Genomic DNA, 72,089 nt, shown 5'->3' with positions numbered 1-72,089 from the left:
GTTCACTGGTATTTGTGATCATTACTTTAATGAGAAGGTATTTTTAGTTCTTCTCGTCCCAGAAGCATTCTTCCAACTCACTTTCACAGCTGCTGGGTTCAAACTTAGAGGCAAGAATAACTGTGGCTGTTTATTTATTTATTTATTTTTAGTTTGAGAAATTCAAATTCAATTATCTTTTAGTGAATGCCTTTAATGCATAAGGCATTGAACTAAGTGCCTTGCAGATGTAGACATGAATAAATCGGATCATTATTTCTAAATAGCTTACATGCTACTGTGTTATAGGGAGCAGTGGGTTTCATCAAGGGTGGTGGAAGAGACATGCTAGAAACTAGAGGAATAAGGTGTTAGCATCAGACATTATCAAGAGCCAGACAGAGTTAGGTTCCATGCAGTATTGCTCTCCCACTTACTAGTCACAGGACAATAAAAAAGTTCCTCAAGTATGCTGTGCCTCGGTGTCTTCTTCTGTAAAATGGGGTAATTAGGGCCTGCCCTTTAGGGCGGTCACAAGGATTAAATGAGATAACTCATGAAAAGCAGTTGCATGGCACACCTAGTAAAAAATGCAATGAGTGGTCATTATTACTGTTTTTATTTGCATTCATCTAGAATGAAAGCTAACTGAAAAAAGTCCAAGCTGAGGACTGTGGAGCAGTCAATAGGGACATTGCTGATGGCCACTGGGAAAGCCAAAAGAGGAGGTGACCTTAAACTATGGTTAGGATGTCAATAGGTAGGGATGAGGAGGAAAGGCATTCCAAACAGATTTAACACAGGAGTCCAGCACTGAGTCAGGACACCTTCGGCTGCATTCAGAGAGTGGGCACCAGTGTGGACACCTGGATCTCAGGACAGGAAAAGAGGAGCAGAAAAAAAAGGAGGCTGGGACCAGAATCTAAAGCCATCGAAAGTCTGTGTGTTCCTAGGAACCCATTCCATAGTTTAGAAATTACATTCTTTGTTGTTTCGATGTTACCCATGTCTAATCAGATTCCAGTTACCTAGTGTTCTCCTAATACTGAAGGAGAATGAAGACTGCTGAAGAAAGAATAGACTGGAGTTAATAATAAAGTATCAATATTGTTTCTTTAATTGTGACAGATGTACCATATTAATGGAAGATGTTAATAACAGGGATGACTGTGTGTGTGGTCTATGGGAACCATCTGTACTATCTTTGAAATTTTTCTGTAAATAAAAACTCCAAATTTAAAAGTTTACTTTAAAAAATGTAACATTTGAAAGGGAAAACATTGTTCCTGGACACTTACGTTATCTTCATTAAATTTGCTGGTCCGGTGTACACTTACCCAAGGAACCATTCCGGAGTACTCTTTAAATTGCTCTTTTTTAAATGAGGAGCATTTTAACATGGAGAAAAACACATAAAAAATATTTTTAAACATGCTTCATTGTAGCAAACTATTTGAGTACTCCCTTCATACTTTTTTTCAGAAGATTCTTTTAACTGATCTTAATTACATCCAGTTGTGTTGGCCCTATCAAGTTGCTTTTAATAGCCCTTCTAGTAAACAGAGCTGCAGAGAAAAATCTTGGTTGGTACAGGTCACTAGGATGGTGGTGTAAGTCATAGATGCGGGCTGTTTGTGTACACGGGCAAAGAGAATAATCATGGTGGGCAGTGTTTGGGGTTTGGGGAAGAGGGAAAGGGTAGCAGGAGAAACATCTCGATTCTATTAGATCAACAGTTCTTAAGTGGGGGCAACTGCCCATTTCCTGGAGATACTTGGCAATGTCTGGACATTTTCTGTTGTTACAACTCCCAGGTGAGGGGTCATGGTGGTTGAGTGATCACTCCTGGAATCTAGTGGATAAAGGCTAGAGATACTGCTGAACATCTTACAGTGTACAGGGCAACCACTTCCGCCCCAACCCCCCAAAGCAAAGAATTCGTATCTGAGCCGAAACGTGAATAGTACCAATGTTAAAAAAACTGTATTAGATAGAAGGAGGAAAATAAGACATTCGCTTCTATTTCCTATCCCCCAAGGAAACTAACCATTATCTGAATATATAAGCACTTGCATAGTCTTTTGAATTCTACTAAAGAACAACTACTAACCCACTGTTAGGGAAAATGCTTGTAGAAGTTTCTTCTTGGGCTGGGCCTCCCTGTCTCCTTGGCCCCATCTTTTACTGACACTATTGCTTAGGCAACCAGCTGCTAGCTGCCAGCAGTGTAATCTGACAGCTCCTTGGTACAGCTGCAATGAGAACCTCTCACTTTCTACCCTGGGCCCTCTCTGACACCCACACAGTGGAATGATTACAAGAACCTTCTGGGCAGTCATACATGCACATCCTGGAAGCTCTAAAGAATTACTGCCTTGTGGGTCAACGCTTGAACACTGAGGCTAGAAGCTAGTGAATAAATGTCCTTCTCCTTCTTTCAGAGGAGCAATGCTAGATCACATTAAACCTCCTTTTTCAGAGGAACCCCTGGGGAGAGGCAGTTAAGTAATTAGCTCAGTGGAGAGCAAGGTGGCAACGCTTCTATAAAGTGGCCTTCCTCCTGTTGTCCCTGCTTTACTCTCACATCTGAGGCCACTTCCCCAAATAAACTTCCCCACGCAGCCTGGGCCTCAGGCTGTTCTTTCTGAGGAACCTGGGTAAACAACCTGCTCCTTAAAGTTCTTCCATCCCAGATTTTCCTCTTGAGCAGTAGATACAAATTATTATGGGCTTCTCGAGTCTCTCAGCCTTAATTTCAAGGAAGAATTATAATCATAAAGATTAATCATAACAAAAGTAGTTATTTATGGTAAACTGCCTTACAGAAAAGGAAACCGATATTCAGAGAGATTAACACTTGTAGAAATCACTCGTGGAAAGTCAGGATTTGATCCCCGGGCTGCCTGAGCTCAAAGTTCTTACCACACACAATGGCAAGGAGTTTGCCTAGAAGTAGTACAATGTCTGGGAACAAGATATTTTATTCTGAAAAATAACCCTGTTACCCTTTCGTAACCCACTGAACCTGTCATGAATATAATACAGTGTTTAATAGAACCAACTATTTAAGATCATGTTGGAATTTAGTGTGGCACATGCACGTAGACTTGATTATGAGTGGATTATCTACAAATAATCCACTCATTTGGGGGCACCAAAGTAGGTTTAAAAGAGAAGAGGTTAATAGGCTAATATAGGGAAAACCACGCATGCATGTCTAATGTGTATGTGTATGTGTGTGTGTGTGTGTGTGTGTGTGTGTGTGTCTTTCTGTGTCTGTTTGAAAGAGGGACAGAGACAGACACAGATAAACAGAGAGAATGAGAAGGGAGATAGGGAGGTCGAAAGAGACGGGAGAGAGATTTTGAACCTCCAGCCCTAAAGCCAAAAGCCAAATTGTAATCAGACTCTGTAGCTCATTGTTTTATATTTTTGAAACTGTTACACTCCGTTTGTGTAAACACTCCAGCGCTTCTTCAGCTGCTGATTCCAAGTCAGCTGCGCAGCAAGGGTGACTAGACAGAAAAGCAAACGTTTGCCTTTACAAAAGTGTATGTCAGTGCCCTCCCTTTACCTCCTTTTATAGTGAAAGTGGATGATGGTGGTTATCTGAAAATAATGGTACTGTTAGATTTGTGTTGGGATTTTTTTTTTTTTTTTACTGAAATAACCAAGGTTGGATGCTGCCAGGGCACTAGTCTTCGAATCAGAAAACCCTAGTTTAAGTTCTCCCAATGGATTACTGTAGCCCTGAATAATAGCAATACTGGAGAAATTTGCAGTAGTAGTATAAACAAATGTTTATGGATCATATATATTATGTGCCAGGCATTCTGCCTAATGTATTACATGCATACCTCATTTAAATACCTTCAATAACATTGCACGGTAAATACTATTATTATCACTATTTTTCAGATGACTGATTAGAGGAAACTAAGGATAGAGACGTCAACTCAGCAAAGTGTCACGGCCAGCATGTGGGATACCCAGGGCCCAGATTCGTGTCCCTGCCTCTAACTATTTCTAATTCTACTGCCCTGTAGAAAATTGAGCTTCAGCTTTCTGACGCATATAATGGAGCCGGTCTCACTTTCTCCAGGTATGTGTTGTTGTAGAAGGGCATTCCTTTTTTGGGGTGGGAGGGAATACCAGTCATTTGACTGGAAAGTATTCCTTGAGATCCACAAACTAGACTGGCATTTTGGGACGTATCTAGAACAGATCAAAATGCTGAAATGAGGTAATTGTGAAGCATTGCTGTTCATGCTCAAACTGATAGCTTTCTCCTACATGGGGGAAAAAGAGATTGCTCAACACAGCCGAGAAGTCCCTGTGTTCTGGCCCCTGCTTTTCTACTTCGTCTCCTATCACCCTCCTCCTCCCTATCTCCATTCCAGGTTTACTAGCCTTTCTGATTTTTATGAAATATCTCAATTGCTGTCACGGCTTGAGAGCTTTACATTCAGAACTATTGGACTCTTCCCCCCAAAAAGGGTGGAAGAGACAGATTATAGTAAAGTTAGATTGGCTGAAAATACTGACAGGCACTCCTTAGGCCCCAGGGGTTGCCAAGGGCCAGCTGAGCACTGGGGTAAGGACGGAGCTTGGATGTATGGACTTCGGTGTCCACACACGAGCAATGGGGAGGGGGAGGGGCCCTCACATTGCAGGAGGCAGCCAGGGTGTGAAGAGAGGAGAAAACAGGCCTGGGGATGGGCTGGGAAGGGCTGGGAAGGGCTGGGAAGGGCTGAGAGGGGCTGGGAAGGGCTGGGAAGGGCTGGGAAGGGCTGGGGCTGCGAAGGGCTGGGTTGGCTCTCCTCAAGCTGCTTCATGCCAGCAAATAACACCCAGGAGTCCAAGAATTCTATATGCAAGTACGCCTTCCAGGTTGTCTGGACGGTTATTATTTGTCAAGTTAGGAGAATAGAAAATATTGTATTCATGGTTTGTTAACTTGATTTATAACTTTTAAGTCAATAAAGAGGGGACATATGAACTGCTGTTTGTACTATTGTCCTGGAATGCAAAAAATGTTAGCGGAGGGCCTGGACCCATTTACTTGCTGCTGCTGTCTTCTCAGGGCTGTGCGCACGTCCTTGACCTCCAGAGAGCCACATAAGTGCTGTCTTCGGAGAAAGGCCATCTCCCACCACCCCTGTAAACAGCTCTTCCAATACAAGCCAATTACTCTCTACCCCTTTTCTGTATTTAATCTGCAGCCCTTCATAGTATGTTTCCTTGTTTATCGTGCCTCCACACCAGAATGGTTTGCTCCCTGGAAGCAGAGGTCTTGTGTTACCCAACTGTTGCATTCCTTGGGCCTAAGAACATAAAATAAGTGTTCCATAAGTACTTGTTTAATGAGAGAATAATGGAATGTTGACATAAAATGGCTAAATTGATAAATAAGTGAACTACATTGATTTGTATGCACTTTTATTGTAAATAATAGTAATCGACCGTTGTGTGGCTGATGTTTTTCTAATGTCAATGCACAATCCTCTCCTATTTCTTTTGGATCTAATAGGGAGCCCGCCAATTATAAAGCTAACACCACTAAACAATTATGGTGAGAAAGGAACAGGAAAAAGAAGCAGATAGAGGAATAATTAATGTGTCTTATGTTAAACAAAATGGTAATCCCACTATTTTACCCACCCCCGTTCCTGGCTCTGTCTGGATCTAAGGCAAAGAAACTATAGCAAAGAAGTCACTTGTGATTTCTTTCTGGCCTCGTAAGAGGATGTCACACTTGTTACCAGGGTTACCCATATGCCCATTCTTTTCTAAGACCAAAGAATGTATCAGGGATGCAGATTTCAATATAATATGGCCAAGGTCCAGAGATGCACATGTTAATAATTTGAAGTTCACTTTCTAAGAAAATATACACAACAATTAAGATATTAACATAGCTTATGTATTTCAATCCTGCCACAATGATAGAATGTTATTTTTAAATGTTAAAAATTATACTTGCGATATGTAGTATCAATACCCTACAAGTTATAGTTAGATGAATAACTATATTTTGAAGGAAGATGGATTTGGGACTTGGCTATGTTTAATAATCCATTTGTTTCTGTCATTGTTGATATTGTAAAAATCTTCCTTTCAAATCTCTGTGAAAGGATACACATGGAACAACCTATTAATTTATTCTGCAGTCAAAATGAAAACCAGTACATGATTCTTATATCTTCAGTTCTTATAAAATAGACCTTTGAGCATATACTAATTATCTTCTATAGAAATGAAATTAACTGAGATTCATAAAGACTGCATCACACTCAGTAAACTATACCCATTGCCTCAATACACCAGTTTACATGTGCGCCCTCTCCCTTGCTACCCAGTCCACTCCCCCTTTTTCTCCTTTTGAACTGCTGACCTGAGTTAGTAGCCAAACATAATAATACAGTGTTTGATCCTCTGTAAACCCATAAAATTACAAACCAGCAACCACCAGGATGCTGGCAGAAGTTCTGTGGAAGCCACCAGCATGGCACTTTTTTCTTTCTGAACTGAAGCCATGTATTGCGATGGCTGATACTTTAGGGAGGAAGAAAACATCTTCCACTGCCTTCTCATCCCATGGACTCTTCTAAGCACTTGGGATGGGAGAGAGAATTCATCTATTTGAGACATTAAAGGCTTCTCTCTTTTAACTTTCACTCTTTTTTTTTTTTTGAGGTTTTTGCCTATGTTTTTTTCCAAGAGTTTAATGGTTTCATGACTTACATTCAGGTCTTTGATCCATTTTGAGTTTACCTTTGTATATGGGGTTAGACAATGGTCCAGTTTCATTCTCCTACATGTAGCTGTACAGTTTTGCCAGCACCATCTGTTGAAGAGACTGTCATTTTGCCATTGTATGTCCATGGCTCCTTTATCAAATATTAATTGACCATATATGTTTGGGTTAATTTCTGGAGTCTCTAATCTGTTCCACTGGTCTGTGGCTCCCTTCTTGGGCCAGTACCAAATTGTCTTGATTACTATGGCTTTGTAGTAGAGCCTGAAGTTGGGGAGTGAGATCCCCCCTACTTTATTCTTCTTTTTCAGGATTGCTTTGGCTATTCGGGGTCTTTGGTGTTTCCATATGAATTTTTGAATTATTTGTTCCAGTTCATTGAAGAATGTTGCTGGTAATTTGAGAGGGATTGCATCAAATCTGTATATTGCTTTGGGCAGGATGGCCATTTTGACGATATTAATTCTTCCTAGCCAAGAGTGTGGGATGAGTTTCCATTTGTTAGTGTCCCCTTTAATTTCTCTTAAGAGTGACTTGTAGTTTTCAGGGTATAGGTCTTTCACTTCTTTGGTTAGGTTTATTCCTAGGTATTTTATTCTTTTTGATGCAATTGTGAATGGAATTGTTTTCCTGATTTCTCTTTCTATCGGTTCATTGTTGGTGTATAGGAAAGCTACAGATTTCTGTGTGTTAATTTTGTATCTTGCAACTTTGCTGAATTCCAATATCAGTTCTAGTGGTTTTGGAGTGGAGTCTTTAGAGTTTTTTATGTACAGTATCATATCATCTGCAAATAGTGACAGTTTAACTTCTTCTTTACCAATCTGGATTCCTTGTATTTCTTTGTTTTGTCTGATTGCCGTGGCTAGGACCTCCAGTACTATGTTAAATAACAGTGGGGAGAGTGGGCATCCCTGTCTGGTTCCCGATCTCAGTGGAAATGCTTTCAGCTTCTCGCTGTTCAGTATAATGCTGGCTGTGGGTTTATCATAGATGGCCTTTATTATGTTGAGGTACTTGCCCTCTATTCCCATTTTGCTGAGAGTTTTTATCATGAATGGATGTTGAATTTTGTCAAATGCTTTTTCAGCATCTATGGAGATGATCATGTGGTTTTTGTCTTTCTTTTTGTTGATGTGGTGGATGATGTTGATGGATTTTCGAATGTTGTACCATCCTTGCATCCCTGGGATGAACCCCACTTGGTCATGGTGTATGATCCTTTTGATATACTGTTGAATTCTGTTTGCTAATATTTTATTGAGTATTTTTGCATCTACATTCATCAGGGATATTGGTCTGTAATTTTCTTTTTTGGTGGGGTCTTTGCCTGGTTTTGGTATTAGGGTGATGTTGGCTTCATAGAATGAGTTTGGGAGTATTCCCTCCTCTTCTATTTTTTGGAACACTTTAAGGAGAATGGGTATTATGTCTTCTCTGTGTGTCTGATAAAATTCCGAGGTAAATCCGTTCAGCCCCGGGGTTTTGTTCTTGGGTAGTTTTTTTATTGCCATTTCAATTTCTTTGCTCCTAACTGGTTTGTTTAACTTTTGTGTTTCTTCCTTGGTCAGTCTTGGGAGGTTGTATTTTTCTAGGAAGTTGTCCATTTCTTCTAGGTTTTCCAGCTTGTTGGCATATAGGTTTTCATAGTAGTCTTTAATAATTCTTTGTATTTCTGTGGAGTCTGTTGTGATTTTTCCATTCTCATTTCTGATTCTGTTGATTTGTGTTGATTCTCTTTTTCTCTTAATAAGTTGGGCTAGAGGCTTATCTATTTTGTTTATTCTCTCAAAGAACCAGCTCTTGGTTTCGTTGAGTTTTGCTATTGTTTTATTCTTCTCAGTTTTGTTTATTTCTTCTCTGATCTTTATTATGTCCCTCCTTCTGCTGACTTTAGGCCTCATTTGTTCTTCTTTTTCCAGTTTCGATAATTGTGATGTTAGACTATTCATTTGGGATTGTTCTTCCTTCTTCAAGTGTGCCTGGACCGCTATATACTTTCCTCTTAAGACTGCTTTCGCTGCGTCCCATAGAAGTTTGGGCTTTGTGTTGTTGTCATTTGTTTCTATATATTCCTTGATCTCTATTTTGATTTGTTCATTGATCCATTGATTATTTAGAAGCATGTTGTTAAGCCTCCATGTGTTTGTGAGCCTTTTTGTTTTCTTTGTAGAATTTATTTCTAGTTTTATACCTTTGTGGTCTGAAAAATTGGTTGGTAGCATTTCAATATTTTGGAATTTACTGAGGTTCTTTTTGTGAGCTAGTATGTGGTCTATTCTGGAGAATGTTCCATGTGCACTTGAGAAGAATGTATATCCTGTTGCTTTTGGGTGTAGAGTTCTATGGATGTCGATTAGGTCCATCTGTTCTAGTGTGTTGTTCAGTGCCTCCGTGTCCTTACTTATTTTCTGCCCAGTGGATCTGTCCTTTGGGGTGAGTGGTGTGTTGAAGTCTCCTAAAATGAATGCAACTTTTACTCTTTTGCCTCCTTTCATTCATTTTTAACTTCATTCTGCCTATTTTTATTAAGCACTGGTGGAGTTTTATAGGATTGTGCTTAATACTACAAAGGATAAATATATGAATCAGACACACTCTCTACATGCCTTCAGGAATAATAAAAGCTAATAACATCTAAAATCTAATAAGAACTTTAAGTTCTAATGGGGATTAGGGGACTTCTTCTCACTGCCATGGAAATATTTAATTAATCATATAGCTAAACCTAAAGGAAGAAAGGAAAATTCTCAGGTTCCAGAAATAAAGAGGCAACTCAAGTTATAGAGATAAGCTTGTAAGTGGGTGCCTTGGGAACCCCAGAAATTACTAGAATAGAGCTAGATGGTAGAAACTAGGAATATTTTAATTCAAATACAGGAACACAGGAGAAGTTGCACTGGTCTACGTTTTTGTAAAGGGTGGAATAGGTAAGTTCATTGATAGGCCATGAGAATATGTATCTCTGTGTTCCTCTTAACAGGAGTAGATAATACAGTCTTTTGGTGGAAATTAAACATCTTAGCCTAATACTACATATTGGTGTGGAGAAGAGTTTGTTATCCTCATGGTGCTTGTGTCCTCAAGATGAGAAATCATCAGATTACTAGCCCTTGAAATCATATGAACAAATTACAGAGTGAACTAAAAGCATGCAGCGTCTCTGAGAAAAATATCCACTTCTACTATAGATGTCCTCATAATCACAAAACGTATACTGCACAAAGAAACAATGTGCATGACTTAGGGTCAGCAAACAGGAGTATGAGCATCCAAGGCGTGAAATAATAGAACAATGCAAAGATACTAAAACGTGGGTATGTGTCAGACAATTAAGGGAAAAAAAATGAAGAATGCAAACATAAAAAATAGGCAGATTTACTGAGGGAGGGGGAATTAAAATAAGTAACCAAAGAGAAAATATCATTAGACAGAATTAAGCTACCCTTGAAATGAGAATTAATAATCTAGAAGATAGATCATGAAATTACCCAGACAGCAGCCCAGAGACAAAGGGAAATTCAGAATATAAGACATCAAGAGAGAGAAGGATAGAATAAGCAAGTATAAAAGTGTCTAATAGGAATTACAAAGGGAGAAAGTAGCCTAGATAATGAGTGAGATATTTAAAGGGAAGAGCTGAAAACATTTCCAGAATTGCTCGGAGAGATGAATCCTCACATTTTAAAAGCACAGTCTGACATGTGGTTTTAGAAAGAGACGCCGGAAGTTCTGGGCCCAGAGTGGAATGGACTGGTCTTTCCACAGATAATAATCCCAAATTGAGCAAAAATACAAAAACAGCTTTGAAGGCATTGCAGAGTAATGGGCAAGAGCAGAAATTTGGAGGCAATGGATGTTTGAAAGAAGGGAACCAACCACACTGCTGAGACTCCCCATTTATAACGGCATCTTCCCCGGAGGGCATTCTCCATTGTTTGAAGCACAAAGTAGCTAGGACTCATCGCACTGTGTGCACAAATTAATTCAAGGTGAAGTACAGACATGAATCTAAAAGCTAAATCTAATGCATCTCTAGAAGGAGACAGAGGAGAATATCTTCTTTACCTTCCAGTACACAAGACGCAAAAATGCCAACCATGAAAGAAAACATTACTTGATAAACTGGACTTCATCCCAAAATGAAAACATCTCTTCAGACATCACCAGTAAGGAAATGAAAAGGCAAGCCCAGGAGAAAACACTTCCAATCCACTTATCTGAAAAATAATTACTATGTATATCTAGAATATATAACAACTGTTTATGTCGACATAGATTTTTCTATTACGTCTTTATGATAGTTTTGGTGGTTTGTATCTATCAAGGAGTTTATCCATTTCATCTAAGTTCTCAAAGTATTGGCATAAAGCTGTTCAGGAAAGTCCATTATTATCCTTTATGATTCCCCTTTGCATCCAAAAACTGCACAATACATTATTTTCAAGTGCACATGAAATGTTTACCAAGGTCAACTATATGCTGCACCACATGGACCAAATATCATGTGCAGGATCATAAAATGTATTTTCAAATGAACTTTCAAAGGTTTGAAATCATACGTTGCTTGTTCCATGACCACAATTAAACCAAATTGAGGGCATAACAATAAAATATGTAGATATCAAGATAAATAAAAATATTCAATAATTAATCAACATCCTAAATAGCTCACAGATCAAATGTAAAACAAAGACACGAAGGGAAATTATAAAACATCTTGAACTGAAGGTTAAGAAAACATAATGCATCAAAGATTGAGACATGTAGATAAAGATATCTCCACCTACATGTCACATGGACAAAAAAGATTCACCATATCATAGTTGAGATAAAAATCTTCCTCTTTCATATTTGCTTCTTTTCTATTTCAAGCTAATCTAGAGGCCCAAAGATCTCTAGACTTATTTTTTCCCCTTTTCAGCACATTCAAAGAATCACTGAATGATGATTTCATCTCCAATGCTTTGTTGAATTTTTACCTCTCCATTTCTGCTGATACAGTCTTAGCTTTTTATCATACATTGAAAATGTGCCCTCAGTGGTCTTTGGGTCATGTTTTCCACACATATGGCCTTACAATACATCCTCCATACCACCAGTAGACCTATCTTTTATCAGTCTGATTCCAACCTACTGAATAGCCCTATCTCATGACACTTCATTACTAATACTTCTGCCTGTCAGAACTACTCTATTATCCACTAAATACCCTATGCATTTCATGCACTGACATGCTGTTCCCTCTTCTTAGAAACCTTTCCTTCCCTTTACTATCAAATATCAAGTCCTCTTTTAGTTTCCTGCTAAAATGTCTCCTCCATGAAATGTTCCTAGCTTCCTTAAAAATATGGGAGACACTTTCTTCTCTAGTCTCACAGTATGTTTGTGAATATCTCTAAGGTAGTACTCATCACACTGCGTCTTAATCACTAATGCTGTGCCTCACATCCCTGATAGAATTTGAACTTAACATAGGCAAAACCTAAACCTTACAACGACAATCCCAAATACAGTGCCTGGGATGTAATCAGCACTCAGAATATGTTGAATAAATGAATACAAAAGAGTAAATTAGGAAACAAAAATCATTTTATTATCCTTCTACCTCATAGTCAAAATGTTTGTCATTGACTTGGAAGATGAAATTCACTAAGATTCTTTCATCGATGGTCTTTAGAACTTAAGGTATCGAAAAAGGAAGGAATTGACATTTATTTTACCTTTGATAGGCCATTGTGCTAGATGGTTTACATACATTATCTCATTTAATCCTCAAAGCAGCCCTTTAAGATATTATTAGTTTCAATACATTGACTAAATTAGAATAGGTTTGGCCCTGAGTAACAGAATATATAATAGTGGCTTAAACAATCATCATGGACTCAAGATCCTTCAGGTTGTTACATTACCATTCTCTACACCTTGGTCCAAGATGAAGAAAGGAAAAAAGAAGGGGTAAAAGAGATGGCCCTTCTTCCAGGAAATTACACCACTGCTTTCACTTATATATCATTTGTCAAAATTTCTTTACTGGGACACATTTAACACAAGGAAATCTTGGAAAGGTAGTATTTTTCTAGATATTCATAAGCCTTGGTAAAAATTGGCATATGCATGGAGGGTTTCCATTTCTAGAGAAGAAGAAAAAAAACCCAGATTTTTGGTAGTTACAGTATCTACCCTCATAAAGCCAACATTCAAACATAAAATCTGTCCGACTTCAGAACACATGCTTCAAAGCTTGTGGTCCTTGGTGGTCCTTACCAATTTTGTCTATTCAAAGTCATCCCATGCTGCCAAGTCCTTTCCTTTTTGGTTGCATAGTGAATATTTATTTTAATCTGTATATTTCAGATCCATGTACATTTAACACATGAAAATATTTGTGAGGTCAGAGATGAGGAAAACCTAAACTGTTTGATGACTAAAAAACCTTGAGTTAATTTTACAAACATTTTTCATCTTCTTTAAAGCATGAAATCACTCCTCACTACATTTTTTTTTGAGTCACAAAATTAAAGAATCCAACACAGTTTTAAGGCCTTCAAGTAGTCTCTCTTAGGATGAGAGAAACTGGTAATTGGCTAAGAAATCCACACTAAAGTCATTCAGATTTTATTATGAAACTTTCATCTTTTTGTGAATCTTTTATAGCAAAGTAAAATAGTAAGACACTCATGTTTCTATTTAGAAAAATGAAGGTCAAAAAGCTAACTCTGGTCAATATTACCCCAAAACCGGGAAGTCCCATTTGTGGATTAAACACATAAAACCTAACAACCATGTTGTATCCTTGACTTAGAGGTTCTTGAAATTCTTGCTGGAAAGGTGTTAGACCAGTTTGTCAGTGTCAACACAAAGGAATAGTGGTTCCAATGGGAACGGGCCCATTAACCTGGCTTTGAATGTGAACAAAGTGCAGCTGGAGGCCCACAGTGTTGTTTTGGTGGTGATGTTGCTTGGAAAGGATGAGAGAGCAGATAACCAGCCTTAGGCTGCCTGTATTCCTCTGTCCGTTGGCTGGTTTACTTCCATAGAGAAAATGAAAGCTCCTATGGCCAGGATTCTCACCTGACCCTGGTGGGCTTGCCCACCGCACATGTGTGGGCAATACGTTGTTACTGACTCTATATAAAGAGCTCTGCCCAGTGCTCTGGGCTGCACTGCATGCAGACTTGCCCTGAGATAGATGGGACTGGAGCACTTGACCGGCCACCATGAGAATAAAGCTGGGTATAAACGCTTTTACCTCCAGTGTTCCGTTGTCATTTTTCAGTCTCACTGAATCCACAGTGAACTTGCCTGGGGCTGAAACCCTCAGGAAAAACAGCTTGCAAAAGGAATGGAGACCGGCCAAGACTGCACTTTAGCCCCCCAGAATCCACATCTGACTCCTGTCCTCCAGAAATATAAGATGGTAAATTTGTGATATGTTAAGCCACTGAGTCTGCAGTAATTTGCTACAGCAGCAATGGGAAATTAATAAAGCCCCTTGGTGTTTTTATCAATTCCTGGATACGCTCTCCATCTAGGATGAGACAATCGCTTTTCATTACTGCAGGTCCTTTTTGAAAGTTCTAGAGATCTCCAAATGTCTGTACACTCAGGATATTTTTGCCTAGTTAAATAATTATTAACATATCTTGAGACATATTCACTGCCACTAAAAGACAGAAATGGTGTCCTTGGATCTGACAAACAGCACTTTTCATTTCTGTGGCTTATTTTCAAATGAACAAATTAGTGTTTCTTACCTAAAAGTTTATAGCTAAGTGAAAATACCAATTAGTTTCCAGAATCTCAACTTGCAAAGGACACAAGTTTTTTTGGGTTAAGGATAAAAAAAAGCCTAATAATGGAGATACCAAATTGATAATGGCTCCTTGGCACTACCTTTTTATGCTTTAAAAATCAACTTTAATTGCTAGTTCAAATTCCACACTCATTTTGGAAGTTTGCAGTAACTGGCAAATAAATGAGTTACAAGTAAAGATTTCTGACTACGAAATGCTACAAATGCCAAATTAAAGTTGCTGAGTGGAGGATGAATTCTCTACATTTAAGATGATGAATCAACTAGAAGAGTGTTAGAAACATGGTAGACACTGATTTCTTTCTGGAAATCTGGTGATTCATTGATCATGATGAGTTGAAGTAATAAACCAACTGAAGGTACATAAGCATGTGCTGTAGAAAGTAGGGAAGTGAACTGGAGATCAATACAAATACACAGAAAAATCCCCCTGGGAAGGTATTTAATCTCCAACTGCTATATTGAATGAAAAGCAAGATCTTCCTAGCATCCACTTCTCTTGGGGGAAGGTGTTAGTAGAAGCCATTTTACTGGATTTCAATTCTAGTTTGGAGAAGAGATACTGCGGAATAAGGGTGTAGCATTTCTGTACATATATAGTTTCTATTTTAAAATTTATAGTAACATCCACTCTCTGTGGTACATGGTTCTATGTGACTTGATGTACAACAGTTTCAACAGTCCATAATTCCCTCACATGCCTCTTTGCAGTCAATTCCTCCACTACTCACAAACTTGGGCAACCACCACTCTGTTCTTCTACCTTATAATTTTGCCTTTTCCAGAATGTCACATAAATTGAATCACACAGTATATATGCAGCCTTTTAGGTCTGACTTCTTTCACACAGGAGAATGTATTCGAGATTCATCCCTGTTTAGTGAATGAATTTAATTACATAGATTTACCAGTTTGCTTATCCAATTATTAAATGAAAACATCTGGAATGCATCCAGGTTTTGGCAATTATGAATAAAACCGCTACAACCATTTGCATATAGGTTTTCATGTAAACCTAAATTTTCATTTTTCTTGGGTAAATATCAAGGAGTAAAATTGCTGAGTCATAGTCTAAGTGTATGTTCAATTTTATAAGAAACTTCCAAACTATTTCCCAAAATGACTTTATCATTTTGCATTCCCGTTAGCAACATTTGAGCATTCCTATTGCTCCACAGCTTCATCATCCCTTGACATGATCAATTTTGGTTTATGTATTTGTTGTTGTTTTAATCATTATAATAGGGAGGGTTAAAGGTATTTCTTTAGATAATTCCAAAGAAAAATGATTTAGCTGATTCTTAGATACCTTGCAAGATCATCCAGGCTTGGATTCTAAGAGAACCCATACCTCAAGGACATGTCTCAAATGACTGCATAATAAGGGGCATTATGTTACCCTACACTATATTCCAGGATACAGGCCTTTAGAAATACTTCAGCATTTTAGTGACAAGTCCAAATAGCACTCAACTGGTGATCAAAGTCAAGGATTTGATCTATGAAGGATCAAGTCCAGCTCTTTGCCCTTTGGTACAGTCTTGATCCCAGTTTACTATTTGAAAATGAGTCTATTTTGTTATCAGGAGCATTAGGTAGGTCTGTCAATGGTTCATGGGAAAACCAGTCCATTCTTTGGAAAAATAAACTGGAAGTTCCCTTCCTGTTCACAGTAGCATCCTCTTAATATATGAAGAGCAGCAACACTGAAACTGAGAATGGTTGATGACTTCAAGAAAATGGAACATCTCTGAAGTGCCAAACATGATCACAAGGCATTTAGGACATTTAAATTTCCATCCACCACAATTCACTTAATACTACCCAGTCAGTGCCGCATGAATTACCCTTCAGTTCTCTTTCTCATAAGGCCCATCTCAGTTAAGTTGTTTTCTCCCAGCTTTGAACTTTTGCAGCAAAAGAGAAAGATAAAAATCTGTGGGTTACTTTTGTAACATGTTATGATCTTTCTCAATGAATTTTCCATGACATCTGTTTAAGGAAAATCTCAGAATATACCAAGATAAGATAATGATGGGGTTTTATATTTATCAAAGGCTGCTTTACATCCATGTGTAAATAAGCTGACTCCCCATTGCAAGGAAGGACACGTTTGCATGCCCACATGCATAGTCAGTGAAAGGGAAGGTAAGAAAGAGAAACTGATTCTGACATAAAAAAAAAAAAACCTCCCTAATTCCTCCCTAAAAGCTGGACCCATCTGAACTTGGCATTTCGGACATTTCTATATGGTTTCTCTTGGCTTTTGATATTTACTTGCTTTAGTTGTTCTGCTGTCAGGGTGGACTTGAAAACAAATTATAGCAAAGTTCTTGATGATAAGGTACTTTCAGAGGAGACCTCTCATGGTAAGGAAGGACCAGACTTTCCTTCTGAATGTTTCATCATTGGTCCCAAGTAGTAGCTGGGTCAGGTGGGGCTCATCTCCACCAGTGAGCATGGGCTTTAAGGGAGAAGGGCATTCTGGGAATCAAATAGTTTTGATCAGATGTGTGCCTTGCTCACTAGATGTTCTCAAATGCTACTTGATTTATTGCTAAGTGTGATTATGAAGAGGGATAAAATCCATTTCCATCTTCATGCTCGCCAAAGCAGGAAATTATTTGATCTTAATTGTTAACTATAAGTTCTCTAGGAATGCACGTTTGTGTAAGTGGCCAGTGGTACTATTCTGAGACACTTTGTGTGCATTTTTCTCACCCCTTTTTAAAAAGAGAATATATCTAAGATGAGCTTCAGGCTATATTTTTGCCCAATTCTTCTTGGGAATTAAATGCATATTTTTTCTCTTCAACTTCTTCTCCACAATATCAATAAAGGCATTCCCCAGGCGCTGCCCTGTGCTTGTTCTCAGATCCTCGGGGTTCTCATTCGCTCCCTCACCTGCACTGCTCTGCTGGTGGTGCCCACTACATCCGATCCAGGCACCTTTACTTCTGCCTTGAATTTCTAACTGCCTCTCAGACCCGGTGATCTGTGTCTTGCTAGTACCTCAAATATGTCTACAACTGGCCAGACTAGGTGACAGGGATAAGGAGGTACAAACTTCCAAATATAAAACAGGTAAGACATGGGGATGAAAAGTAGAGCATAGGGAATACAGTCAAAACTGTCATAACTATGGTGACAGAGGGAACTGCGCTTGTTACGGTGCGCATTTCATAATGGTCAAATCACTATGTCGTACACCTGAAAGTAATGTATATTGTGTGTCAACTGCACTTCAATAGCAATGTACAAAAAGGGATTGTTCACCTTCTGCAATTAAGCCAATGCTTCCTCCTCACTGTTTCTCTTCTGTTCCTAAAGCTCCATCATTCCACTCACAGACCCAGGCTCCTATCTTTTGAACTCCCCTCCTAACGTCTGACCCAGGGAGTGTCTTAACGCTATGTTTTCTCCCCCCACAATGTGTTTTACTTTGCTCCCTTCTTTTCTGAGTACTCCATATTATCAAGTGGTATTTCACACATTCAGGCATGAAGGGCCCCAATAAAGTAGACTCTTACCAACCTATCCACATCCCCCATATCCTAATGGCTAGCAGACAAACTTGCCTAAAATTCTACTTTAATATGCTATTTCCCCATCTGATAAACTAATGGCTCCATTTGAATGTCCAGTGAAGCCAAATGTCCAAAGAACTTTACTCGAGGCTCATGGAGATTGACCTGTACATTCTTAAAACCTGTATTTGGGTCTTGTTGTTTCTTGATATACACCCTACACACCTGCTAAGTATTTGCTTTCAAACCCCCAGAATAATTTATCTTTGGAGGCTACACCTTTTGTCCAAATTCTCTTCACCTAGAATTGTTCAACTTAGTCACTATTGAAATCTAATCTTTCCCTTTAGAATATGTTCTCGACTTGAGTGTATATCACAACTCACCAGAGTGGTTGTTGACATTTTGGATTTTCTTGTCCACTCTCAGAATTTTGATTTAATAGATCTAAGGCAGGACCCATGAATCTATATTTTTAATAAGTTCACCTAAGGGATTATCCTATAGATGGTCTTGGAATTTAAAAACTTTGGGAAACATCATAAAGTCCAGAAACATAGAATACACAAAGACTTCTCTGATACCAGTTGTTGAAAATATTTCATTAGAATACATCAAGCATGTTGATTGTATCTGAAAAAGAGCAGGCTTATTGTCAGACAGCAGTCTGATTTGCATCCTGATTCCATGACTGTCTAGTTCTGTGGCCTTGGAAAATCACTTAATATCTCTGACACCCTTTTCTAATATACAGAATGGGGTAAATAATGGTACCCACCTAATGACATTGTTTTGACCTATGAAAAGCACTTAGCCCAGGTTCTAACACACAATAAACAATTACATATTAGTTGTTACTGTATTTCTTATTATGTTTCCTTGACACACAATAACTTTTTATGGCTTTAGATTCTGGTCCCAGTCTCCCTATTCACTCATTGCCAAGCATCATGTTTATTTGAGAATAATACAAGAGAACATGGCCTTTCTCCTTCATAGATCTTAAGTTCCCTAAAAATAACGATTATGTTTATAGGGTAAGCATTACAAAAAAAAAAAAAAGCTCAATAACTAAGCTACTTTATTCTGCTTCTATTACCACACTAACTCTCTGAATAGAGCAAATGTCCAATAAATATTTTGAATGGGTTAATTCAGAAGTTTTGCAAAAATGAGCTATTAGACTTAAGTATATTTTGAGCAAGTTAAAATCTGAATGCACATTAGAGAATCTTAAAACTATATGAATCACAGTTATGCAGACAAAAGTACTGCTTTTGTATGTTGACTTTTCAGAAGTTGGAAATAAAGCTCAAAGAGATGAGGTGATCTGTTTTCCACCGTCACTGGGTGACAAGGCTGGGACTGGAACACAGGTCTCTAGATTCTGGTCTCTCTGTTACATCTACTGTAATTCTGCCCCAACTGCTCCCAGAGCTTTCCAAATGAGAGTTCAAAAACAGGAATGAAAAATTAGTAAAAATCCTCTGGAGATGTTCATAGACAAACTATGATGTGCTCACTTACTATTTTGAGTAGCAAATTGGAAGAGGTAAGTAGATCCATCAATTCCGTACAAAACACCTGCATGGAAAATTACACAAAGCCAAGCACACCGCGTTTAACTGAAAGCTAAGGATGTCTATGAAGAGTGTACCAGGTCCTTACTTCTTTAAAACTCAGGACTGTTTTATCTATAGAGAAGCCGATGTTTAGTCTTGACCTGCTGTGTCCTACTTTTATGGTAGCACAGGAAGTAGACTAAGAGAAAAGAACTCTATGGAGCCCATGAGCTGCCAAACAAACAAAATGATTCTAGGTCTAGAAATGGGTTTAAGATGCCAAAGTCCTTGGTCCATCCAGGATGTCTTGTGTCTGTAATGTCAAAACTAATATGAGAAAAGAATGCAGACAAAGCCCAGAAGTCTGGCAGCCGCTTGTTTTCTACTGGAAGTTACGATAACTCATTATCTGTGTGATTAAAATAAATGTTTGAGAATTCTCAGCAGTATCTCATTGATCAGACACCAGAAGAGGATGAAAATAGCCCGATAATCCAGCCATAACAAGACTTCAAATTTATCGATGTAATTGCGCATAGTAGCCCAGTTTTCACCTACGATGCAATATTGCATGGCCAGCCCAACTTCCTTTCGACTCTCTTTAAAAAGCAAACACCTCCCATTTCCTTGAGGGCTTATTCCACAATCTTACATACATTTACTAAGGTTTGCCTTATAAAGTGCCTAGATTTTAGCTTTATTCAATATTGACACTTATTTTACCCTTTTTTTTAAACGTTAAAAGAATTCTCATTTACTATTACAGACTTTGCTCCTGCATTCTTCTTCTTCCACCAAAGACGGATGTGGATTATGACATCATTAAACACAGAAATCAGCACCAAATTCTGTTACAAATACACACATCTTGCTTTTTTTTTTCTCCCTGTACCTGTCTCCCCAAGGGGGAAAAAGGGAAAACAGGGAATCAATGCCCTTTATCTCTTCTGAGACAGATGGTATTTGTCATCTCAGGCCTCTAAGAAGATTGTCCAGGAAATATGGACAGTCACCTTGACTGTCCTTACGAGGAGAACTCTAGAAGGCAGAGGAAGCCCTTCATGAGAGATACAGTGAATTAGACAATGAAAAAAGGACTATAGTCACTGGCACAGGGTCATTTGTTTTTCTATTTTTACTATTTTTTGTATAACATTGTCCATTCAATGACAATTTTTTGACTACTCCTTAAGCAAAATACCCTTATGTTCATAAAACTTTTGATGATCTATCTGTCAGAATCCAGCAAGAAAAAATGTCACACTCAATGTACAGGAATTTGAAGAAGATTTAATAAAGAAACTACCAGCCAAATGGTGAGGAAAGTTCAGAGAAAAGACAAAGACACACACACACACACACACACACACACACACACACTTAGTAGTACTCCAGGGCTAGTAATATTCAAATTGTTCTTATCTATGCCTAAATGGATGAGAGATGAGAGAAGTTACTGAATCCTGGTAGGAGAATTATGCAGAGGGACTTTCATGAGAAGATGATAATTTCGGGAAGCAGGCAGCCTAAGCTGACCCCTTGGAGACAGGACTGCGGGGTGGATATGGTGACTTCACTGTCCTTCACTCTTTCCTTCTGTGGTGTCCTCCCATTGGCTGAGCACAACTGGAACCCGGACTACGTGACAGAATCTATGCAGACCAGCCTCCCAGGGCACAAGGCAGGATGGAGAATGATGGAGAACCATCGCAGAAGGGCAATCACTAGACAACTGGCCCCGTGGGAACACCTCTGTGATTACCCCATCTCATTGAAACTAAAATAAACTCCATCTTGTTTTAGAGAAGACTAGTAAAGGTCTGACACCCAGTTTTGGCTCCTAAATAGAATGCTCTGTATATTTTGGACTTTGCAGGGAAGGTAGTATCCTATTTTTGTATTAGGTGCTAGTTTCCAGAGTGGGATCTGCTTAAAGAAGGACAATGCCTATAGTCTGTATTCCATGACCTAAAGAAATGATGTTCTGATGGGTATATTGAATGTCTAGAGACATTAAAATGAATGGTTTGGTGGAAAGACTCTGAAGCAGGCTTCTAAGCCTGGCTTTCGGGAGTCCATGCTTGGTGAAATCTGCTCCCCATGTTGTGGGAAGGATGTGTGACTGGTTTCTAACCACAGAAAAGGCAGAGGATGGCTGTCACTCCTGTGACATGTCACTTATATGACAAAGGTGACAATGTCATGCTAGTGATTACATTACGTAAAACTGCCCTGTTAGCAGACTTATTGTAGGGACTTTCTTTCCCTGTGGCTTTGAGGAATAAGGTGTGAGAGTCACAGGGCAAAGACCTGCCAATCTCATGGAGCTGAGAGCAGCCCCTAACAAACAGCCAGCAAGAAGCAAAGATCTCAGTCCCACAACCCCACAAGATGAATTCTGCCAACAACCTGAGTGGGTCTGGGAGCAGATCTGTCCCCAGCCAAGCTTCCAGATGAGAACTCAGCCCTAGCTGACATCTCAATTGCAGCTTTCCAGGGATCCCAACTCAGGCATGCCTAGACTCCTGAACCACAGAACCACACAGGAGATAATACGCATGCGTTGTTTTAAGCCTAGTTTGTGGTAATTTGTTAGGCAGCAATAGAAAACCAATACAAATAGGTATTTTGATTTTCCCCCCTGTTATTTATTAACATCTCATAATAATATCCCAAATTCCCTACAACTCAGCTCTTGTGCCTCCGTCATTATTTCAGTCAACATTTATGCAGAATTTGCCATTTGCAAATTATACCCATAAGCATTAAATCAACTGTTCATTGAGATAACTATTCATTGATAATAATAACTGTTATTATCTCAGGTGAAAGAAGAAGAAACTGAGTCTATGAGAGATAAATTGACTGACCCAAGGTTAACCAACTACTAAATGATAAATTTGGGTTTCGGTCCCAAGACCTACAATTTCCAAGGTTTTCTACTCTACCACTTTGCCTTCCTTAATTTGGGATAATTAAAACACTGCCAATGAGCCACAGTTCCTATCCTTGCAAGGGCCAGTGACATTGACTCTGTCCCCCATGATGGCAAAAGGCCTTCTCTTTATCTCAAAAATGCATGTGTAACTGGCCCCAAGATTAAAAATGTAAGCTAGTAGGAAAAAGCCCATGGAAATCCACAGGCCTTCTCCTGCTAATCATGGCTCAGTAGCAGCACCCTTATCAAAAATCAAGTTTTGAATTGCAGCTAGGAATGTTACTATCATCAACAGTCAAGGCATACTGCCAACATTTAAAAATATTTCTTACCATACCTACCCAGGCTAAATTTTTTCTTATTCCTTAAATAGCTGCAACTGAAAGGGCTTTGGCAGAAGACTTCACGATTAAGGCCCAAACTTTAAACATTATTAGCAACCAAAGCAGATGGCAGTATTAGCGAATAGATTTTATTTTTTTAATGTTCTCTGTTGAAAGAAATATTTGGAAGTGACACGAAGAACTTACAATTTGCCTCTTCGTGAATGGCCAGTGGTGGAATGCTATCTGTGAGGTCTGTTGCTGGTTTGATCCAATGGCCAGCAATCAAGGCACAGGGCAATCACTTTTGAAATGGAGGAGAGCATTTGCTACAGTGGAGATCAAAGGCACTAATGCAAGTCATCAAAGTGGGCACCTGTAATAATATAAATGAATGATTAAAGCGGTCCCACCCTTGTGTTTCACATTAGTCCATTTCAATAGGTGTCATTAACATTTCCCCCCATGTATGTCTCTTTACTTTAACCTATTAGTTTCGTTGAAGCTTTGGTAGCTTAACAATAATTTTATAACAAATAGAGGATTGTTTAATATTTGCCCAACATTTAATAAGCTTCTAGAAAATATCCTGTTTCAGTTCAGCTCAGAACTTGGCCCAAGATAAGAGGATTTTGTTTGATTTTGGGTTGCTTATTTTTCTGAACTTACATTTTAAATGACAGCAGGTTTGGAAATAAAAGCGATTCAACCTTGGAAGGCTCTTACTGAGTGTCTCTGTGTCTTTTATCAGGGACCTTGATTAGAAGGAAAAGAGAAAGGAGACCTTTCTGTGCCATCTCTCCCTGTTATTATATTCCTCAGGAGTTCTTCTCTTTCTTTCCAACCATTAGGATCTGTCCCAATATGGCGGGACCTGCAGGGTATTAGTCCTGCCTCACATGCATGAGTCCTTCCAGAAATCACTTGGCTGGAAATTCAATCCCTTTTTTTAAATAAGGAAACACAGTTCCACTGAATTCCAAAGCATTTATACTTGAGAGTTTTGCATGACTTTAAGATTTATTGTCAAGAGAAAAATGAGAATGATTCCGTTTTCACCTTTACCTAAACAAACAGTCTCCTTGGGTGCCAAAATATTTGAAATCCTTAGTCCTTTGTTGTGCTACAGGGAAGCTTCTGGTCGCAGTGTCAGTTCAGGAGGATAAAGCAGCGAATGGCAGTCTGGACTTGGATTCCAGTTCTGACTCCATTGACCAACTTGAGAGGTTTCAATATGTTCAGTAACATTATGAAGCCCACTTCCCAATCTGTAACAGTCACAGCGACCATGATTTCTTGAAGCTACTGAAAGGGTGCTAGTACTTCAAGACTGAAAAAATGTATGTTTGCCTCCAATTGCCTATTCCATCAATTCTGTTTGGTTTGCCCTCATTCTTGTTTGGTTAGCTCCATGCCAATCTGGTGGGGGTCCTGTCTACCTAGCCCCAAAGGGGACATGAGAGCTGAAAAGGTATCAGTTTATTCTGTTTATCGATTTGCTTTGGAACTTAGGTTTATCTATTTAACTTCAAAATAATATGGAGGATTACTGTCACAGTAGGGGAATGATTCGACACACAACTTTATTCATTTTTGAAGAGTGTTTCTGCAAAGCACCTGGCCTGTAGAGCATTCAGGACATGTTTATTTGTGCAATGAATAAATAACTGAAGTGGTGCTGTTTGATTAATAATTATGGTGACTGGTGCGTTAAATCATCAAATCCTTCATTAAAAGTATTCTATTATAAATCATACACATTGAAATTGAAATCTCTAGACATTTTTTCAAATTTTATTCTCAAAGGTCAACACATTGGCAATATAAAGACATTTTTGTATCATTGTTGCAATTTAGGGGAAATTGACGTCTCTGTAATATTGCTTCTTCTAATGAAGGAACTTGTTATACCTTTCCATTCATTTAGTGTTCCTTATTATCTTTCAATAAAGTTTAAGATTTTGCTCTGACCCATTATCTTACTTGCTCTTGGGAACTTTATATTTTTTGCTTACATCATAAAATAATCTTTGTTAAATATACTTTTTATTTTGAAATAATTTTAGATTTACAGGAAAGTTACCGAGTTCCCATCCAGCCCTGACCCAGTGTCAGTTGCTCCTGACATTATCCATTTTACACTACTGTGGTATATTTGTCAAAGCATTTGTCATGTTTTCAAAGGAGCTGGCTCCAATCACCTCATAATTTGATGATTATGGAGAAGATATCTTAAAAAGATATTTAAGATACCTCTGCCCTAGGGTGCAGGGTAAAAAGACAGCTACTAGCCACAAAATTCCCCTCTAGTTTCTCAGGTCAGAATTGAGGGTAAATGAGATTTACTAGTCTTTCTTTTCTTCTAACTTATCACCCAGAAAGTCACCAGTGGATACTTATCTCCATGTATAGTAATCTAAACAGTGCTTGTGAAAGGAAGAAAGAAGGAAAATACATCCACACACAATATATTTTCAAAAAGAAAATGTATTCCTTGCTCACATGCAATTTCCCGCATTGTGAATTTTATGGTTAATATCCACCCACCTGAACACACTTAGCTCGTTAGTATTCTTCTTACAATCGCTTCCCTTTGCAGTCAGTATAGTGAACACGGATGAAAGGGTTCCAAGTGAAGATGATGGGAGTTCAATTTTGGGTTAAAATGGAAATTCATAGGGAATTTACATTTGTATCGTTCAGAGTTTTCAAACATTGAGGGGCTTGTAAAAAGCACAGAACTCCATTTAGGTTAAAGTTAAGACACAGTCTTAAGTCTATGACTGGGTTTATTTTTCTCACTCCCCATATGGATCCCAACTTTTAAGAGATCATCTCTACATTAAGATCTTTGCTACAAATTTCAATGCTTTCTTGAAAATATGTGATCAGAAACACTGAAGAAAGGTACATGACTTTATTGGATGGTTCTTTTCAGGTTATCAAACTACTGAATTATGCAATCTAAGAGGAATTTCAGTTTGTGGAGATTTCAGCAAAGAGATAAAATTCAGAAACATCTGTTTCAGCAAGTAAATTGTCCCAAATTCAGGAAACCCAGATAATGAATCCATGGGCCACATTCTATGTTCATGTATTTCCCACTCCAGATGTAAATTATATATAACACTTGGGAGGTTACAAAGAAGGGAACATGGCCCAGAGAAAGAAAGCTGTTGTCTTAAGTCAACATTCTTCCTTAGGGTGAAACTTGGTCCATGTTCCTGGGTAAAGCACCCTGGACGACCTACAGGGCATTGTAAGATTTCCTAAAGTCAGGAGCTCTTTTGCATGATGCAGTCCCCCAAAATGAATGATGGTTGGCCTCCCCAGGCAGATTTTTTTCGAGGATGACTTTTTCTAACATATTATAAAAATGCAACCCCTTCTTACTTACCTTAACTACCTTCCTTGTCAGATTTACAACTTTGTTTTCAATATGTTGCTTTCTTGACTACTTCTCTTAGTGAGCTCTCTCATTAAGATCAAAGTACCTATAACACGGAAGGGGAAAAGAAAAGGTGTTGGGAGAGGAATATGGAAAAGCTGTTCTAGTGAGATATTGTTGGCTAGGTCTCTGAAACAGCTACACAGAAGACTGAACAACCAGCAGATACATTTAGAAGTAGTGATGAGAACACACATGAAGCTACCCCACCAACATACTCTTCCCCAACTAGATCTGAGGTCCCTTGGGTCATGTGTAGAAGGTTTCTTGCAATAATGAACAGGCAGCCCACAAATTAAAATCTGCTTTCAAACTAAACACATCTTGCATATGATAAGCATTATAAGACAGAGAAGAAAATTATTCTTAAGCTAATCCTCAGTTTCTTTTAGGAGCCCAATCAAAGAGCTTGGAGAAGTGTATATGAGAGACACAAAAAGATACAGATATCTATGAACCTATATCTAAAAGAATATCTATTGATCCACTTCTAAAAGCTATTTAGATCTAAATGTATCTTTTTGTGTCTCTCATTTACACTTCTCTAAACTCTTTGATATAGATATATATTAGACTAAGCATATATCTGCATTACATAGATTATATGCTACACATACATATTTAGTATCTATAGTGTCCATAGATATGTAAGACTAAAGTAATACAGTATATATGAGGTATATTATATATATATATAAAGGGCATCTAATATCTATATCTATATCAATACCTATATCTGTATGTCTATCCTTATATTGTACTAGATAACATCTTAAGCCTTGTAAGTATTAAAATTGAAGTTGGTTGTGTTTTTTTTTAAATAAGATTTACAGCAGTTATTCTCCACCAAGGGAACTTGTCCCCTAGGGGCCATTTGGCAATGTCTGGAGACATTTTGGTTGGGGGAGAAGAGGATTACTGGCATCTCATGGGTAAAGCCAAGGACAGCACTAAACACTCCACAAGGCACAGCATACCCCCCAACTCTCCAGTAAAGGATGATCTGACCCAAAATGTTGATAGAGCCAAGGTTGAGAAAAACCTAATTTAGAATTATAAATTGGGGAAGCATACCAGTGAACTTTCAGTAAGTCTTAGCTCTATGACCAAGTATACTGGGGGGAACATATCAGACCAGGAGCTTAAAAAAAAGGATGTTCTCGCCACCTCACTCCTCTAACAGATTAGTTGGTATGTTCCAGTGTTCCCACTGACACATCATCAAAGATAAGCTTATTTATTTCACTTCCTGGATGAGAGAGAACAAGGAAGTTGAAAGCTGTGTCAATAATTTCCAGAGGACCTCAGTCACTGGGACGTTCTATCCTGAGTCTGAGAAAATTCAGCAAACATTTCAGGAAACTTCCTTTTCTTGGCAAAACTGAAAGGCTACAAACAAATTCACTTTCAAATTGATATTTAAGGGCATTTTATGAGTTTCTTGGATGTCTCTCCAAGTTGTGCTGGAGTTGCTGTGTTGAAAAGTTGTAAACTCATTTGCAATAAAATAAACATTATTCTTAATTGTTTCCTCTCAGCATTATCACATATATGTAGGGGGGGGGGAAAGCAACATGGAAATTGAGTATTTACAGTTGCAAACAGCTTTCACACTGTCATCAGTCTATATTCTAAGGTGTTGCTACAATGAAAGAAAATTCACTAGTGGAGAAGTAGGAGGGAAGAAAAACCAGGAACCGTCAGATGGACTTGAAATCTTGGAACAAACATTTGAATCCTTCATAACTTCATTGCTTCCAGGTATTATTATCTACATGGAAGATTAGACCAGAAGAGCTAGTCTCTAACTCTGAAGGTCAATGTTAACTTCACCACACCCAGGACATCTGAGTATTGAGACGCCAAAAAGAAGAGTTTCACGAATTCATCTCATTTGATTTGCTTTTCCAAAATTAAACTTTGGATAATTAAAAAAGAAAAAAAAACAGAACATGATAATCCTTATAAATGAGCATACAAAAAAATAGAAAACTGGGGCTCTTTGACACTAAATGCCTGGGGATACTGAACATGTATCCCCGATCATGAACCAAATATCCCTGTGAACGATGCTTTGTAAACAGTCCTCTGTCTGAGCTGATCCTTTTTGGCAATAGTTCTCCTGATCCCACCTAGACTTTTGGTACTCTAAACGTATATGGTATATTTGAATTTACTTGATAATAATGGTTGAATGCCACTTTTATTTAATTGGTTCTGTACTACAGAAATTGTATGAATGCTCCACTATCAGTCACTATTCACAATAGCATATTGGAGTAAGAATCCAACTGTAAATACAAGATAAGACATTTTACTGCTGTAAGGGATTGAAAATCAGGGAAATCAGGTATCCAAAACTATGAGAATTGGTATTATGTCTTCTCTGTTTTAATTCTTAAAACAAACAAAAATTGCCAGAAGAAAATGACATAATATAAACAAATACAGTAAACAAATAATTGCCTATTTGTTTAGCCTTGCCAATTCTTTCTTAACCTTTATGTTACTATTAAAAAAGATACTTCATTCCTTGTTCTCCTCTTAGGTGATGTGGGTTATTACAGATAACACTGTATTTTAAAGTATGTGAAAAGCATTTTACAATGATGGGTTTCTTTTCATTCAGATTTCAAGACAGGGCACCAAACCAGACCCTTTCAAGTTTCAGGGAAAAGTCACGTTTACTATTAAAGGATAATACAAATTTTTCATTTTGAGACATGAATAGGGAAGTGCACTTTCATGTTAGAATGTTTCAGACACAGAAAGATCATATTCACAATTATTATTGTTAATTTCATTTTATAAGAATTTCCCTGATCTTGGTTTTTAAGCCAACTGAAAAATAACTAGAATAAATTTTGCAAGAACCCTTTATATCAGAGGCGAGTGATCTAATAATCACTCTTTACCATTAACTCCTGTCAAAGCTATGTCGACCTAACCTCTTAGCCCAGATGTGACCTGTAATATCTTCCTCAAAAATTAGTCTTTGGTTTCATGCTACAGCTACAAGAGCACCAGGTTGAATTTGTGTGAATGGGTCACCCTCACCCAAAATACGCTTTCCTTCCTGGAAACACAGTCAAAATCACACATCCTGAGCCATTTGGAGACCTGCCGTCATCTCTGTGTAAGCCAAACAGCACATCAACCTGATACTGGAACACACGACACTTTTAAAGCCCTTTTCTGCAGGAACAGGCCAACAAGAGGAGAATGGATCTGTACTTGTCGGTAGCAACTTGTAAAGAAGGATAAAACATGGTGGGACACACTGGATGGTATCAGACATGCAACAGACGAATTCACCCACTATAGGGAGGTAACAGCATTATTACCAGCAAAGGTGCCTCTTAACAAGCCATGCTGAGGGAAAAAGGCAATACCAATATATATTATGCAGAGGAAAAATGAAAATAGAAAAAAACATAGGCACACCAAAGTGCCAAAATGTCTCTGCTATGCTAAAAATGTATCAGGAGGACCGGTGTTTCTAACACATTTTTATTCAGTGATAATAACTTTTCATTATATTTTCTGTAATGAATTTTTATTAAGCATCTCCTATACTCTAGGAACTTTTGAATAGTTTCCCTAACTTATTGTTTTCTCCCTGCCAGGTAGGCACCTGCTTCATCACACACATGAGGAACTAAGGACCTAACAGCTAAGTCTGGGGTTAGAATTGCATGACTATTGTTCTTTCTACTATTCCACAGCTACTTTCAAACAGGTTGAAATTTAACTCGCTGGGTTTTTTTGTATTATGCCCAGAGGATAACATTTTCTGTATAACCATTGGACTTGTGCATGCAGGGAGAAAACCCTGACACAAAGATGAATACCTTCTCTTGGTGAATTACATTAACAAATTAAATGTAAATCTGACCCAATGCCAAGTGGCAGATACCTAACCCTGGTGAGCTACACCAGATACTTTGCTTCCCAACTTCCCTTTAATTTCTGATCCTATTCAGAAATATGTTTCAGATAAAGCTGTTAAAAAAATTGTACCCAGGCCTGCCTTATTCCAAAGTCTTTTCTCTTCTTCCTATACCACCTCTGCCATATATAACCTCAAGAGGGACACACTAACTCCTGGATGCACTGTTCTGGTAGAAACACTAACTTGCCAAGCATTTGGCTCTCTCCTTGGATTTTAGGGGCTTGTTCTTCCTGTGTCCAACCCACAGTATTTATGTCTGCATGAAATTTTTATAGAATGTTTTCCCATTTGTGGAAATTTTGAGGATTTCAACACCTAAACTTCATCTGATTGTAGATGGGATTACAGTGTATGATTACAAAACATTAAGAAGAAATGGAATTTCTTTGGATTTGATCACTATTTACCTGTGGAATTTTTTCCCCAGAAAAGCAGTAAGAGAACATACTCTTTCTCTGACGAGTCCCCATTGTATATTTGGTACTTGTTCTTTACCAAGGAATATCCATTAAGGATAATAAGAATGAGACCAAATGTCTTCAATGAAAAGATTCTGGAGATAATATCACTGATTCCTAAGGTTCATATTTTTAAAAGAAATAAATTATGCCATTTGAAGCAAAATTGTAATGAAAAGTTCTGATTTTGTTGTATTCAAGTTCAAGAGATAGACAATCATTAAAACAAGAGCATAGCTTCAATGCATATAACTACTTAAAAGCCTATTAAAAACAACTTTTATCGTGTTGGATGAGCTAGTATTCATCTCATAAATGTTCTTGATCTAAATCTAAATAAAAATAAAAGACTTCTAGAAAAAATCTGTCCAGCATTAATAGCTCTTCTAAAACATTAATGTTTTCCATCCAGTCACTTCCAAGAAAAACTATTTAGTATTTCCAAGTAATGAAGAATCAAACTAGGTAAGTTGTACTCATGGAACTTCAGAAAGATTACCAGAGGGAATAAAAAATACTCTTAAATGTCAAGGGCACAAGTTTTTCTCCAACAACTATGGCACTTTTTATGACCTTACAACTGAGGTTATACGAGCAGATGGTCCATCAGAATGAATGATCATAATGGCTGTGGCTTTTTACAACAATCTTGGCCAAAGTCAGGCTAAATGTCAATAGGGAAGATAAAGAGTTTTGTATGACTATTTTTTCGATCATATCTAAGACTCCTGACAAATACCCAAGCAGTAAATTATTTCCCTTCTCATTTATATTCTTCAGAGAATTAAAGGCATTTATTTGTTTTACAAGGAGAAGGGAAGCTCCTCCTTGATTCTCTATCATAAGCCCAAATGCTGGGAATAAGCAAACAACAAGAAATGCTTATCTGAATACATAATAGAATTCCCTGTCTCCAAAACTGTCTTTCACCCCCTTCCAGTCCCATATGCAGCTGATGTCATTGCTGTCCCATGAATAGAGTTTCAGGTAGAAATGAAGCAGGGGGATTTCCTTCACAACCCAGGAATCACCATGATTTCCAGTCTAGTCCAGTTTCCAGCTTAGCTACAGCTACAGGGTGAAGGCTGCCCATGGGGTTTCAGAGAGAGGCACACAAGCACAGGGCTCAGCAGAGTCGTCCCAGGTATTACTAAGCCCACCTCTTTCTCTGACTCTTTTCTAATGACCTGTTTTCCATTCACTTCCATAGGGTCCAATTTATAGCTATACTTAGACCTTTCAGGGCGTTTAGGTCATTTAAAACAAAGCAAAAGGATTATAATTCCCTTCTTGCGTGCATTCCCAGAGCAAAATAAAACATCAGCACTCTCTGGGTTGATATATATTGCGTGCTAGAGTCTCAGTTCCCCCAGCCTTCCCTTTGTCCTTGGGTTTGTGTAGACCTGCTGTTCTCCCACATCTTAGGTTGGGACCACAAATAGAAATCTGGCAATCACCAGTAGAAATTCACAGTGCAGGACAGAGTAAAAAAGGTGGGCAAATCTGAATGACCAATTCCTGTTTCTCTTTGAAGGCACTGACTGACAAAGTTGTTTCAGGGACATCCCGGAGCTCAGACGATCTTTTTTTGAGGCATGAGGTAGCTGAAAGAATCCAATCCATGGAAGCTACTGACATGGTCCCAGGCTATTACAAATCAATAAAAAAGGGTTTCAGGAACAGATATATGCATACCTCGTGGCCAAGTCCAAAGACTCCATCTAGAACCATAGGATCTGGAATGAAAAACCTCTGCATGGGCTTCTGACAATGTCACTCCATTTTTGGCATCATCTGTATTTCCTTATTTATGTCCCTCTGATTAATGAAGTTGTCCAGGGTAGACTCTTCCAAGAGTCACTGAAATTTGTTCAGGAACAAAGGCCACAGGATAATAGTCAAAACTGAATGCTCAGTATGTACTCACCAAACTGTGACTACCTTGGGTAAAAAAAAAAGTTTCCCCAAAGCAGTATTTCTTTTCTTAATAACAGACATTACTTTTACAGCAGTTTTAGATTCTCAGCAGAATTGAGAGGAAAGCACAGTGAGTTCCCATATGCACCCTGTTCCCACACAAGCACAGCCTCCCCCACTGCCAGCTTCCCCCACCAAAGGGGAATGAGCCTTCACTGATACATCGTAATCAAGCAAAGTCCTCAGTTTACATTAAGGTTCACTCTCGGTGGTATACATTTTACTGGTTTTGACAAATGCATCATGACGTGTATCCACCATTGCAACATCATACATAATAGTCTTAATGCCCTATTTTGGTTGTATTTTCATGGATTCACTTAGCTAGTCATATGTATTCAAGTCTCCTTCTCCTCTGTGTTAAACCCTGTTCTAGACAGTGGAACTCTTCAAAGCCATGACCTAAAAAAAATTAATTCATTAATAGCCTTTCCCTCAACTTATTTCCCTTTTCTTCATCTTCCTAAAAGTAGAAAGAAGAAATCTGGAGGCACTTCCAACACCCTGGTTGGAAATATTCTTAGTGAAATTATCCAGAAACTAAGAGAAGAAGCTTTTGTTGTTTTAAGCTGCTAGGTTGTGTAGTTATTGGTACACAGCAATACATAACTAATGCATACATTTATACCAAGAGTGGGGCATTGCCAAAATACAAGCCCAAAATTCAGAATGGTTTTAGAAAGAGGCAGTGGGCTTTAAGGGCAACAGCCTGAGAACCTTGAAGAAACCGTCAACAGAAGCCTTGTGGTTATTCATAAAGCTTCAGGCGAAGGCGGGTCAATAAATGAGAGAAATATTGGAAACTGGAGAAAAGGGGATCTTTCATATGTTATGGCAGAAAGTTAAGTAGCACCATTGCCTGAAGTTAAGTGGAATTTAGAAAATATATCCAATAAACTGGGTGATCAATAAAGATGTATATACTTACTCACATATTCCCTTTAAATAAATAATAGTTATATTAATTGTTGTTACATAAAAGAAGGAAACTTTAAGTCTAGTAGGAAGACAAAAGAACAGCTTCTGTGGTATATTTCCTTATTCTTCAAAATACCTACTAGATCCCGTTGAAGTGTCCTTCTCTGAGGGTCTTACTCCTCCATCCTAATGAACTCTGACATGGATATGTGACTTGCTTTAGCCGATGAAATATGAAAGGCTGTGGCATGGACCACTCCCAAGCAGCAGTTCTAAGAGCTAGAACGGGCTTTGTTTTTATTTTTCCTATGGTGAAATGTCTCAGATAAGAGCTGCTTCATCCGTCTAGGTCCTGGCATGAAGAGATACAAAGCCAAACAATGGACATATATTGTGAGCGATAAATAAAATGTGTTTAGAAGCCACTGTCATTTGTTACTACTTTAAATCAGCTTTGCCTAACTTATACAGCTTCAGACAAGAGCTAGAGTTGAAGGAGGACAAGGACTGTGCTCCATGGACCTGTGGAAGAGGGCACTACAGGCAGATGGTAAGGCAGATGCTGGCATGGTGGTGTGAGAGATCGCGGGAGGATTGTGGCTGTCTAGGATGTAATGTGGAAGTGGGTAGGAAGGGGGCTGAGGAGACAGGAGCATATAAGATTGACAGGGCCACTTGTTCCATGTTCAGATAATTTGCCCACCTGCCATGATTGGGAGTTACTGAATTATGATGGGAGGAACAACATGCACAAATCCTATGTTAAAAAGTTAACATAAGTAACAGTATTACGGCAGATGAAGTCAAGTTGCATGAAACACAGGAAAGGAGGCCAGGAAACAGATTCAGGAAGATACGGTACACATATAACCAAGGAAATGGAGGTCAGTGAAGAAATATGAGAGAGATCAAGAGAAAAAAAGTAAGAATTCAGTGATTAGGTTATGTTTGTGATATTATAGAAACATGGAACACAACAGTATGGCTTGGGTTAGATTGTTATTCAGAAACAGTGCCTCCTTCTCCCCAAGTCTCGATGGGAAGAGTGTATTTCTCCACTGCATTAGCACGTGGCTTATCCTAACGCGGTGGACGTGACGGTTTGCAAGGTCCAAGCCTAGGCCTTGGGGGTCATCATGTGTTTTCTCTCGTTCTCCTTGGGATCTTCCATTCCCCTTCACGGGAACATTTCCCATCAAGTGTACTGGTCCCAGAAGTTGAGAACGTATGAAACAAACCTGAACTGAATCTGTAGCAGAAGCCCACGTCCAGCTGATCATGGCCAAGACCAGTGAAGTCCCCTACCCTACCCAGCTGCCGTACAGACACACAGGTGAGAAACGAATTGTATGCCACTGAATTCTTAAGCTTGTTTTCTATCCGAAGTTGAGTGATACACCACTGGAGTCACATTTCTAAAAATCTGAAACATTAGTAAATTACTATCCCCAACTCTATGTTCATTTTAAAAACAGCTGACTGCAAGTTTCCAGACAAAATTCACCATCTTTTCTTTAAATAATAAAAGATCAATGGAAGAGAATTCTTATTCTGTTTGACATGTTTTCATTTGGGGGTTTCTTTTTAATCATTTATCCACATACAACTGTGAGGCAAGACATGCTTGTTCAAACTTCCCTGAAAATATGAGAACATGGATTTCTTTATTATTGATTGGGCAAGTTGACTGGTTCTCAGAAGCTGTAGCATAAAACTATGTAAAATGTAAATATGTAAAAGTTAGTTTCATTTAGTCTTTAAGAGACCAGCTGAGGTTAATCAATTATATGTTTCCAGGTTAGATCAAGGCCCTTGTCCAAAATCCACTCAACAAAAGCCTTTTAAATTTTCAACTTTTTCATCCTATTTAAATGCTATTGTTGGCTCTCTTTCAGTTTGAAATCATGTTTTCATTTGGGAAAACAGCAGTAAATAAAAGAGTGATAACGTTTAAGGAGAGAGTTTAATTGCCCACTTTCAAAAGCAGTTTACTTTAATACCCAAGCATATGAAGATCATAGTCCAGACACTAAGGGGACACAATGAACTGTACAAAAATCATCGACAGGTTCACCAAGATGGCATCTACTCCAGATGGCAATTTTCCTTCTTTTATCAAATGACCACAAACAGGATATTAACTTTATTTCTGAAATATTCTATTTTGATTGTGTCATTTGATATATATGGGTTAGGAAGAAAGAGGAACCGAACTAGATCTTGTCTAAGGGAATGATACCCAGGCAATGCAAAGACTGCTAGAGAATGCCGATCGATGAGAAGGAACACAGCTTTGTTTAGACTGGTTAATACGATATGTTGGGAACCAGATTTGTTCATGAAGTGCAAGGAAGCCTCCGTCTGATACACGGTCCTGTTGAGGAGATGTCCTCTGGCTGTGTGGGCAGGCATCAGCGACCTACTGGCCCCGCACTGCTTGGTGTCTTTGAGTCTGTTTTTAATTATGGAAGTACTACATCATGGAAGGGAGATTAAAAGGAGGTAAAAAAAAAAAAAGATCTCACCATTTTAACCTGTCTTCTATTCTCATAGTTGTGCATCCTTTCCAGGATTTTAATAGAGCTTTTTGAGTCATTTCTAAGTGTCCAGTAACACTTATACTCTGCATTAGCCCCATAAGTCTCATGACAACAGGCAGGAGTCCCCTCTTTGGATGTTTTAAATAACTTCTTCAAGGTTACCAAACTACCAAGTCACAGAGGTGTGATTAGAAAACTAGTTGTTTGATTTCCTAGCCCAAACCTCTTAATAAGGATCATATATAGTTGTAAATGTTGTGTAAATACAATTTTGTATCCTGCATTTCCCCTTCAATGCTGAACCATATTTTCCCATCTGAGAACAAAATCTGTTAACATTATTTTAGAAGCATGGTTTTCCTTAATATAGACGTGTACTAACTTCCTTAACCATTCCTATAATGGGACATAGAATTACTCCCGAATTACCATTTTTATAGTTTCATAATTAATACTGTAATGACTGTCTTAATGCATATAGCTTTTACATATTTAGGGTTATTTTTTTTCCTCTGGCTTAAAATCCTTAGAACATTTTAAAGTTTTGTTGTTTTTTTATGTGTAAAGTCTAAGTGAGACTTTTTTCATTGTTTCCATTTTAGCTGGGATTTCAAAGCTGAAAAGTTACATGACAAATGTTCCTTCCTTCTAGAGGGAGAGAACTAATCGTTTATACGTGACCTTCCCAGGCAGTTGCCAAAAACCAGACGCAGTCCCTCCGACCTACCTGCTTTTATATAACAAAAGTTAAGAATGCATTAGGAAAACAGATAAATAATTTTTCTGCACAATTGTCAGTAGGTCCGGCATTTCTCTTGCCCTCTTTTCGGCTCTCTTGAACAACCTCAGGCCAAGTGAGGAAACGTAGACTGATGTGGAATCTGGACAAGAAAGAAGCTAGCTCTCTCACCTGAAAAACTTAAAGGCAAGAGGCCGGCTGGAGGTACTCCTCATGGCTGATCGCAGAAAGAACAGGGAGCCGAGTGGGCACAACAGAAGGGACAGAGGCATGAGCCGCCTGGAGTGGATCTCAGCATGTGGTTTGCCTGCCAGGGCTGAGCGCCACCGCAGGGGAGGCCCTGGAAAGGTTCCTGCGAGAAGCAGGAGTCGGAGGGGCATCTCCCACCGCCGGCCAGTGGGGTTTTGCCCACGTCAGGACTAGTATCATGGGTGTTTTTACTGGGTTCCTTGAAGAACCTATAAAATACCTCGAGACAGAACGACCAGCGTCCCAGTAAAAATGTCTATCCCAGGGCGTTGGCCCCAGATCACAATTGCATCAACTGTTATATCATTTTTAAGCCCCAGTTTCTCCTCTCTGCCTCCATATCACCAGGGTGTAAGAGAAGAAGAGGTGGAGAAATAATCAAGTGTCCACCTTCCCTACTATAGGTTTCCAAGTCCCAAGTCAGGAGTCCAGGATAGAAGCTTATAATAGGATGACCTAATATAAGGATTTTATGTTTAGTTTTGTTTCTTAAGCTCAAACTGGACTCTACTACACCTGAGAATGAGTTTACCAGAAGTTTTTATCCAAGAACAAGGAAGAAAGGTTCGATGCAGAAGTTTTAACAAACTATTGCCAAAAAAAAATACAATTACATCACAATTTCATACCTCTGAACTTAGCTTATTCAATTAAGTACATGAAATTTCCAGCTGCATTCCAAAACATTTTTACAAATTTACAGTATCACCAGCGGTGAAGGAAAATCAGTTCTATGATGCTCTTGCTAGCTTTAAAAATTATCTTTTGATGTTTATTATAATTAGGTGAAATGTGACCTCAGTGTAATGATAGGTTTTTATTATTAGCCTAATTGAACACTTCTCACTTGCATAGCTTTTTTCTATACCTGCTCACTTATAATTTGGCTATAACATTGGTCATTATATATCCACTAGTTAATAATCTATTTTCTTTAAATATGCATGTGGCATTAAGAAAAGAAACAAACTTCTTTCCCTATTTAATGCAACTGTTTGGATAATCTGTAGTTTGCCTTTCAATATAAAATAATGTTTTCCCCTATGAATTTTGAAATGTATCAAGACTCCAATGGTCAACTTTTTCCTTTCAATTTCTCTTGTTAGAAATTTGGGGAAAACAATGACTATTATTTTTCTTTATTCTTCTGTCATGAGATTTCTAATGTTCAAATGTTTGACTGTTTCACCCATCTGGAGTTCATTTGTTGAAAGGCTCAGAATCTGATAAGCATGAGTTGAGTGTAACAAGTTGGCTGGGAAAAACCTGTTGTTTGTATGGCTGTAGCAATTTCAGCAATATTCATATTCTACTTTAAAGCACAACAGTTGTTCTCACTCTCTATTAAAGACCAGAGAGATTTTCATAATGAAGTTCCTTACCCAAAGAATTCAGAGTTATCCCCTCTACAAATATCAAGCTGCCTTAGTTTGCGATTTTCTTCCACCACAGCCTCCCCAACGGGGATTCACACACCAGCCATTGTCAGACACGAAATGGCTCTACGGTTTGGTAACATCCAAGAGAGGCCATCACCTCTGAATCATTTTTTCCCCAAACATAAACCCCCGAGCCAACAAAGAAAAGTGGTATTTTTCCATCTCCATAATTCCTGTTATTTTAAGTCTATCCTTTAACCAAAGTGGCTTGGTGTTTCTTTTTCCTTGATAACTCACAGGTTCAAATGCAAAAAATTTATTATTACAAGGAACAATTATGAGGTTCAAAGCATATTGTGTGCATTCCATGCTTCTAGCTTCTGGTACTGATAGACGGAATGAAATACTTGTGGCTGTCTCCTCGCATGAAGTGGATGGGTTCCAACTGCTGGTGGTGGGAGGCTTAATGAATGTCTGCCTGCATCAGACCCAACGGGGGCCTGGCATCATGGGGGGCTGCCCGAGTGCCACACTGCAGGCATCTCAAAAACAAACTTTTGACCATTAACTTAGTCATTCCAGTTTCTCTTCAACGTCAACAATGGCAACCACCAAAGGATACAGGGAAATGGCTTTGCTCATTTTCTTAGTTTGAATGTTATTCTAGATTTTAAGATCTCAAGATCTCTGCCCCCAAACATTGAACTAGGAAAACCACTGGCCTTTTTTCACACCTTTGGTTTTTACTTCTTCAGTGTAGCACCTTCAGCCATTTGATAACCCCCTACTTATCGTCCTTCTTATTGAATGAGAAAGCAGGTTTACATAATAAAGCAAGAAAAAAAAAGAGGACATCCTTAATAACTGTTGGCTTTTTCTTCACTGTCCCCATCTCTTTCTCTGTAAGACCAGAAAACAATAGTTCCCTTTTCTGTGCTCCTATAACACATTTGTAATTTTATTATAGAAAAATATTGTATTGCAGTGATGTGCATGCATGTTTGTCTCCCCTGGGATACTGAGAGCTTTTCTGAGGGCAACAATTCATCCTATTGATCTTCAGATGTCAGCATCTGACACAATGTTTGATACCTGGGGAGTACTCAATAGTACACTTGTATAAATGAATGATGTCTGATCTATGATACTTTGAACACCTCAAGATTTTTAAATCATCTGCACATCAATACACGCTAGCAACTGTGTTTTTGCTGCTAGATGGTCAATAACTATCTCTAATAGTTCACAGAGCCCTAAGCAATGCTGGGTTTTGGTGCAGCCATATACTAAATTCTGTGTCCTTCAGTGTGCATGTATGCACCCAAACCCTTACCTTTTCCTGCTGATGACACACATCAAAGAATAAATATCCTACCGCCCTTTGTAATTTGTGGCAATGGCACTTAATGCTGGCCCATAGAATGTGGGCAAAAGTTCTGGTCACCATTTCCAGCTCAGCTCATAACAAAATCCCACAAGTGATCCTTGCTCTCTTTCCTCATCCGTTCCTGAGAGGAGAAGTATCTGAGAGTCCAGAGGGAGGTAGACCTACAATACGGAACGAACCTGAGTCCTTGAATGACTACATGTAAAGCTGCTTGATGAAGTGGCTGCTACGGACCATGACATGAGCTGGAAATAAATCATCCCAGGGCCAGAGCTCTGAGATCACAGGGTGTAAGTGCCTAGTACTAACCTTAACCAGTTTTGAAATTGGTGTATATGAAATGGGGTGCTAACAAAGCACAAACCTAAAATCTGTGGCATTGGCGTACTGATCAGCGAGGAACAGAGAAACTTATAGGTGAGGGTGGAAAGATGGAGGTCTAGTCATGGTATTCCATAGCAAAACATACGGTAGAACTACGGACTACAGTACATAGAAAGGCAGACCAGACATCATGTGACTTTAAAGCCTGTAGTTCTTATACAAGAGGTTGATAAGAATGAAATAATGAGTCTTATCAACAACAGATTGATAAGAATGAGAGTCTATTTTCAACTATTCTACATTAAAATAATGCTACTCTTAGCAACATACAAGAGATGATCACAGACAAAAACTGGCTTGTATGGAGGCAGAAATCAAGGCAGATATAGTATACAGAGATCAACAATTTTTATGGTTGCAAAAGTTACTTCTGCACTCCAGGTAAAAGAAACTGAAAAAGGCTTTTAATGAAAAAAATACACCAAGATTATTAATTAAAACACACATATACACCCACAAGAATAGAGATAAAGATCATAATAGTGAGATCAAAAGTATGGGCTTCCAACATATTATTTCTGATGGCTTTGAGGAGGCTGGGATTGGCTTGGAAGGAGGTAGACAGGGAAGCAAATAAGTAAATCAGACTTAAAGAAATATCACAATAAGAAAACTTCAAAGTTAGTTACTGGAACATGGAATTATCTAGAAACAAAAAGATTAAAAGGGGCATAAAAATTCTCAATCATAACATAAGTTGGTCATGGAAATGGTAGTACGGCATGGAGAATATACCCAATGGTTCTGTAACATCTTGGTATGTTGACAGATAGTAATTATACTAGTGGGGGTGAGGATTTAATAATATGAGTAACTGTTGAACCACTGTGTTTCATACTTGAAACCAATATAAGATTGCGTATCAACTATACTTCAGTTTAAAAAAGATTGAAAAGATGTTAATTTTGGAGGAATTGTACCACTATAGATACTATACAAAAACTGACTTCTTGAGCTTTAAGATTAGTGCCAGGTATAGTTTCCAACACCCACTTCATTAAGGCCATGGGACATAGTGGACAAAGAAGAACCTTCCAGAGGCCTGAGCAGGGACCCTGGAGAACAGTAGAGATGGGAGGTTCTAGAGAGCATAAATCGGGACCAAATAAAGAACTTTCTGTACCCAAAGGGTAGGTCCCTTCATAAGATCTGTCTAGAAGAATTTCAAAATTGCTGTGGATTGGAAATGGCTGTGTGTCTCTCGTTCTTTCTTTTTCCAAATAAGAGTTTAAAATATGGTTTTCCTGTCTAAAGATCACCTTTGGATGTTGTGTGCATATCTGTGTAAGTATATATAGTTCGTAGTTCAAGGAACTTTCTTGAGTCCTGATTTAGGGGTCTGAACATCCCCCAAGGGCCTGGACTTTGAGCTTGATGCAATGATGAGTAATCACCTTCGGTTTTCTACCTTTGGGAAGGGAAATGCGTTCAGTGTGCGGTAGGAGGAGGAAATGGATGTTTGGTGACTGGGAACAGACTGGGCAGAGGTGGAGTAGCTCTTCCTCAAGTACATTTCCTTTCTTTCCCAAGCACGTGGATAGACTACATTTCCCAACTTCCAATCATTCTTAGGTGTAGCCACACAGCCGAGTACTGCCAATGGAATATGGGTGGAAATGACCTTCACCATCTCCAGGCCTGCCCCAGACAACCACACTCTCTCCCCACATGTTCACTGAGTGGGGAAAACCCTGAAGCCCTACAGGAGGGCAGACTCGGAGGACAGAGGAGCCTGGGCCCCTGAATAGTCCCTTGGAAGTCAGAAAGAAAGGAATTAGAGCCCCACCAGAAACACCTGATGTGAATAAGAAAGAAATTTTTATTTAGTTAAGTCTCTGAGACTTGTTTTGTTTTGTTTTGTTACAGCCTGTGTTGGCCAGAATGGTGATGCCCTCCAAAGATATCTACTTTCTACTCCCTGGAATCTCTGCATATATTAGGATAGGTGGCAGAGGAAATTTGCGGCTGCATGTGGAATTTAGATAGCTTGACAACTGACCTTAGATAGGGAGATGATTCTGGATTATGTGGGTAGGCTCAGTGTAAGCACAAGAGTCCTTAAAAGTAGAAGAGGGGGAGGAGAGGAAGTCAGGGTGATGTGATGTCAGGAGTTCCTAGTGCTGGCTCTGCGGATGGGGGAAGGAAATACAAGCCAAGGGATGCAGGGGGCCTGTAGAGTCTGCAAAGAATAAGGAAATGGATTCTCCTCTAGAGCCTCCAGAAGGAAAGGCAGCCTTGCCAACATCTTGATTTTAGCCCAGTGAAACCCATTTCAGACTTGTAACCTACAGAACTATAAGATAATCAAATTTCTATTACTTAAGCCACTAAGTTTATGGTAATAGAGCAGCAATGGAAAACCAATAAACGGTCATTACATTTAAATTAGATGGAATGTTAAAAATCTCTCATTCCTCACCTCCTGTCATCCAATCAATACCTGCTCTCAGATTGTTCATACACACAGTGTAGAAGAGCATAAAACTGCTGCCTCCCAGAAAGATCTGAACCTCAGAGGGAACAATGTATTACAGTGAATGCATAAATCTCTGAGATGGAACTGCAATCTGATCTGAACAGTGGGAGAAATATTATTCTGTCCATCAGAACAATAACATACAGTTCTCTTACTTTACCTTCCAATGTTCCAGAACCTTCCTTTTTCTGATTTCAGATGACCATTTGTTAAAGAGAAAGCTACTAGAATAGGGAATTGAACTCTAGGATACCTAAGCTACACCTGAGACTAGTTACCTGACTCAAAAATATTACCTCACCACTCTAGCTTGGTTTTCTGTCTTCAAAATGAAAGCAATTAGACTAATTGATCTTGCAGATCCCTTTGTTCTAAGCTGCTGTAAATCAAATGTGTCTGTATTTCTCCAATGGCTCTCATGGAAATTAGTTCATTAGTAAATATCAATTTCTGCATGTTTCAATTTTTCTCACCATAGTTGTTCTATAACTAATGTGCACTAAGAAGATATAGGAAAACAGTGGGTTATGTCAGAATAACCAGTTGGGAATAAAAGTGCTTTCTTCACTTAATTGTTAAATGGTTAGGAGAAGTGGGATAACTGTCTTCCTTGACTCAGGCACAAACTGACCCAAGGACCTTAAATATTTAGTTTCATCAGCAGATGTTAAATGTAGTTGGAATCACACACACGGTGGCAATAGGCAAGAAGAACTAAGAAAGGGTTCTGAAAAAGAAGCATAGCACAGAAACTCCATCACCAGAGAGGTAAGAGTGTCTCTGCTTCACGGACAGGTGTAAAATCCTGACTAGGGGTTCTGTTCACAGCTGTGAAAAGACTATCGAAAAGACAACCATGACCAATGATCGAGAAGCAGCTGTTCATTCTCCATGTCAATTACGCAAGAGGAATTGGCTTGATGGTACAGCAAAATGGATTTAATCGAGAGAAACATTGCCAAAGAGGGGAAGCTATTAGAGACAATGGAATAGGACGGTATAAGAGATCATGAAATCTACTTCTCTAAGAGTTGAAAAATGGTCAACATTTTCTCTGCCTTGTATGCTCTCTGAAGGCAGGAAGGTGTCCTGGGTTCATAGCTTCCCAACTCTCAGGGGGAAACGTTCTGACCCCAGTCTCACTTTTCATGTTCCTTTTCCAGATGTCTGCACATCTATATATAGTGCACATAACTGATATGTTTTACTGAGACTTTCCTCTACAGTAACCATGTCCCACTTTGCTATAGATCAACGTGAACAGAAAACTACAGGGAAGTCCGTGCGGGTCCTGAAAGTTCTGCCCGAGGTGGGAACTCTCCACGGAAGACACAGACTCCAAATAGCCAACTCTGCCAATCACATTGACAAATATCTCTCTTATACCATAACTCCCTGATTTACACCCACTGACCAAGAACACTGGCCCAGATCAGATCGTTCTTCAGCATCTGAGATGTATCCGAACCCCAGGCAACCAGAGGTGAGGGACCTGTCACCACGGGCCGTGAGGAAGGGAGCCTGTATTCTTCCCTGAAGATCTGGACATTCCAGTGGCCAAGTCACTGCAGACGTCAGCTGCTGACCCTCAGGAAGTAGCCCCCCGAGCTGTGAATGACCTGCTTGCTTGCTTTCTATCAAAGGAAAGCATTTTGTTCCTGTCCAAATTCAAACACCAAACCCCGAACTCACGGATTAAAGAAAACAGTCTGTAAACAGATGGGACAGACATGTTAAGACATTGGAAACATGCTATTTAAATTCAGACTAGTTAAACAGGATGTCCTTTTGTCACTGACCAAATTGTTAAATTGGTGCCTTGGCAGGAGCCTCTTGTACTTCTCTGAAGATTCCCTGGATCCAAGTCTCTGTGGTATTAAAACAAACAGAGTAAATATTTTCCTTGCAGTTTACATCTCAGATCTAAATATTTCCAAGCGTGTCAAACTCACTTTTCTCCCACCGCTCCCTGTAGGGGCCGTGTAGACTTCAGCTGCCAAAGAACCTGGTTGAACTTGCCCTGGGAGGGGCTCCATCCCTGCAGACAGGCACAACTCAGAGCAGCTGGCCAGAGGCAGAGGTCTCCCAGCTGGGCCGCCCGGCCTGGCAGAGGGAGCTTGTGCAACAGCAGGTGTGCTGTCTGCCGGCTGCCACAGCGCGGGAGGGAGCGAGGACGCCTCTGGCCCTGATGCTGGCTCCCTTCGCGGGAACCTGTGCGACCCCCCTTCCACCTCTTCCTAGAGAAGCGCCCGCGTCTGCATTTCCTTTCACTTCTCCGTGCAAGTCGCTCTTCTGGCTTCCTCCCTTCAGCTAGTTCCAGCTGCACAGGAAGGCGATTCCTCTGAAGAACCGGCAAAGAGCACTAGCAGACTGTTGCCATCTCCTTTGTTTTATATGACCGTGTTTTCAGGCCTGAGTGTAGTGGAAGTTCTCTTAGAAAAAGAAAGAAAAGAATGGCAACTGAGTGGGATGCTGTTTCAGCCAGTGTTTCTTTGGCCCCTGGAGAGTCCTGGGGACTTACTGCCCACTGTGTTGGGAAGGCAGCGCTCTACTTTTTTAAAAGTGTGTCTTCTGTGGTTGCTGACAGCACATTCCCAAACTGCCATTACAAATGCAGTTTTCTAGAACTCAACCAGGAAATGATGAAGGCAGTTGTGGGCACTGATGGCCTTGTCTTTGGGTTCAGGGAGGTACTCTCTGGAGAGGATATGGATAACTCCCACCTTTAAGGAAAGCACTTCCCTCTCCCTGGAGTTAACCTGGTCTGAGCGAGCACCCGGCCACACCGCCTACATCCCCTGTTGCCCTCCCACTGCTGAGAGTGCTGTCAGCTGGTACCATAAGCCGTCAGCCCCTCCAGGATCGTCTCAGCTGCAAATAGTTGCCTCTGATTCAAAGTCACATCCCTTCCCAGGTGGCCCACATCCTGTAACTGATGGATGAAGAGGTGCAAGGGCCTATCCATGTCAACCCAGCTTGAGAGAATTCCATGGGTCATTCTATCTCCAGAGCCTGTCTCTCTCTGCTTCCTTCTCCCCCTTCCATGGAGTTGTCCCAAGGGTGCACCATAATAAACATCTGAATCTGTAATTTCCATCTCAGTATCCACCTCCCAGGGAACCCATCCTTGGCCATATAAGGCTCCTGTTCTGGGGAGTCATTTCTGTGTTTGATTCAAGTGTTCTGTTTATCAATCAAGTGCTTGATCAATGAATGTAACATAGTAAGCAGTGTCCATAGGCCAATCAGAAAATAAGAATATCTACACCAGTCTTGGCAAGAGTTTATCGTCTCATTGAGGGGACAGCATAAATATGTAAAACAATAGCCTGTAATGTTACAAAATAAATGATGATTATCAGAGAATTATGTGACATTGGGATTTATCAAAGGGGAGACTGGTTTTAAGACAAAATAGTTATTGGTTCTCTAGGGAGCAATGGAATTATGATAACCCAGCATTACCTGTAGGCTATTCTTTGGTGAAAGTCAACTGCTCATTATCTAGAGTCCTCACCCTACAGAGGACCTTGATTCCAAATAACCTTTCTTTCTTCATACCTCATGATGAAGCGGCCAGAAAATTCACAATGGCAACAGGTAAAAAGCATAGTTCTAGAAATACTGTTACTGTGAGATTTGCCCTACTTGGCCCCATTCTTCCGGGTTGCTTAGGTTCCCAGAGCTGCTCAGCTTTCCCCATCCAAGCTCCAAGGCATTGGCATGTGGAGAAGACGCCCTGCCCTTCTTGCTGAGCTGGTTAGCAGGCTCTGTCCTGCCAATTCAAATCCCCAAAGCTCTTGTTGTGATCCATCTTATTTTTACAGAGATTTCCTCAACTGACCTTGCTCTTCCTGGCCCTCTCATCATATCCACTTCTGCTTCTAAATCTCATCTCTGTTTTGCTTCCCTCGATTCTATCACCCTGTTCCATTGCCCGACTTCTATCTAGAACTAACAGGATTTGCTCTTTGTACAAAATCACAGTCTGAGGTGCAGGCCAAGGACTGTAGGTCAAGTTACTTCCTAACTGCATGGTCTTGGGCAAGTCATTTAATATTGCTCATCTTTCAGCAGTCTTATTTATACAATGGGGATATTAATTCCTATGTCTTATTGATGATAATGATTAATGAACTGGCTTGGAAGCAAGAGTCTTCTAGGAAGAAGAAAAAACAAAATAAAAAATCCTAGCAAAAGTCATTATAATTTATCAAATGTTTACTATATGCCAGGCACTATACAATGTGTTGTATTATAATATATACCTTTCCAGTAGAAACTACAAGGAAATAAATTCAAGAAGTTGTGCCACTTAAAATATAATTTAGCTTTTGCTGCTCTGACTTTATCCCGGATGAAATCTGGAACCACTTCCTGTCCATTCTTGTACATGATCATCTCTCCTTTCCCTCCTTTCTTTTCCATTCTTACTCCCACCGATCCAAGGTTAAACCTTAGACATTTAAAACTCATTTTCAATGCCCAGTTGGTTTCCTGAACTCCAGTCAAATCTCTCTGCACAATTCCCCTGCTGTGTCAAGGTGTGAAGTCAGGTAAAGAAAACCATCAGGTGGCAGTGACTTCCTGCTGGGACGGGGCCTTGTCTTCCACAGTGGGGTCAATGAGATCTGAAGGGCTGCGCTGGAGCAAGGCCACTGTCAGAGCTGTGATGAAAAAGACAGAATTGCCACTCTGAAGAGGACATGAAGAACAGGATCTGAGGTAGCCAAATAAGAATACAGCGCAAACACAAGAGGACTAAGGAACAAATAATACACATGAAAAAAGTTAAGTGAGCACTATTTAAAAATAGTGGCAGATGTATGACTTTTTAAAACTTATTTTTAAAAAATGTGATGTTAATTCACACACCATAAAATTCAGTGTTTCAAAATGTACAATTCAGTGGTTTTCAGTATATTCACAAAGTTGTGCAACCATTATCACTACCTAAACCCAGAGGTGTTCACCACCACCAAAGGAGACTCCACGCGCATTAGCAGTCACCCCCACTCCCTACATGCCCCTCACCCCAGCTTCTGACAAACACTAAATCCACTTCTTGTCTCTATGGTTTTGCCTGTTCTGGAAAATGTGCTTCAACCTCTGGTTGACATTGATCTGCAGCATGTGTTTAAAGAGCATGAAATGTAGCACATAGCTTCCTCTATACCCCGCTAACTAATTCACTTCACATAATACGGGGATTTTGCTATTCCCCTCCAGCAAGGTTTTAATGTCCTTGTGTCTTCCTTCTCCTCTTTCTTCAGACAGCTGTGTAGGATGGTCCAAGCTCCTTCTGAGTTAAGATCCTTCAGCCCAAATTCCATTCCCCCAATTTTGCATTTCCTTACCTCCATATTTCTGTTCCTTTATTAGGAATCCAAATCTTACATACTTTAAGACCAGGTCCAGTGACCCCCTCATCTGTCTTGTTTCCCAAAATCAAGCCGAAAAGTTACCTCTTACAGCACCTCTAGTGGACCGTGGTGGACTCGGCACCACTCCACAGCACCTATAATCAAGGATTCCCCAGTGGGCTGTCATTATTTCTCTCCCCTGACTCTAAGCTCCCTGACTGATGGTATCATGTCTTTGTTGCCCACAGTGCCCAATACACTGTAAGCACAAAGTAAGTGCTTGCTGAATGCATACATGCATGAAAAGGAGATTGGGTGAAATGCCCAAAGGAACTCCAACTCAGATAACCATTATATAAAGCCCTGAAATTAAAGACCAAAAGAATACCGTCTACAATATTACAAATGCAGTCATTTGACTAGGTATTTCTAAACTTCAGATAACAATAATAAATGCTAGAGCGTTCAATAAATTGTTGAGGACGTGTTTAAAGACACAAGTTAGTGGGGAACTTACAACCTGAAATAAATACAGCCCTTGGTTTTGAAGCAAATGAACACCATTTATCTAATGAAGTCAGATTATTATCCTATTGAGATTTAGATATTGATTGATCTTTGGAATGAAGTATTTGGGTTCAATAATTCTCCCTTTCTGGAAAACCATTATCTTCAACATCACATCTTATCCCTTCATATACAATGATAAGTCACCATAGTAATTATTTCTATACACACAGAGAAATCCACTTAAGACTTTCATCTCTTCCCACAGTTGATCAGTTAACCTGCCTTCCCAGCCCATTTGCTTTGCAAGTGGGAACTTCACTCTGACTTCTTTCTTTTGACATATGTCTTAAAGTTTCATTCATTACTTCATTGTGCAAACATTTTATGAAAGTCCTATCAGGTGTGAGGCTCAGTGTTATACAAAAATTAATAAACAAAGGCCTCTGTCTTCATGGATCTATGGTTTAGTAATAGATACAAAATTAAACTTAAATTAAAAAGATGAATGCAGATAAGAGGTTTAGATGCCTTTAAGTTTAGAGAATGGTAAGACAGTTAAAAGATTGGTTTAAAGTGTTTTTTGACATGCTTGTTTTCAGTGAATATCATACCTGATCAATTTCCCCTTTTTGCTATACCTACCAGGATGCTCAGAACCAATTTTTGTGGTCCACTTCTAGCTATATTATAGTGTGACCTAGAGTATGAATTTTTTAATGTAAACACATTTTTAATGTGAAAAGGCATAAAACTCCCTGTATAGACAACTTGTCAATTTTTTAATGTAAATACATTTTTAATGTGAAAAGGCATAAAACTCCCTGTATAGACAACTTGTCATTTTCCATCATGTAATGTCAAATACACCTGTAATCCCTTAAAATAAGTATGATTCCTTTGAACAAAAAGAACCAGATCAAATACAGTACTAAGGAAAAACATGCATACTAGACGATGAAGTCTACTGAGGACAAAAGCCATTATTTTATATATTTTTAAAATTCTCCAGTTCCTGACAGGGATCTCAAAATACAGTTTCTCAGTTAATGAATAGCAAATTGATTTATTGATTAAACTAGCAATTATAGAGCTTCCTGACAACAGTAGGAAATAAATGGATAATTCAGCCGAAACTAGCTTCTAGATTCTAATTTTAACTACTTTGAAACAAGGTATCAAATATTTAAACATCCATTACTATTGCTAACCTTTGAAATCAGCATTATTAATTCTGATTGGCTATATAAAACTCATAAATTTGTCTTCTGAAAACAGGTAATGAAATCCCAAAGAATAAGGCAGAGACTAGTGATTACAGTCATGTCTACCATCTAGCACCATCATACCAGTCTTAGGACCTCCAAACAGCAGGAAGGAGGAAGGGAAGAGGTGAGGATGTTGGAAATACAAGGGTAATTCTGAATTTGTGGTCCCACCTAGGGACCACTTTAAAATAAAAGCTTTTGGTTCAGATGGTAAAGGAGGCCCTCAAGAATAGTAGAATCAGTATATCCAGAAGGTGTGCTAGAGTCAGCCTCATGAACTGGGGGGTTTCTTCTTGGCATCTAAGTCCTTTTTAATTTCTTTAAGATTTTTTAGCCAGGTTGGGTGTGGCACAGTTCAGAGCCAGATACATGCCAACCAGTTCGCCAAAAGTAAATCCGAGCAGGAACTGGAGCATTTTGTTGACAAGGAGGGTGCAAAGGCTACAGCATGAATTTGATGTATCTATGGAACATCTGATCTTTTTTCTCATTTTACCACTTTTGCTTTCCCTTCACCTGCTCTTTATTTTATTCTATTTTTACTTTTGTTTTGTTGCATGTATCTCTGTAAGCCATCTAAAAATACATTTGAAGTGAAGTGGGACATAACTAATAATACTAAAAATAATTCTGATAAAGGCACTGTAAAGGGAACTGTAGAATTTTTTGCACCTGTGCATTTGGAGCAGTAACATTTTTTCAGGGTTGTATCATTTTGCTAAAAATTGCAAAGATTATTAATTAAAGAGGAGCTATTTATATATTTTTATTCAGAGCATACTGTTTTACACACCCTCATTTGAATTGTTTGGTATGATCATAGAGATTCATATAAAGGAAAAACAAAATAACTTATTGTAGGATTTGTAAACACTAAATGTGTGATCTGTGCTCACTCACACATCCTAAACTGCAGAAAATAAAATTACATTATATAAAGGAAATCTACATAAAAGGAAAAGGCAATGTACATAGAGGTAATCTGCATTAATGTCTAAGTGAATCAATGAACAAACGAAGTTTTTTGATCCCACATCACAGCTAGAGTCCTGTGGAAACCATTTGGCCCTGGTGAGATGTTTTATATGCCGACTTCAGATCGATCCTCAAATCAGTCCTGAAGACTTGGCCTATTCTCCCCCATTTCACAGAGAATAAGCAAAGACCTGACAAGGTTAAGTAGCAATACAATAAGCACTATTCTCAGTGCTTGGTAGGTGCTGGCTCATTAATCTTCTCACAAAACCTATGTGACATGGTTTATTTATTTTTATCCTCGTTTTATAATCGAAGAGATAAGGAACAGAGATATTATATACATTGTCCAAAGTTGTACAGTTAGTGGGGAAGATGGGATTCAAACTTGGAGCAGTCTGACTCCAGAGTCTGTGCCCTTAACTACCAAACTAAGAAATTCCCCCAGATTTATTTTGCTTAACAGACGGCAGACATTCATATCTATACCAAAGGTTACACTCTTTAATTTATACATGCTGCCTTAGGATTCAGGTCAAACAATACCTACTTTTTTCACCTTTTTTTGTCAGATTCTGACAGAATTAGTTGTTCCTTATCCTGGATCTTCCTAGCACCCTCTCTCTTTCTCTCATTTATATACATACATGCATATGTACATAATTGTACTTTCCATATTTTCTTTTGTATGTTTACCTTTAAGATAATATTTTCTTAAATGCAGGGATAACTTGATAATTAAATGATTTTGATTAAATATATCTTGAAAGCATAAATGAATCAACAAGTGAACAATTGAAAAGCCCCATAACAGACACCTCTGGTCTATTAAAATTTTATCAATGCCTGAAATTTTGCAATTAGAGATTCATTATTTTGGCTTAAATCCTCTTATCTCTTGGAAAGATCTTGGAAAGGGTTGAAATGTTAATTGGTATCTGTCTTTCATGTTTTAGTATAAAAATAAAGCCCTTTCCTGAGAATAGTTTTGATGGTGCAAAGTATAAATAGAACAACAAGAAACTGATTCCTTGATAGTCACCAGAGATAACCTCTGAAAGAAGTTAAGGACAGCTGAGGCAGGTAGTAGAAAACTAATTGTGTACACTCTAGGCCTTTCTTTTTTGGCCTGGCCTTTATTAACATTCTCATCTAAAGAAATATCATCTGCAAATAAAACCCTCCTCTGAATAAGGGAAGTGAGAGATGACAAACTGGAGATGCTAAATAGATTAAATAGGTCCTTAAGATGCCCAGGGTCGTAACCTATGATATCCCAACCTGGGTAGGCAGCAGAATCACAGGGTGGGGCACTTGGAAACTTACCTTACCTGTGCCCCAACCCTAATAAATGTCATCTGAATCTCCACAGGCTAAAGAAATAAAAACAAAACCCACCCCGTGTGATTCTAACCTAAGATTACCAAGCAACTTAATCTGCTCGGTAACCTCAAGCAGATGTACTTCCTTTTTTTTTAAGTTTTTTACTAAGATATGATTAATATACACTCTTATGAAGGTCTCACATGAAAAAACAATGTGGTTACTACATTTACCCATATTATCAAGTCCCCACCCATACCCCAATGCAGTCACTGTCCATCAGTGCAGCAAGATGCCAGAGATCCACTATGTCCCTTCTCTGTGATACACTGTTCTCCCCATGATCCCCCACACCATGTGTACTAAACATAATACCCCTCAGTCCCCTTCTCCCTCCCTCCCACACCCCTCCCCTTTGGTAACCACTAGTTCATTCTTGGAGTCTCTGAGTCTGCTGCCATTTTGTTCCTTCAGTTTAAGCAGATGTACTTTCACAAGCTAGTTTTAGGACCCGATCACTATACTCAACAGGGACTGGGGGTGGTCTAGCTCTTCAAGTTTCTACCTTTCAATACCAACTTCAATCCTTAAATCCCTGTAGCAGTGGTATTGCTTGGGGTAGAGACTGGACCAGGGCCAGCTTCCTGGGCAGGTGACCTGTGTGCAGTCAGTCACATGGGGCCCACAGTTAGGATTCTGCACTTCCTTTGATGTGATCAGCTTCCTGAAATTCTTCATAATTTGTTAAGAAAGGACCCAAGTTTTTATTCTGTACTGGCCCAGTGAATTAGACGCCAATCTAGGGTGGCATTTATTCAATGTAAGGGAATGTGGTGGAACACTGGTGAAAAAGAGTGATCCGCAAATTTTTGAGACCCAGTTAACTAGATGAAAATGAAGCCATCGGCGAAGATGTCACTAAACATCCAAAGGATTCTTTAGCAAGTCGGTTCACTCGGTGGGTTTATCCTGATTTTTTAAAAAAGAAAAGCCTTGGATAGATGGTCCTCTATCACATCCAGCTCTCGTACTATAGCAGAAACTGCGCTCTGTTCAGCAAAACCTGTTTCCTTTCTTTCTCCCTCCATGCACAGGAAGACTACACCCTCACCATCCCTTGTAAGAAGGTGTGGAGACGTGTCGTTTGCTCAGGCTGCGGTAAATACTGCAGCCCAGCTGGCTTAAACAATGGAGATTTACTTTTCTCACAGTTCTGGAGGCCAGAGGTTTGAGATCAAGAGTTAGTAGGGGTGGCTTCTTCGGAGGCCCATCTTTTTCGCTTATAGATGGTCGTCCTCTCCCTGGGTCTCCACATGGTCTTCACTCTGTATGTCTGCGTCCAAATTTCCCCTTTTTATAAGGACACCAGGCATACTAGATTAAAGCTCACCCTAATGACCTCATCTTAATTTAATTATCCTTTAAAGACGATATCTCCAAACACAGTCACCTTCTGAGCTATTGGGGGTTAAGACTTCAACATACGGCTTTTGAATGGATGTGATTCAGCCAGTAACACCAGGTGATGGAGTTTCAACCCATAAAATACGGGTGGGAGTCACAGATGTCACTTTCAGGACAAGTCTATGGACACTTGCACACTTCGGCCCCCTTTCGCCTTCTGCTGAAGACCCACGACCCACAAGGCTGAAGGTAGCCTGGGTCCCTGAGCCACCGCTTCAGAGAAGAGCCCCTCCACCAGAAACGCCCATGAGAAATGTGACGGGGCTAAGAAACAAGCTGTTCCTGGGTTAGTAACTGCAATCTGCGGGCTCACCTAACACAGTGCCCAGTGCAATTGTAGCTAAACTAATCACTCCCTGCGGATTCAGAGAGACTGAGATACACGTTCGCTTCACTTCTTAAGCAGCTACCAGTTAATAAGCACCTACTCAGCCTTCAGAGCCTTGTTAGGCGCCATGGGGCACAAAGAAATAAAAGGCCTGGTGCCTGCCCTCAATACTGCGGGGAAGTACAGAACATAAAACACCATTAAATGCTGAAATGTAGAGAAATGCCCCAGGTTAAAGTTTTTAAAAAGCGGTTTGTCCACGAAGGCTGATGGAGTCAGAAAGGCTTCCTGTGATGAGCTGCTGAACGTTGACCTTGGCTTGAAGCCTGAAGGGAACTGGGGTCATTGAAGGGTGTCCCCGGAGGGGAGACGGTCATGCAGGGAATAAATGTGAAGAGAAGCCTGGCATTAGGCGAGAGCTGGTGAGAGTTCTTCTGCCTAACAGAAGCCAAGAATCCTGCTGAGGGAGCACTGGGTAATTCAGGAAAGTACGAGGCCCCAGCCGGACTGCAAAGAGTCTTTGGAACCAGGTGATTATTTTAAGCTGGTTTCCTTCAGGACAGCAGTCAGACCCAAACTTGATTGGGAAAATCCTCCAGAATATTCTATTTATTTCTTTCGTTCTTTCTTTGAACATCTACCTTGTACTTGTCTCTTCCCCTCAGTACTTATTTCTAGAGCCTGTGAACAGATACACAGGCTAAGCACATCCCCTACCCCCACTCCAGTAGCTTACGATTTCACTTTTGTTTTTATCAGTTTCATTCTACTACCATGTGAAAGTCTTTTTCACCCCCATTTTATCTTTTTTTCCCCAAAATCTCCTCTAATTATAAAAGCATGTCCCCATTTCCTAATATGTGTTGCAACAGGGGCTTACTTTGGGGTTCTCAAATAAAGTACCATTATCACCATCAATATCATCCCTTTTTTTCTAACTCCTTGCTTCCATCTGTTGATGCCTTACTGTAACTCTCTCGTTCAGCATCCCCTCTCTCCCTTGGCCATTCGTTGCAAGACTCCAGCCAGCATTTCCTGTAGCCCTCAGTAATGCCACAGTAATAGTTTTTCCATTGAAAAACTACCACAAGTACAATATTTCCAATGGAAATACCACAAGAACAGTGTTTCCACTGAACATACTGCAAGGAGAGTGCTTTTGTGGTATCTAAATTCTGAGATGAACGCGTAATGTTCATCTTGGATTCATTATAACTAGAGCCCCTGCTTTCTGGAAAGCGCTGAAACAGGGGATGGAATTTTTATTTGTAGTTGTAAAAAACACAATAAAAATAAAAGTTGGATGGTGCCAAGACAATTTTGCACTTGCTTTTGTGAGTAAAATATAAATAGATTTAGCAAATAAAAGAATGAGGAAAAACTTCATAAAAAATGTACAGAGAGGCTTAACAGCTGGAAAAGCAAGGGTGTGTGTGTGTGTGTGTGTGTGTGTGAGATAACATTTAAGCTGCTCAACAGCTGGGAAACAAACAACCTGTAAAAACACTTAACATTACAGCCACTCAGTGGCTGGAAAACCAACTTCTCATAAAATCAATTTAACATTTTGATGACTGTTGAAGACATTTAATGCATGCCTGTTTATATATCTGTGTTTATACTGTAGCCCCATGGATTTCAGATTTCAGTGGGTTTTAATAGGCATAAACTGGAAAATGCCATTTGAAACTGTTGACAGTATATAATGTTTTTGCAGCCCTGACAATAATGATGTTGACCAACACTTAGAGATTGTTTTTAGGTATGTTGGTAAGTGTACCTAGAGACTGATTCATTACAGTCCTTTTATTCACTTCTGTATTTGTACCATCTCACTGATCAGTAGTGTCCTACTTTTGAAAGTCATTTTTTTTTTAAATTTTCCAGTTGGAATTATTCTCTTATTTTCCAGGAGTTTAGGACTAAACTTCTTAAATCCTGATTTGCCCGTAGTTTGGCAAAGTTATCTGTCAGAATTGTCCAATTTTTTCCATTTCCCTTGTTATGTCTTAAATCAGTTAAAGAGGGTAACATTTCTTTCTTTTTTTTCTTCTTCTTTCAGTTTTTTTTTTCCTGGTTAGTTCCACAAAATGAACTAGATTACCAACTAAAGAGAATTCCTTTTTTTAAAAAGATTGGGGTGTGAGGGGATGGACTTGGAAAAAAAGCAAGTGGAATTCTCAAAAATTTGACTTAAAACTTCTAAAGTTAATAATACTGGAGCAGGTTATACAGGAAAGATGCTAAAAGTCTAACACCCAGTTCATCATTTGATAGAGATGTGACCTTGAAGATGAACAAGTCACAACCTCTTGAAGTTTCCGAGTTTATATATATAAAATACGGATAATTGTACCTGCTTTACCCACCTCTCCAGACAGCTCTGAGACTCAAGTGATATACAATGTAGGAATGCATTTTAGTGATGTCAAAGCACTAGACATCAGTATGATTATAACACTGAATGGTAAAACCATAACTCTTGTGAAAACTTGAGGACATTAGAAGTAAAAATCAATTAAAACCACCGTGTTGTTGAAGTTCCTAGTCACCCATTATGTGGGCATTTTTATCCCTTTGGAAAATGAAAGTTTGAGAAACTGGAAAATCCAAAGACAGGTCAGACGAATGACCATGGACCTGTCCACTATGAATCCAGGTGTCTATCTTCATGTTTCCTTCTATAATCAGAGCCCACCTCTAAGCAAATGCACTCAAATAGACTAATTTTTTTTAATTACTCAACCTATTTCATTTTGATTTAAGCTTTGAATCCTTCTTGTTTGGAGAAAGATTTTTATGCTTATTTGTATCAGTGTTTTCTTGAAGCCACTCTAAGAGATCCTAAATTATTCTTTAACATTTCACGAGAGCAAAGTATGATTAGTTTTCTCCCCATCCCCCACCCCATCTCCTTCTTCCCCTTTGTGTTCCAAGGACAGAATCTTCTCAGAAAAATGGACTGCAACCACCTCATTCCTGCAAGTCATTTTTATGACACAGAAACCATTACATAAGTATACAAACATTCTTATATTTAGTGTCAGGACTCTCGATAAAGCATTTCCCCCCAAAATGACTAAAAGCCCATTAACAGACAGAGACAGACAGCCACTTGAAATTTCAATTCTCAACAATCTCCCAAATTTCTAGACCAGATTAAAAAGAAATATCAGTAACTAACCAGGGTTTGAAATACAATAGACTATAAATCTGGAACCTCTACTTGTAGCCAGAAGCACCTCATTCACTCATTTTGTAAATGAATTAGGTTCAAGTAGTGCTGGAAATAAGATACAAAAAAATAAATGAATAAAGTTGTTAAATATTACTCATTTGAGTGATGTTCCTCCTTTGAAATCTTACTCTTGCCTAACAGAACAGAAATAAAAGCAAGATCTGGGGAGAGATGTTACTGAACTTGCCTATAACTTCATAAAGACCCTTATTTTGTGCTCAGTGATAGCATACATTTGAGACAGTGTATTAAGAAAGGATCAAATAACAGTACACCTCAGAGGCAAGGTTTGGCTATTTCAACCTCATAGAAAATAATAAAGGAAAACAAAACAACAACAGATAGCGTTTTTAAAAAAGTTTAAACTAGAGAGGTGTGAGCTAATGCCACAAAAAATATCTCAACCAGTGCTTGGGCTCCAGGTCACCAGGCTGCGTTTCCACGAGGCTCAAACCACTGTCCTTTCCTCCCTCCCTGAGATACGCAAATAGTGCAGGTTGACTACAGACCCCAGTGCCGCCCAGTCCTCCTTCTGGTGTGTAAGTGGCAAGGCCTTTGATAATAAAGAGGCTCCCAAAGTCCAAAAGTCGTAAACAAGATAAACCAAGAGCCACTATGGCAAAATCAGAGGCAACAAATGGAAAAGGGGACTCAGTGATTTAATTGGCCCTAGCTTTTCCCCATTCTTGACATTTTGACACAGGAGCATTGTTAATGGGTTATTACACTTAATCAGGGTTCCTAAATATGGGCGTTATAGCATCACTTAACACTGGGGGGATGGGGGATGTGGCAGAGACTTGATAATGGGGGGAATCTAGTAACCATAATGTCACTCATGTAATTATACATTAATAATACCAAAAAAAAATACTGGGGGAACTAGAAGGAAAGCTAGGGGAATGTGGAAGGTGCCTGCATTCCCTTGCTGACACTTCAATGACAAGAGAAAAGAAAACTCTTATTATGGACAGGGTATTAATGATCAATATTTGGTAAGGAATGATAGTCGTTCTGATGGTCAAAATCTCAAACTCATGAGATTCAAGAAAAATCTAACTGGCAAATGAAATTCTATTGAACAGGGAATCTACCCACTTCATGGGTTGCCCTTAATGTATAAACATTTTTATGGCAGGCCAAGAATTTTTATATGAGAGCTAAAAGTACAGAGATGAAATAAATCAACAGTGTAAGAATAGATGAGGATAAGAAACAGCAGAAGGCTCCAGTGACGATATAGTTGGATCTCAGAGGGAAAAACAAAATAAGACAAAACAAAACTGAAATGAAAGAAGAGGAGGGCAGGGAGAGCAGAGGAGAAACTTCTGGAAAAAGATACTCTCTTGGCAAGATGAATGGAAAATAAAGCTGCAGAATGAAAGACTGCTTGAAAGAGCAGTCCCTAATCTTCTGCCAACACAGGCTAATTTGTATTTCTGGAACGAACAGAAAGGATGTCAGCTGAAAGCCATGTTAGAGTCACCTTGCAGCAAATATTCCAGTGCACATGTGCAGTCAGGAGGGAGTGGAATGAATTGGGGTTTCACAGAGTGAAGAATGACTTCAGGAACTCCAAACATCCCAGGCCTGAGCTTCAGCTTCAGAACATATGCTCTTTCATTCTAATTGCACATGGGAAATAAAGAGAACAGGGGCTGGGCTGTCAAGGAAGATCTAAATTTGGCTCCAAGTGAAGAGAAATAGCACCCATCCAGCTGTAAATGCTTCTTTAATGAGGTATGAAAGACGAAGCATGACACCAAGAAAAATACTCCAGTGCAGAGTTCTAAGAAGTGAAAGAGGGGAGCAAGCTCTGCTCCCTCCACACCAACATTCTCATCCTATCATTCGTTTTGGTTACTGTGCAAAGCAATTAGCCTCTGCGATCCTTTTTCCATGCGGCTTTTCATGTCCTTATGGTGACTGTCAAATTGTAGATCCCTAGAAAGTAACTCTTCCTTCAGTCTTTCCTTTCCCCTTTCTTCTTTCTCCCAGTTTTCTTTTTTGCCTTCCTGTAAATTCATTTTAAAGTACAGAAAAAGCAACAGTCTATTGAATTTTCACAAAATGTACATACCCTGTAAGCATAGGCTGCACTGAGACCACAAAACAAAATGTCTAAGGTGGCAGAAGCTCTGAATGTCTTCTTCAAGTTACTATGAAAGGTAAACATTGTATGACTTAGGATGATGTAGAATAAATATTCCTGTATTTGAACTTTCAATAATTAGATTCATACAGTCTCTTCTCCTTTATGTTTGGCTTCTTTTTGCTTAGCATCATGTTTATAAAGTCATCCATACAGTTGCAATCAACAATAGATGATACATATTCATTCAGTCTCCATTGTATAGACCACAAATCTATTGATAAACTCTTCTACTAATAGAAATTATTGTATGTGTGAATATGTGTACATACAACTTTTGGGTGTATTACAAAAGAAATTGAATGGCAGAGTATACTACGATCTCAGCTTTAATAACCATTTGGATATATCCTTTGTCAAGTTCCTGTTCAAACCTTCTGTCCATTTTTCCATTGGCTTTCTGCCTTTTTTCTCTCTTAATGGTTTATTTTGAATGAGTAGAAATTCTTAATTTAATCTAGCTTGGCTATGTACTTTTTACCTTTTTATAGATAATTAATTCTTTGTATCTGATTTAAGAAATCTTTGCCTACCTGAAAGTCATGAAAATATTCTCCTATGTCTTCTTCTAGAAGCCTTATTTAATTTTACATATGGGTATACACTCCATACGGAATTGACTTTTGTGTATGGTGTGAGGTAGAAGGCAGGATTAGGAAAAACTTCATCCAATACCTAATTAGCAGGACAGAGAACTAAGGCCACCTGGAATAGGACTTAACTATTTGTAATAAGAAATTCCTGCAAACCTATTTCTCCAGGTAAATATTTGATTTATCTAGAAAAGTACCTCCTCAGTCAGGATAATAGATTTCTTAACTGAGCAAGCAGTTCCCTTATCATAAAGTCAGTTTACTTTACTCACTTCAAGACTCTCTGCTCAGCAATCTTAAACTATTATGCCATGGGTTTTTCTAGTCTTGATCAGTTCACAGCCTTGAGAGATCTACCTTTAATCACTTAGTTCCAAATTCCAAAGCCCCAAATGCTTTCTCTGAATTTTGTCAAATATAGATTTAATAAACTTAGTTTCCTTAATCAACAGGTTTAGGGGTGGTCCTTTCAGGAGCTGACAGCAGACAGGGGATAGATGTGTTTTTGCTCCATAGAGATACCGAATGGACTTACCTCCATTTATTGAAAAAACTACCCTTTCTGTACTCCCCTGTATTTCATCTTTGTTACGAATCAAACAGCCATACATCTATATTCATTTTTCTTTTTTACACTTACTATTCTGTTATATTTGTCTACTTTATGCTTCAGCAATAGTCTTAATACCTGAGATTCTGCATCCCCCAGCCTGGTTGTTATTCTTCGAGATTTTCTTTGCTAATTTTGGCCCTTTATATTTCCAAATAATTTCTGGGATCAGCTTGTGAGGTTCCAGAAAGCAACTCTAGGGTTTCTATTCAATCTATTTATTAATTTGGAATGAACTGTAATCTGTAAACTAGTGGATCTTCTAAGTACATGTATATTTATTTAAGTCTTCTTTATTTCTCTCACTAGTGCTTTATAGTTTTCTGTGTAGATGTTTTGTACATCTATCACCAGATCTAGTCCTAATTATTTTATGTTTTGATTGACTTATAAGTGGTATCTTTTAAATTTAATTTTCTATTTGTTATATTCAAAGTTCTTGCTAAAATGGGTTTATTAATGCAAATTCTTTATCTGTGGATTCTTAAGGATTACATACTTTTGCAATCATGTCATCTGTGAATAGAGATCATTTTATTTCTTTCCAAACTGTGTATGTGTATAAATATTGTTTACTAGCAAAGTGGCACTTTCTCTTACTGCAATAAGTCTGGTCAATATTTGGGGTGGTCTCTTATGAATTTGACAGTTGACAGAGCAAAATTTATTTAACTCCTTTGAATTCTTACAGTTATTAAGTCCTTGGAACACTGGCAGCAGAAGACCTGAACTCAAGTTTGCTATAATTTTTAAAGAGTAATATTATGATTTTCATAAAAATATACAAGGGGATTAAACAACATGGTGGTGTGAGAAGTGAGGCAGAAACCTCCTCCCAAAACCACATATAACACAAAAATACAGCAAATTAAACTAATCCTGAAAGGACTACTGGAAAGACTATAGCAGATGGCCTATGTCTGGGGAAAAGAGAAGATCTCATAGAAAAGGGTAAAGTAGCAAAGCTGTGATCTAGTGGGATCCAAGCCCTCCCCCACACCAGCTCACAAGAGAGAGGAAGAAAAACTGAGTGGGGAGGGGGTAGAAGCCTAGGACTGCTGAACACACAGCCCTGGAGATCTGCTCGGGGAGTACAAACCCACATTACATGGTGCTCTGGAGATTAAAGGGGTTGGAAAGCAAAGACAGGCAGAATAGAGACTGAGATTCTAGCCACTTATAGAGAACAGGTACCCACAACTGGTTGCTCCAGGATGAAAGAAACACAGGCACTTTGAGAGACTTCCCAACAGCAAAAGCTATGCTAAAGGGGAAAGGATTAGAAAGAGCTTTCTGAAATGAGAAAGGATACGTGGACAAAATCAACTCAGTACACTAAGCCCAGCAGGTTGGGAACTATCAGGAGCTTCACGTGCTCCATCTCCCTGTCTGGCAAGGCAGTGCCAAGGCCCCCCACTGTGATTCACAGCCTTCCACTTCTTCCTCTCTGCTGGCACTGGTTCACAAACCTGCTGTCCCCACCAGCATGCCAGGAGAGCCAGAGGGCAGCCATTCCTATGGCAGTGACAGAGGTGTAACAAAGGGGCGTGCTGAGCCCAACTGACTTTGGCAGTAGAGGCAGGCATGGCAGAAGGAAACAGGAAAGACCTCTGTCCTCCTGGCAGGCACTGGCACCTCTTGCCTCCTGGCAGCCACTGGCACCCCTGCCATTGCTCCAGGAGCTGAGTAGCTCCAGAGAGTAGAGCTTCTGGGCAATAGAGGGTGCCACCTACAAAAAAAGTTATTATTTGATAGTAAACATTAGAAATTTGAAAGAGCAAAAGAATCTGGTAAAAACCAAAATCCCTCAAGCACCAGAAAGAGGGCTAAGTGAAACAAAATCACCAATCTTCCTGATAAAGATTTCAAAATAAAAATCATAAACCTGCTCACAGAGCTACAGAAAAATATTCAAGATCTCAGGGAGGACTTCAAGGAAGAGATAGAAACTTTGAAAAATACAGTGTCTGAAATGAACCAAACAATGAAGGGATTTAAAAACAGATTAGATGGAGAAGAGGAGACAGTAAATGAAATAGAAATTAGAGAACAGAAATACAAAGAATCTGAGGCACAGAGAGAAAAAAGGATCATAGGAATGAAGGAATAATAAGAGAACTGTGTGACCAATCCAAATATTTCCATTATAGGAGTACCAGAAGAAGAGAGAGAAAAAGAGATAGAAAGTGTCTTTGAGGAAATAATTGCTGAAAATTCCCCCAATCTGGGGAAGAAAATAGTCTCTCAGACCATGGAAGTACACAGACCTCCCAACACAATGGACCCTACAAAACAACACCAAGACATATAATAATTAAAGTGGCAAAGAGGAAAGACATAGACAGAGTATATTAAAAGAAGCCAGAAAGAGAAAAAGATCACATATAAAGGAAAACCTATCACACTATAATCAGACTTCTCAGCGATCTTACAAGCCAGAAGAGAGTGGCATGATATATTTAATGCAATGAAACAGAGGGGCCTCCAACCAAAAATAGTCTACCTGGAAAAATTATCATTTAAATTTGAAGCAGGACTTAAACAATTCCCATATAAACAAAAGCTGAGGGAATTTACCTCCCACAAACCATCTCTACAGTGTATTTTGGAGGGACTGCTCTAGATGGAAGTGCTCCTAAGACTAAATAGGGATCACCAGAGAAAACAAAACCACAGCTAAGGAAGTAGACCTTTTTTACTAAACAAATGCAAAATTATCAGCTCCCCACAAAGTCAGTCAAGGGATACACAAAGTGTACAGAATATGACACCTAATACATAAAGAATGGTGGAGGAAGAATAAGAAGGGAGAAAAAAACCTTTAGATTGTGCTTGAAATAGCATAACAAGGGAGTTCAGTTAGACTGTTAGATAGTAAAGAAGCAGCCCTTGAACCTTTGGTAACTACAAATCTAAAGCCTGCAATGGCAATAAGTACATATCTATCAATAATCACCCTAAATGTAAATGGACTGAATACACCAATCAAAATACACAGAACTACAGAATGGATTTAAAAAAAACAAAACCCATCTATATGGTGCCTACAAAAGACTCAATTCAAACTCAAAGACTAAAGTGAAGAGATGGAAAAAATATCTCATGGAAATAATACAGAGTAAAAAACAGGAATTGCAGTGCTTGTATCAGACTAAATAGACTTCAAAACAAAGAAAGTAACAAGAGACAAAGAAGGACATTACATAATGATAAAGGGATCAGTCCAACAAGAGAATATAACCATTATAAATATCTATGCACCCAACATAGGAGCACCTACATATGGGAAACAAATACAGAATTAAAGGGGAAAATAGAGTGAAATGCATTCATTTTAGGAGACTTCAACACACCACTCACTATAAAGGACAGATGCACCAGATAGAAAGTAAATAAGGAGACAGAGACACTGAACAACACATTAGAAAAGATGAACCTAATGGGCATCTACAGAACACTCCACACAAAAGCAGCAGAAGACACATTCTTCTCAAGTGCATATGGAACATTTTCCAGAACAGATCACATACTAGGTCACAAAAAGAGCCTCAGTAAATTCAGGATTGAAACTGTACCAACCAGCTTCTCACAACTCAAAGGTATGATACTAGAAATAAATTATGCAAAGAAAACAAAAAAATCCCACAAACACATGGAGGCTTAACAACATGCTCCTAAATAATCAATGGGTCAATGACCAAATAAAAACAGAAATGAAGCAATATATGGAGACAAATTAAAACAACAACTCAACACCCCAAAAATCTGTAAGAAGCAGTGAAATCCATTCTAAGAGGGAAGTACACAGCAATACAAGCTTACCTCAAGAAAGAATAACAATCCCAAATGAATAATCTAAACTCACAATTAATGAAACTAGATAAAGAAGAACAAATGAGGCCCAAAGTTAGTAGAAGGAGGGACATAATAAAGATCAGAGTAGAAATAAATAAAATTGAGAAGAATAAAACAATAGAAAGAATCAATGAAACCAGGAGCTAGTTCTTTGAGAAAATAAACAAAATAGATAAGACTTATCAAGAAAACAAACAAAATAGAAAAGACTTATCAAGAAAAAAAGAGAGTGTACACATAAGCAGAATCAGAAATCAGAAAGGAAAATTCACAATATGCAACACAGAAATACAAAGAATTATTAGAGAATACTATGAAAAATTATATGCTAACAAATTGGATAACCTAGAAGAAGTGGACAACTTTCTAGAAAAAATACAACCTTCTAAGACTGACCCAGGAAGAAACACAATATCTGAACAGGCCAATTACCAGCAATGAAACTGAATTGGTAATAAAAAATCTACCTAAGAACAAAACACCTGGACCAGATGGCTTCACTGCAAAATTTTATCAAACATCTAACGAAGACCTAACACCCATCCTCCTTAAAGTTCTCCAAAAAGTAGAAGAGGAGGGAATATTTCCAAACTTATTCTATAAGGCCAGTGTCACTCTAATAGCAAAACCAGGCAAAGACACCACTAAAAAAAAAAATTACAGACCTATATCCCTGAGGAACAAACACGGATGCAAAAATATTAGCAAACCAAATTCAAAAACACATCAAAAAGATCATTCATCATGATCATGTAGGATTTATTCCAGGGATGCAAGGATGGTACAGTATTCACAAATCCATCAACATCATATACCATATCAACAAAAAAAAAGGATAAGAAATCACATGATCATCTCCATAGATACTCAAAAAGCATTCAACAAAATTCAAATCCATTCATGATAAAAACTCACAACAAAATTGGTATAAAGTGCAAGTACCTTAACATAATAAAGGCCATATATGACAAACCCACAGCCAACATCATACTTGACAGTGAGAAGCTGAAATTTTTTCCTCTAAGATCAGGAACAAAACAAGGATGCCCACTCTTCCCACTTTTATTCAACATAGTACTAGAGGTCCTATCCTATGCAATCAGACAACACAAAAAAATAAAAGGCATCCAGATTGGTAAGGAAGAAGCCAAACTGTCACTGTTTGCAGATGACATGATATTGTACATAGAGAACCCTAAAGAATCGACTCCAAAACTGCTAGAACTAATAACTGAATTCAGCAAGTTGCAGGATACATAACTAATACACAGAAATCTGTGGCATTCATGTATACTAATGATGAACTCACAGAAAGAAAAATCAGGAAAACAATTCCATTTACAATTGCATCTCAAAGAATACCTAGGAATAAGCATAACTAAGGAGGTGAAAGACCTATACCCTGAAAACTATAAGACACTCATGAGAGAAATTAAAGAAGACACCAATAAATGGAAATTCATCCCACACTCATGGATAGGAAGAATTAATATTGTAAAAATGGCCATCCTGCCTAAAGCAATCTACAGATTCACTGCAATCCCCATCAAAATACTAACAGCATTCTTCAGTGAACTAGAACAAATAGTTCTAGAACTCATATGGAACCATAAAAGACTCCAAATAGCCAAAGCAACCCTAGGAAGGAAGAGTAAAACTGGGGGGAATTACACTCCCCAACTTCAAGCTCTAATACAAAGCCACAGGAATCAAGACAGTTTGGTACTGGCACAAGAACAGACCCATAGATCAGTGGAACAGAATAGAGAGCCCAGATATAAACCCACATATATATGGCCAATTAATACACGATAAAGGAGCTAAAGATATACAATGGGGAAATGACAGCCTCTTAGAAGCTGGTATTGGCAAAACTGGACAGTTACATGTGAGAGAATGAAACTAGATTATTGTCTAACTCCATACAAAAAAGAAAACTCGAAATGGATCAAAGGTCTGAATGTTAGTCATGAAACCATAAAACTCTTAGAAGAAAACATAGGCAAAAATGTCTTGAATATATCATGAGTAACTTTTTCCTGAATACATCTCCTTGGACAATGGAAACAAAATGAATAAATGGGACTACATAAAACTAAAAAGCTTCTGTCCAGCAAAGGACACCATCAACAGAACAAAATGGTACCCTACAGTATGGGAGAATATATTCATAAATGACATATCTGATAAGGAGTTAAAATCCAAAATACATAAAGAACTCACATGCCTCAACACCCAAGAAGCAAATAACACTATTAAAAAATGGATGGAAGATCTGAACAGACACTTCTCCAAAGAAGAAGTTCAGAAGGCCAACAGGCACATGAAAAGTTGCTCCACATTGCTAATAATCAGGAAAATGTCAATTAAAACCACAATGAGATATCACCTCACACCAGTAGGATGGCCAACACCCAAAAGATAAGGAACAACAAATGCTGGTGAGGATGCAGAGAAAGGGGAACCCTCCTACACTCTTGGTGGGAATGTAAATTAGTTCAACCATTCTGGAAAGCAATATGGAGGTTCCTCAAAAAACTAAACATAGAAATACCATTTGACCCAGGAATTCTACTCCTAGGAATTTACCCAAAGAAAACAAGATCCCAGATTTAAAAAGACATATGCACCCTATGTTTATTGCAGCACTAATTATAATAGCCATGATATGGAAGCAACCTAAGTGTCCATCACTAGGTGAATGGATAAAGAAGATGTGGTACATATTCACAGTGGAATATTATTCAGCCATAAGAAGAAAACAAATCCTACCATTTGCAATAACATGGATGGAGCTAGAGGGTATTATTCTCAGTGAAATAAACCAGGTGGAGAAAGACAAGTACCAAATAATTTCCCTCATTTGTGAAGCAAAACTGAAGGAACAAAACAGCAGCAGACTCACAGACTCCAAGAAGGGAGTAGTGGTTACCAAAGGGAAGGAAGGGGGAGGGGGGATGGAGAGGAGGGAGAAAGGAATTAAGGGACATTATGAATAGTACACATAATGTAGGGGTGTCACAGGGAAGGCAGTATAGCACAGAGAAGACAAGTAGTGACTCTATAGCATCTTACTATGCTGATGGACAGTGATTGCAATGGGGTGTGGGTGGGGTACTTGATAATATGGTGAATGTAATAACCACAATATTGCTCATGTGAAACCTTCATAAGATTCACATATATCTCTATGACTTAATAAAAAATATAAAATGAGAGTGCAAATTTTTAAAACTTAACTCATTAATTGATGAGGAAAACTAAAATGGCAAAACTAGTTCAAAAGAAAAATCTGAACACAGATACAAATATGGGTAATCAGGAATGCTGAAATAAATTTGCTAGTAGATGCAAAATAGGTCAATATATACCAAATAAAATCATCTTTTTAAATCATCTTTCGAATCATCTTTTTCACAGGGTAGAAATCAATCATAAATCCAAAAGACAAAATTCATTTGCAACTCAATAGACAGTAATTACTTGTGGCCCCCTCAGTCTTCTACAATTTGTACAATTATAAAGTGGCTCAGTCATGAAAAGAATCACATTCCTATATAAAGAACCCTAACATTTCATTGAAAGGACACCCAATAATCAAATGGCCATTTTAACATCATTTATCTTTGCTCTTGACAAATCTATAGATGATTTGCGCATGCAAATCAACATCCTTGAGTATCAGCTTTTCTATCTGTAAAATGACCATAATAATTCTTATCTTACAGGACAGCATGAGAACTCAATGAGACAATGATCATACGTGTACTTGTAAATACATGTAGACTTACTTAAATCTGCCATAATACTTACCCTTGTAATAAAATGCTTAACTTAAGATGTACCAATTCAAACCTGTTCCCTTTCTCTGAAATGCTACCCCATATTCTTCATTACCATTTTCTCCATTCCATCATAAATCTCCATTCCCAGGGTCTGGGCTTGACTTTAGCTGTTCCAACTCTCTTCAAGATTCCAGGATAAATGCTTGCAGTTTGCAGTCTGTGTTATTTTCATCCACATAAGCACCTTTGAATGATACACTATGGATTCTGCTTAAGAAATAAGGCATAAGTAATGGAATTACTGTATATTAAGAAGTGACTATGATCCAGGTGTTTTGCTGGGTTTCCTGCACACTCTCTTTAACATCATCCAATACATATAGAAGTGTTCTAAGATACTATTCTCGAGGAGAAACTGAAGATTAGAAAGTTTAAGTACCTGTTCTGAAATAGTAAATAGTGGATTGGGTTTTAAATACAGTGTATGGAATCTCAATGTCCACCTCTACTTCTCTATACATTGTATAAGGAAACCACAGGAAGGTGGGCTGGAAAATAATGACTGTCCCTAAATTAAACCAAACCAAGTAACTTCTGACCTCCATGTCCTTTGAATGAAGATACATACACATACTTACCAGTATTCCTACTCACTGCAGGTAGAGTCTGACCTTAAACTGGCATAAGGGGATCTGGTAGAAGTGGGACTAGAAGAATCTAACTGACTTTGCTTTCCCATGGCCAGGAATGCAGCTGACTGTCAATAAGTACGTTTCTGATGTAATTATTAAACTCAAGAAGTATGTTTCTAATAATCATTTGCTAACATGCTGATTGCCAATTTATCTGTTAGTTTAAATGGGACTTCGTTTTCTAATACATATTAACCAGAAAAGTATTATTTGAGCATTGATCAACATTTTACCAGGATATTTCTTTTGTAATTCTTTATATAACATTTCTGCTACTTTGGCTTATAAATGTTTATATTTATAACAATTCAACACTGTAATGAATCCTGAAAAATGGTTTTATAGATAGAGATGTAGATATACAATCACATATAGAGATGTAGAAACAGACGTAGGTACAGTGATATATAGGGTATCTCACATCTATAGATGTATACATACATCTGCACATGCATATGATTCACATATATCTCTATGACTACATGTCCTCTCCATAATGCCTCCAGTTCCTTCAGGCAGCTCAAGTCATTTTTTGTGAGAAATCAAGTTAATAATTTCACTTTTATTGTCACTTTGCTGAAGAGGACAACAGTAACTACAAAGGAACTTTCCCAAGCTGACTGTTACTTTCCAAATGAGGCATAAAGGAAGCTGGTTGGCTGATATTGTTTCCAGTATTTAATTGTGCTGGAATGTTGTAACAACAATGAAAGGCTAATGGGAACACTGTACAAATTCCTTCATAGTGAGGGTGCTGAGGGCCTCAATCTGAATTTTATGGAGCAACTCAGTCTGAATTTTATGCATTTGCAAAATCACTGGATAGGCCTCAGAGGGTGAAAATCTTAACAAGTCTCCTTATGCACACATGCATACACACTACACACACATACACCCTGTGTACACACACAGACATACATACATGTCCAAATAATGGATGAGGCAGAAGTCCAACAGAAGAAAGAGAATATTTGCATGTAAAAGCTAGACATGGGGCAAAGGTTCCCAATCCTGGGTGCAAGGTAGAATAATTTGGAAGAGTTTGTTAAAAGATGAGTCCATTTCCAGAAATTCCATTTCAGTTGCTGTTGCCAGCAATAATGTTTAAAAGCTCCAGGCGATTTTAATATACATCTGGGACTGAGACTCCCCTGCTATAGGGCTTTTCATAAAGAGTAGAAGGGAGGCATGATTTTGAATGGAATACAAAATGCTATTCTTCAAACGATCTCTCAGTTTCCATAGAGAACCAGTACCAGCTTTCTAAAGAGCAGGCAGCTATAATGAACTCAGAGTTGAAGAAAGAGCCTGGCCACTGAGGATGTCGTAACAGAATAAAAGGACAAATCATCCGACATGTCTCCTAGAAATTTCCATTGGAAATTTCCATAGGTCTGTGATCACATTCACAAATTCCTTCCTTGACTACCTAAAGTCTACCGGTGATCCTGTCTGTATGAGGTTGAACAGTGTTCACCCTCAAAATCATGTCCTTCCCAGAACCTCAGAATGTAACTTTATTTAAAAAGAGTTGTCACAGATGTAATTAAATTAAAATGCGGTCCTAGTGAAGTAAGTGGGACCTCAATCCAATATTACTGGCATTATAGAAGAGGCGAAGATGCAGACACACAACAAGGAGAGAACGCCATCTGAAGACACACAGGAAATATACAATGTGACTCCAGATGAAGAGGTTAGAGTTATGCTTCCACAAGGCAAAGATTGGCAACACCAAGGATTGCCAGCAACCACAGAAATGGCTACTGGGTTTTAACTTTCTACTTGCTTCCATCTGATTCTTTCTTATAATTTCCATCTCTCTGCTAAAATGATCCCTCTCATCTCCTGTTGCATTTGTGCTCCTTTTTCATAACGTCTCATAGTTAGAATAAATAGCACCGATCAGTTCTAACATCTGTGTCGTATCTGAGCCTGGGTCTGTTAATTGTATCTTGCCGGTGTGTTACATGGCTTTTGTTTGTTTTATTTTTCTAGTACTCCTTATAATTTTTTTCTTGAAAGCCGTGCATTTTCCTGTAGGACAGCAAAGACTGAGGTAAATAGATTTTTATGCTTGGAAATGGGCTGGTGTTTCCTTCTGCTGAGCCTTTAGTGTGGGGTTTGGATCGGGCAAGGGCAGGGGCTGAGGTGGGTTTGTGGGGTGCCGGTGCTGTGTTACTTCAGTGCCCCACAGCTTCGGCTTCCTCTAGCACTACCTTGTATTTCAGGCTGCAACTGATTTGCCAGAGGATTTAGTCCCTGTCCTTAGAGGATTTTTATTTCCTATTCCCTTCCCCCAGCTGCAATGGTTTTTAACCAGTGACCTGAAGTCTAGGGTGCTCCGCGCCCTTCCTGCCGCCCATGCAGTAAGACCTTGTAGCACAGGTGAAATGGGACCTTCAGGCCCCTCCCAGAGTGCTCGCCCCCCCACCCCCACAGGCCTGCACAATTAGGGATCCTTGCTCAGGACTCTCACCAATCTTCTTTTGAACATCCGTTGGGGTCCATGGAGAGAGCGTGCAAGGGGGTGTAAACTGTTCCCCTGTTGACAGCCTCCAGGGCCTCCACACTCTGTCTAGCCTATATTTTTCTCCCACCCACATCCCCCAATAGATGCATGAACAATTTTAGCTAACTTCTTCTTAACCTGCATCTCTGGCTAGGTTTGCCCCAAATAAACAAATGCCCAAGTGTCTTCTCTCTCTGCAGAAGCCTGTCTTTCTGCAGATTTTGGGCTAGCGCACAGCTCTGTTGCTCCATCTCTCTGATGAGTTTAAGAGAAATCATGAAATCTGTTTGTCCAGCACTTTTCTGGTTGCCTTAGGGTGGGGACAGTTATGCTCTTCCTACCTTATTCCCAAATAGTAACCAGAAATCAGAGAATATGTTTTTGCTATTGTTATTATGGCCCTGCTTCCAACCAGTGTAGCAAGTCCTGCATGAATACGGGGTGCTACAATTTTGTATTGGTATGCTAGTAGTATATATCAAGGATTATCCTTAGCACTTAGATATTATCCAGTTTTAATGGGACTAAGATTATCAATTGAATGCAACAAAATGTATTTGTCACTGTAATATACTAGGTACATTTGGTACTAAGCAAAGGAAACAAATCAAAAAC

General features: G+C 38.8%; 1 long non-coding RNA gene and 1 pseudogene across 1 annotated transcript; both read right to left on the bottom strand.

The window, feature by feature from the left end:
• Positions 1 to 23,115: 23,115 nt before the first annotated feature.
• Positions 23,116 to 45,482, bottom strand: LOC140848777 (uncharacterized). Its single transcript, XR_012129894.1, has 4 exons — positions 44,762 to 45,482; positions 44,609 to 44,677; positions 26,300 to 26,396; positions 23,116 to 23,278 (listed from the first exon to the last, which is right to left on the bottom strand). It is a non-coding gene; the product is annotated as an uncharacterized lncRNA (long non-coding RNA).
• Positions 45,483 to 50,218: 4,736 nt separating this feature from the next.
• Positions 50,219 to 50,363, bottom strand: LOC108384550 (short transmembrane mitochondrial protein 1-like; annotated as a pseudogene).
• Between the last annotated feature and the right edge of the window lie 21,726 nt (positions 50,364 to 72,089).

This window comes from Manis javanica, chromosome 4, assembly GCF_040802235.1.
Source record: "Manis javanica isolate MJ-LG chromosome 4, MJ_LKY, whole genome shotgun sequence".
Classification (NCBI taxonomy): Eukaryota; Metazoa; Chordata; class Mammalia; order Pholidota; family Manidae; genus Manis; species Manis javanica.
Note: the sequence above shows the minus strand (reverse complement) of the source record. Positions and strands in the feature narration are given on the sequence as shown.